Here is a 70,991-nt window from a genome sequence, read left to right as displayed (position 1 = left end):
ACTTGCTGACCGTGGCTCGATCCCTGGCACTGTGTATGGCCAGAATGATCCACGAGCACAGAATCAGGAGTAAACTCTGAGCACTGCTGGGTGTGGCCCAAAGTTGAACATGGGCACTGGAGAGACAGCACAAAGGGGCCCAGTGCATGATTTTCATGAGAGACCCCCAACATCTCACACCCCCCAGGGCACTGTTGGAGCAGAGAGCTAGGAATAACCCTTGAGCACAGCCAGTGCGACCCCCACAAACCCACTAACCAACAAAAGTTGAACACAGTGGCCAGGGATGTTGCTCACATGCCCTGCAAATGCGGGTCCGGGACTCGATTCATAGCAACACAGGCCCCTCCTCCACACACATGCACCACGACACACCAGAAAGATTTAAAAATAAAAATGAGGTCAGTTGCCATCATGTAAATGGGCCAGTTTCACAGCTGCACAAACTAAGCTCAGAAGGGGCGTCAGGCCAAGCCGGTGAAACTCACGGGTACACTGCTCTCTGGGCTGAAAACTGGGGTGCCCATGGGCGGGGGCCGGGCCAGGTCCTGGCAGCTGCACCCACACCCACACCCACCGCCATACAAATGGCCCCACTTCACTGCCTCACGACCAGTCCTGGAAGACGCCAAGCCAATGAAACTCCCAGATATGCCTGTCTGGGGGATGAGAAGTCTGGGGTCTTCTTGGAGTGGAGGTGGGAAGCCACCCCACACCCCACCCTCCCCGACCCATACTGCCTGAAGTCTCAGCAGGCACATAATAAACACAGAAGTTTCCACTGGCAACTAACATCTCGTAAATCCTTAAACAGGGGCTTTAATAACCCCCAGTGAGATGCAACAAGTTTCATAAACTTTCTTTCATGGAATTGTCTTTTGATAATTCCACTTACCATTTTCCTGTAACAAGCAAAATAAATTATTGTGTGTCTGCCAAGGGGGCAGTTTTGGGACATCGACTGCCTGAAACAAGTATATAAAGAACAACTTTGGGGGCTGGAGCAATAGCACAGCGGGTAGGGCGCTTGCCTTGCACGCGGCCAACCCAGGCTGACCCAGGTTCGAATCCCAGCATCCCATATGGTCCCCTGAGCACCGCCAGGGGTAATTCCTGAGTGTAGAACCAGGAGTAACCCCTGTGCATTGCTGGGTGTGACCCAAAAAGCAAAAAAAAAAAAAAAAAAAAAGAACAACTTTGTAAACCAGGGTGTTTAAGGAAGCTTTATTTTTTTTTAAAGTCAGGAACTGGAGCAATAGTACGGTGAGTAGGGCACTTGCCTTACATGCAGCTGGCCTGAGTTCACTCCCCGTATAATTCAAATACTCCACTCCTCAGATTGGTCCAAGGAACATGAAAACAAAGACTTATATGTGAATGTTCATAGCAGCTTTATTTGTAATATCCCTAAGCTGGAAACAACCCAAGTGGCTATCAAGAACTGAATGACCAAGGGGCTGGAGCGATAGCACAGCGGGTAGGGCGTTTGCCTTGCACGCGGCCGACCCGGGTTCAATTCCCAGCATCCCATGTGGTCCCCTGAGCACCGCCAGGGGTAATTCCTGGGTGCAGAGCCAGGAGTAACCCCTGTGCATCGCCGGGTGTGACCCAAAAAGCAAAAAAAAAAAAAGAAAGAAAAGAAAAAGAAAAATAACTGAATGACCAAGTGAATTATGATATGGACACAGGGTTGGGCCAACAAGGCTGTGGAGACAGCTCCTGTGGTAGAGCCCTTGCCTGGCAGGGAACCACATGAGGCTGGGATGGAACCGGGCCCTCCTGCATGCAGAGCCTGTGCCAGCCCATTGAGCCATCTTTCTGGCCCCCTCACTGGTCCTTGGAAACTACAGAGGGTATTTGATGAAGCTGGCACAGAGAGGCAGGTACCACAGGGTGCAATGTTGGTGGAGAAAGCAAGGAAGGGGAGCTGTGGCGATCAACTAGCTGAGCCAAGTGACTGATGTGGAAGAGACACTAACCCAAAAATTGCCTCAAAAGAATCAGCACTTGGGGCTGGAGAGATACTACTGCAGGTGGGGCACTTACCTTGCATGTGGCCGACCCGAGTTAGATCCCTGGTAATCTATATGGTCCCCTGAGCTTTCCAGGAGTGATCCCTGAGCACAGAGCCAGGAGTAACCCCTGAGCACTGCTGGGTGTGGTCCATACACAACAAATACATACATTTGAGAAGAATTAGACAACCTGTGTGTGTGTGTGTGCACGCGCACGCAAGTCTGTATGTTTGGATCACACACAGCGGTGCGAAGGGGTTACTCCTGGCTCTGTGCTCAGGGATCAGTCCTGACATACACACATAAGGGAAGAGAATTAGACAATTTGTTGTTTTAAAATCACAATGCAAAGGATCAAACCCAAGGCCTCAGACCTGGAGACATGTGCCAGGTGACTACATTTTTCCTGCTGTTTGGGGGCTAAACCCAACGGTGCTCAGGGCTTACTCCTGGCTGTGCTCAGGGAGCACTCCTCGAAGAGCTCAGGTGACCTCTGGGGTTTTGGGAATGGGATCCTGTGAGACAAGTGCCGGATGTGTATACTGTAATGTGGGCCCAGGTCCCTACATTTATTTATTTATTTTTTTCTTTTTGGGTCACACCCGGCAATGCACAGGGGTTATTCCTGGCTCATGCACTCAGGAATTACTCCTGGCGGTGCTCAGGGGATCATATGGGATGCTGGGAATCGAACCTGGGTCGTGCAAAGCAAACGCCCTACCCGCTGTGCTATTGCTCCAGCCCCAGGTCCCTACATTTTAAAGATAAACATACATTTCACATTTTGGATCTATTAACTCTACATGACTAAGAGATTCACTTTATCAAAGCAGTAAATTATATGACTAAGGGTTATGGTCGGCCTATAAAAATACCCACAAATACACTGGTGATGATGTGGAGTCAGAACCATGTGCACGAGACACCGTTATTAATAGTATTGTAAACCACTAGATCTCAATCAATAAAAAAAATTTTTTTTTTGCCACAACTGGCAATGCTCAGGGGTTACCCCTGGCTCTGAACTCAGGAATTACTCCTGGTGGTGCTTGGGGACCTTAAGGGTCGCCTTCATTCAAGGCAAGTGCCCTACTCGCTGTACTATCTCTCCAGCCCAATCAATAATCTTGTTTGTTTGTTTTTGGGTCAGACCCGGCGATGCTCAGGGGTTACTCCTGGCTCTGCTCTCAGGAATTGCTCCTGGCCATGCACGGGGAACCATATGGGATGCCAGGGATCGTACCTGGCTCGGTGGCAAGGCAAATGCCATACCTCTGTATTATCACTCCAGCCCTAATCAATAAAAACTTTTTTACAATAAAAATTGAAATACCCACCAATGTTTCTTGCTACTTAATAGATAACATTTTGCCAACTAATCATTTCCAAAAGACAGAATCTCTGGAGCGATAGTACAGCGGGTAAGGCATTTGCCTTGCACGCGGCCGACCCGGGTTCGATTCCCAGTATCCCATATGGTCCCCCAAGCACTGCAAGGAGTAATTCCTGAGTGCAGAGCCAGGAGTGACCCCTGAGCATTGCCAGATGTGACCCAAAAAGAAAAAAAAAAGGACAGAATTCAATGAAACGTAATGTTTTATATCTAAACCTAATTGTTATTTATTTTTATTATCTTCTGGTTATCAATCTATGCTCATAAACTGATCTCTAAGATTTTTCTCAGTGTTTTGAAAAACATAAAACCCAGCCAAGAAATATAAAGGAGCCTTCAAAACAGCTCACTGTGGGGTGGGGTGGGGAGGGCAGAGAGAAAATACAGTGGTTTGCACGTTTACTTACCCTGTGCATGACTCATGCAGACTCAGTCCCTAGAGCCCCCTAGGCATCATTTGGGGGGAGGGAGATGTGGTCCCCTGAGCACAGAGCCAGGAGTAAGTCCTGAGCACTGTGGGGTGTGGCTAACTGCCCCCATATTTAATACAGAAATAAATCTAGACTTGGTCAGAGTCCAGCATGCAACTGTAGGCTCGGGAGAAAGCACAAAAGTAGACAGCCTCCTTGCATGCGGTTGACTTGGGTTTGGTTCCTGGTATACTATGCACCAGGGTAATGTTCCCTGGGTACCACCATGAGTGATCCCTGAGGGCAGAAGCTAGAAATCCCTAGGCACAGTCTGGTGTGGCCCAACTTTCCCCCACCAAAAAAAATTAATAATAATAATAATGATAATAATAATAATCTTCAAAGGTTAGCTCATTTACGAAATTTTTCCCTTTATGATTTCTAAATAACTTTTGTTGTTGTTGTTGTTGTTGTTGTTGTTTTGTGTGTAGGGGGTGGTAACATACCCAGTGATGCTCAGGGGTTACTCTTAGCTCTGAACTCAGGGATCACTCCTTGCAGTGCTGTGAGCATCATCTGGGAATACGGAGTGCCGGGGACAGAACAGGGGTTGGCCTCGTGCCAGGCAAACACCTTACCCACCGTACTATAGCTCCAGCTCCAGGCTTCTAAGTAGCTTTGATCAGTCGTTAACATTCACCTAACTGTTATTTCACACTTGACATATTATATAGATTATGATATATATGATATATATGTCACATATTTCATATATTCACACAGCTATAGAAAGTTGTATAAAGAAAGGGGTAAAGAGGGAGCAAGTGGGGGGCAGAAAGAATTCAATAGCCATGAGCACATGCTTTGCATGCAGGAAGCCCAGACCCAGTCCCACAGCCCCGCCTAGCTAGACTGCACAGAGTGACCCCCCCAGCCACCAAAAAAGGTTTAAGGAAAGAAGCTCTTTTGGGCCAGAGAGAAAGTAAAGGGGCCGTGGTACTTGCCTTGCATATGGTCGACTCCAGTTTGACCCCTGGCAGCCACACGGTCCCGAGCACTGCTGGATGTGCACCCCCACCCCACAAGGCAGTAAACATCAAAGAAAAGTCATCTGACTAAAATGTCTACAAATCATGTCATTCTTGCACCAATTTAGTTAATTTATTTATTTAGGTTTGGGAGTCACTCTGACAGTGCTCAGGGCTTACTCATGGCTCAGTGCTCAGGGAATCACTCCTGGCAGGATCCAGGGGACCATATGGGGTGCTGAGGATTAAACCGGGCACCCCATTAAACATGTGCAAGGCAAGCACTGACCGACCCACAGGCCTACTGCTCCAGCCCCTCTTGCTCCTATTTTAGCCGGATGAAATTTTCCGGAATCATTTCTTCTTAGAGTGACTTAACCAATCCTCAGGAATGATACCTTAGTCTACAAATTTGCTAATTTGATTTATTTTTTTGCTGTAGTTGTAGTTTAGGGTCCCTACCTGGAGGTGCTCAGGGCTTACTCCTGACTCTGTGCTTAGGGATCACTCCTGGCAGGCTCAGTGGGGACCATGTGGGGTGCCGGGGATTGAACCTGGGTCAGCTGTGTGCAAGGCAAGCACCCTACTTGTTATACTATCACTCCAGCCCATACATGTACATTTTTTGCACTATAAAGAAATGAACAATGTATAAACAAAGCTGTCACACAAATTTTGAAGATACTTGAGCAGAAAAAAAATCCTCTGTACATCTCTGGATCGATAGCACAGCAGGGCATTTGCCTTGCATGCGGCCAACCAGGTTTCATTCCTCTGTCCCTCTTAGAGAGCCCGGCAAGCAACCGAGAGTATACCGCTTGCATGGCAGAGCCTGGCAAGCTCCCTGTGGCGTATTCTATATGCCAAAAACAATAACAAGTCTCACAATGGAGACATTACTGGTGACACTCTCGAGCAAATCAATGAACAATGGTGCTACAGTGCTACATCTCTGTTTGTACGCATGAACACACATGCACATATTTATATTCATGTAATACATACGTGTTTAAATGAGTGTGTAAGCATGGTGTGAGGCCATGAAGGGTTGTTGGTGTTCACACGATCGAGGAGCTAGACAAGAAGCGTTTTAGAGACTGTATCATTTCCACTCTGAGATCTAGTGAATCCCAGATCCAAAGCCTTACGCCCAAATATTTTTCCATAAAAGATGATAAATTACCATAAAATGTTGGTTATCAGCTTCCTTGGAGGCTCTCTGTAGATTGCAGAATCCCCGTGGCTTTTATCTGCTTTTGGTCATAATCACTGAGATACTTTAATAACGGACTCACATTTACGAGGCTGTGAAGGGTCGCTCTGGAGCCAGTCTGCATTTTGAAGGTATTTGTGGATTCAGGTACAATTTATCACCAGGCACTATTACAGCCTCAAATAATCTTGCCAGCTAAGTTCGAGTCTGTTCCCAGCCACCACTACCCTCAACCTTTTTCAGTCACGGTCACCTCGAAGATTTTCACCCTTAACATAAACAGCAGTAAATTCTCTGCGTGCAAACATACCATTCTCGACTTTACGGGGTATGTGGGCATGTGCGGGTAAAGAACAGTCTCTCTGGGGCTGGAGCGACAGCACAGCGGGGAGGGCATTTGCCTTGCACGCGGCTGACCCGGGTTCGATTCCCAGCATCCCATAAGGTCCCCCGAGCACCTCCAGGAGCAATTCCTGAGTGCATGAGCCAGGAGTAACCCCTGTGCAATGCAGGCTGTGACCCCTCCCCAAGAAAAGAACAGTCAGGCATTCAGAACCTCTAAATATTGCTGAGGCTCATGATCCATCTCATCTTTTCCTATTATATATATACGTGTTTGTGATATATACATAACATGACAAAACTCATGGGATTTATGATATGTCAAACAGAAGAAAAATCACATATATGTGACATATCAAATGTGAGAAATGATATGTCACATATATGATAAATGATATACCACATAGATGATAAAACTCATCTGTGATACATATCATACCATATTATGATAAAAATATCTTTGGAATTAGTCATCTGGACTGCTCAGATGATTTTCTTGCAGTACCCCGGCATCCTGGTGAGGGTCCCAGCAGGACACACACTTCTTTGCACCTGTCAGGCATGTGGCTGCGGGCACGAAGGGTTACAGGGCTTCTGCTCACCTGGGCACAGCTGGTCCTGATGCCCACCCACCACAAACACTCGTATGTTCTCCCTTATCTTCTTCACAGCCGGTGGCCTTGTGACCAAGCTTGTGGGAGGGGCAAATGGAGATCCCTGGCCCGGCACATCAAATATCTATGTAGAGAGAGCTCAGGGGCTGGCATACATGCTCTGCATGCCTCCTCCTGCCCCCCCCCCCCGTCTGACTCCCCAGCGCTGCCCGGAGTGGCCTTGGAGCCCCTGAACACTGCCGGAACTGGCACTGAGCATGTCAGGGAAAGTCTTCCCACCCCTCACTTTTTAAAACAGAGGAAGCCCACAGATCAGCTATGATTGGTTGGGATCTGAACTCACCTGATGTCTAGCTCTGTCCTCGGGCCTGGGCACTTGCTAAGGCAGAGAGGAGGAAGCGAGGGTGAGCTTTGTGCCGGTGACTGACAAGGGGAGCCTGACTCCACGAGAGAGCGCGGAGGAATTCGGAAGGCACTGAGGGGCCTGGCATTTGGGTGGTGGCCACCAACTCTCGGCTTTATTTTGGCGGGGGCCACCTGACAGTGCTCATTGGGGCTTACTCCTGCCTCTGTGCTCAGGGATCACTCCTGGCTGTGCTCCCCATGGAATGTTGGAGATTGGATCCAGGTCAGCAGCGTGCAAGGCAAACGCCTTACCCACTGTACTCTAGTCCCTCTATTATTTCCAATGTGACCTATAAAATTAAAAATTATGCTCTTTTTTTTTTTTGCTTTTTGGGTCACACCCAGCGATGCTCAGGGGTTACTCCTGGCTTTGCACTCAGGAATTACTCCTGGCAGTGCTTGGGGGACCATATAGGATGCCGGGGATCGAAACCGGGTCGGCAACGTGCAAGGCAAACGCCCTACCCGCTGTGCTATCACTCCGGCCCCCCATCTTAGCTTTTTCTGTTTGTTTTGGGATCATCCCCCAGAGGTGCTCAGGCTTGACTCCTGCTCTGTATTGGGGGACCAGTCCTGGTAAGGCTCGAGGACCATCGGGAATGCTGGGAATCGAACCCGGGTCGGCTGCGAGCAAGGCAAACGCCCGACTTGCTGTGCTGTCGCTCCAGTCCCATATCTTCACTATGAAGCACACAGTTTGGTTTGTTGTGGGACAGTTTCCACAACACTTTCCTTCTGCAAAGGAGACTGCTGAGGGAGTAATTCCCTTTCCCCCTTCCTCTGCACCCTGGGGTCCACCCTCCTCGATCCCTCAGAACTTAACAGCGTTAGAAAACTCATCTGAGGGCAATGACGACTCACCAACCTTAGCACGATGACCCCAGGTCCAGTTCGGCCGGCGCAGGCCGGGCTGATTTTATTATTCCACTGACAGTCCGCACGTTGGCATCGCATTGTGCTTGCCCGTCCATTCATTCGCCATCTGAGTTGCTCCCCCTTCTTGGCTATTGTGCGCGATGCTGCTATAAATATGGGTGTACCCGTCTCTGTAGAGAGCTCCAATTCTTTCGGCTATATATTTGCTCACGAGTAGATTTGATGGACAGACCGTCACTCTAATTCTTACTTTCTTGAGGCTTCTTACTGTTTTCCAGTGACTGTACCATTGTGAAATCCTGCCAGCGTCGTAGATTTCTTCTTTCTCCACATCTGCACCAACACTATTTTCTTTGTGTCCCTACAGTTAGTCCAAATGAAGGGATCTATGCTAGTCTAGAAATTAACCTTTGGACTAAGGTGGATAAAAGGGAAAGTGCAGGTAAGACCTACTAAGTACCATATTTGGGGCTTTTGCTATTGGGCTATTAAGCCTAATAAAATCAACAAATGTAATGGCAAAGCATTTGCCTGAAAGAGATGGTATGAGTAAGGCTGGAGCACTGTCATCCCGTTGTTCATCGATTTGCTTGAGGCGGGCACCAGTAACACCTCCATTGTAAGACTTGTTACTGTTTTTGGCATATCGAATATGCCACGGGGAGCTTGCCAGGCTCTGCCGTGCGGGCGGGATACTCTCGGTAGCTTGACGGGCTCTCTGAGAGGGATGGAGGAATTGAACCCGGGTCGGCCGCGTGCAAGGCAGACGCCCTACCCGCTGTGCTATCGCTCCAGCCCACGAGTAAGGCCTCATTATGAAATACAAATGATTTCCATTCTGCTTTAAGAATCTTTGGCAATACACGACTGGCACCCTTTGAAAGCAATCAAAGAATTTGGATACGGCTTTTAATCCTGTGCTTTGTGAAAGAAAGGCAAACCAAAATTTAAATACCTGTTTATTGTGCACTCAATTATGAGCCAGCACGACTGTCTCCTGTTCTCCGGGGGTAGGTCTAGTCTTCGTGAGTCAACTGTCTTATTCTCGCCGGAACAATCGAGAAAAGTTCCTTCGAACACAGATCAGCATCCCTCCCGGAGACTTTAGTTTTCGGATAAATAACCTACTTCTAAAATCTCCCATGTCACTTTTTGTGGCTGCTTCCAAGTTATGTGACACTTAGGTGCCACTAGTCCAGGAACCCAATCTGCTGTCATGAAAGTCCCCTTTCTAAAAATAACCCTTGCTAAAGTCCTGGGACCGGGGCCAGAGCGACAGCACAGCGGGTAGGGCGTTTGCCTTGCACGAGGCCGACCTGGGTTCGATCCCCGGCATCCCATATGGTCCCCCAAGCACTGCCAGGAGTAATTCCTGAGTGCAAAGCCAGGAGTAACCCCTGAGCACCGCTGGGTGTGACCCAAAAAGCAAAAAAAAAAAATAAAATAAAGTCCTGGGACCACACTCCAGCACCACACATTTTTATTTTATTTTTGGCTTTTTTTTAAAAAATTTTTTAAAAATTGAATCACTGTGAGATACACAGTGACAAAATCATTCATGACTGGGTTTCAGTCATACAGTGTTCCAAGCCTTGTTCCTTCCCCAGTGTACATTTCCCACCACTAATGTGCGCCACCCCCCCACCCCCACCCCGCCCACTTTCTCTATTTTTCTTGTAGGCGCTATGGTTTGCAATCCTGTTGCTAGAAGGGTATCATGCAGATGGCTTTTTGTTTCCTGGGGAAACATACCCAGCTACACTCAGGGCTTACTCAGGCTCTGGCTCAGGGGATTGAGGGTGGGGGGGGGCAGGGGGGGCAATGCCAGGGATCCAACCCAGATCAGGCACATGCCAGGCAAGCGCCTTCCTTGCCATACTCTCTCTCCAGCCCGGCTCAGGGCACCTATGCAGCGCCAGGGTGGAGCGGAGGCTGGCCACATCCAGGGCAAGCACCATCTCCCCCCAACATCCCAGTGGTCAGCCCCAAGGGGGCACCTGGGTACACATTCCCAGACCAAGTTCTGACCACCTGAGAAGGGAGAGTACTTGAAACTAGTACATGGAACTATATAAAACTTGTTTTTCCTGGAAAATGTATAACCATGGTCAGTGGAGTCTCCCCTCCCCAGCTAAGCTAGTCGGGGGGAAAAGGAATTCAAGTCAATTAATTTTACTACATAAGAGCTTCGACCGCAGGATCTGCATTTCAGTCCAGCTTCCCTCGAAGTAGGGTTCTGGTTTGAAGACACGATTCAAGGTAGTGGCCCCCAAGCCCACCGAGGACTCGGGCTTCCCTCCACTTCCTCAAAGGCAGTCAGCCACTCCACAAGTATTGAGTACCTACTATGTGCTGGTAGCTGGGACTGGAGAGATAGCACAGCGGGTAGGGCGCTATCTCGGGTTCGATTCCTCTGTCCCTCTCAGAGAGCCTGGCAAGTTAAAAATTAAAAATTAAAAAAAAAGAAGAGAACCCGGCAAGCTACCGAGAGTATCCCGCCTGCATGGCAGAGCCTGGCAAGCTCCCCGTGGCGAATTCGATATGCCAAAAACAGTAACAACATGTCTCACAATGGAGACGTTACTGGTGCCCACTCAAGCAAATCGATGAACAACGGGACAACAGTGACAGTGACAGTGACCATGTGCTGAGACAGATCTGTAATCCTAGGGCTTGTAGAATTACTCAAAGTTTTTGCAGCTGGCACCCTTTTTTTTATTATTTTGCTCTTTGGGTCACACCCGGCGATGCTCAGGAGTTACTCCTGGCTCTGCACTCAGGAATTATTCCTGGCGATGCTCGGGGGACCATATGGGATGCTGGGAATCGAACCTGGGTCAGTCGTGTGCAAGGCAAACGCCCTCCCCGCTGTGCTATTGCTCCAGCCCCGCAGCTTACACTCTAAACAAGATGCCAGATTCAAAGATCCAAAAACAGCAAAGCAACAACCGAGGAATGAGGTCACCCCATGTTGGTTTGTTATTTATTGGCGGCATCAAGGATTGTACCCAGGGCTTCTGACTCGCAAGGCCTGTCGTGCTGACCTCCCTCCCTTGCAGTTAATCCCATCTTTCACAAATAAGATTCCAGGGACAGGATCAGTCGGAAAGTAGGGATGGCATCTGTGGCTGACCTGGATTTGATCCCCAGCACCCCCATGGTCCCATGAGCCCACGAGGAGTGATCCCTGAGCACAGGACCACGAGCAAGCCCTGAGGTGTGGCTCCAAAACAAAACAACAAAAAATATTTCTGGTTTTAATAAACTAAATGTAGATTTGAAGGATATTCTAAACCCATCATTTTACTGAAAGTGCTTGATAACAATATTTTAAAGCTCTTTTTTTATTTTCTTTTTGGTTTTGGGCCAATACCTCAGGGCTTCTTCCCAGCTCTGAACTCACGGATCACTCCTGGCGAGGCTCAGAGATGCTGGGGACCCAACAGGGGTTGGCTGCACGCAAGGCAAGTGCTTACTCTCAGTACTCTCTCTCTCCAGCCCCACCTTTTAAATCATCTGAGCAACATTTTGATCAAGATGCATAAGTATAATTTTTTTTTGGGGGGGTCACACCGGGCAATGCACAGGGGTTATTCCTGGCTCTGCACTCAGGAATTACCCCTGGCGGTGCTCAGGGGACCCTATGGGATGCTGGGAATCAAACCTGGATCGGCTGTGTGCAAGGCCCTACCCACTGTGCTATCGTTCCAGCCCCGCATAGCTATAATTCTACGTACCTTAACGAAATGATCAGAGCTGGTAAATAAAAAAGATGGGGCCGGAGAGGGCGCTCAAGGGGGCTGAGGCACAAGCTTTGTCAGCTGGAGGTCCAGGCTTGACCCCTGGCATCCCAGAACCCCTGCCAAGCAGGGCTGGGTGCGCCCTTGGAGCCCAGAGCTTGAACAGCCCCTAAGCACCGTCGGGAGTGGCCCCCAAACCAAAGCCAAAATTTATACTGTTATTTTCCATCAGCTGCTCTCTCCAAGGATTCTTGCTAAAACGTGCAATCTCCAATTCCTAACTTCCCACGTCAGGAGCATCCAGCCCAGGCCTCGGAGTCCCGGCCCCAGTTCTGTTCCCGTTACCCCACTCACGCACCCTTCCCAGGCCACGCCCTCTTTAAACAACCAAGCGAGTTGGGCCATAGGCTCAAAAGTAAACTGACCCAGGGAACTTGGTCTAAAACGGTTTTGCCAAAGGGCTGGAGATAGGACAGGGGTTAAGGCATGGACTCTGCATGCTGCCAGCTCCTGCTGCATGACTGACACATGACCTCCTCATGCACTGCTGTGAACCACCCCCGAGCACAGAGCCAGGAGTAGCTCCCTCCCGCTTCCTGCCCCAGCCCCACACCCAACAAACGGTTTCCCCAAGTTCTGTCCCCAAGTTCTGAAGAAAGAATAAATTGATTAAATGGGCAGGTTCAATTTAGTTTATCTAAATCAAAGTCATCGCACAAACCACATAAGGAACCATTTAACTTAGAACTCTTTTTTTTTTCATGTAACACCTGGCAGTGCTCAGGGGCTATTTCTGGCTCTGTGCTCAGGGGATCATATTGGGTGCCAGGGAATGAACCCAGATTGGCTGTGTACAAGACAAATGCCCTACCCTACCCTCTATACTATTTCTCCAGTCCCGTCAAATTTTATTTATTTATTTATTTATTTAACTGAATCACCATGAGAACAGTTACAAAGCTTTCAGGTTTAAGTCTCAGTCATACAATGTCCAAACACCCATCCCTTCACCAGTGCACGTGTTCCACCACCAAGAACCCCAGTGTACCCCCCTCCCATCCTCACCCTGCCCGTGTGGCAGATTATTTTCACCTTATTCTCTCTTTACTTTGATTACATTCAATTTTCGACAATAAACCCACTATTATTATTTGGAATTTCCCCCCAACAATCAGACCTGCTGAAAAGGTGTCATTAATTTGTTTTCTACTGCTGATAATGAAGAGCGTATGATGTTGCAGGGCTGTGACAGTGGCCGTGCAGTTTTGGAATTCTGATATTTTAGTAATTAAGTCCAGAGATATTTTGCCAGCAGCCGCTGTGTTCCGAGATTGGTTCGTGTGCCTCTGGGATCATGGCTGTTCAGGAGCAGGAGGAGCCATTCGTGGGCGGCCGCTCGAGTCTCGTCTGGGCGGGGAGCAGGGCCGGTTCCACCCCACTCCCCATTGTGAGATTTCCTGCATGCCCCATCACTGCAAGCTCCTACCTCTGTCCAATTGGCTCTGAAAGATGGCAGTCGCCATGCTGCCACAAAGGGGAAAAGGCCGAGGGACAAAAACCCTTCCCCTCTGGGGTAGCATGGGGCCATAGCTTAGTTCACAGTCCAGGAGCATTTCTGCCAGCAGCCGCTGCGTTCCGAGATTGGTTTGTGTGCCTCTGAGATCATGGCTGTTTGGGGGCGGAGGAGCCGTTCCTGAGCGTTTTTTTGTGTATCAGGAAAGGTTTGGAGAAATAGTCCTGGTCCCCATATACCCGAGCCATGTTTGTAGAAACTCATGGTCGCTGGAATTCCATCTGGAGAAGGCGGAGAGACTGCACCTGCTCCATCTGGGGCACCCCGGTGTTATTGGCTCGGTCTGGGGTCTGGAGCATTCTCCGGCGTTGTGGAACCCGCTGGCCAGGATTCTTCACTGCTGAGTGCGGCAAGATCCAGTAAAAGGAAGTCTGAAACTCTGATATTTAGTATCAATACAATATTTGGTATCTGATACAATACTGTTATCAGTTCTCAACAAATGCACAAGGGCACATTTGCATTTTTATACCTAGATGGTTCTGGTTTTCCCATAACTAATAATCTCGGATATTAGTATGCTAATATCCAAGGAAAAATGATGTAAGAACAGAAAACAAAATTTCAGCCGGGCAAATTATGTTATCTACTGTTTGTATATCCAGGCAATTCTAGTAAAGACACCATTCATTCCACAGTACCATCCACCCAGTTCACAAGAACTAAGCAGGATTAAAATGGGCGGGCAGGTAGAGCAAGCCCCAAGGTGGTCCAAGTGACAGGTCCTCAGGCGCTCTGCACAGGAGCTCCTGGGTGACTCCCGGCATCACAGTCATCACAGTCTTTGAGCGGCAACAATGAATTGTTGCCTAAGCAGGAATTTGACACAAAAACGTCAACCAGAAGTTACTTTTCCACATGCAAGTGCCCCTGTAATTCCTCGGAATAGCACCCAACAACTCTTCGGTTTGATTCACGTTAAGCAGATTTTCCAGGCTGGCAAAGGTGAGATATTAGGTATGGGTCACTTTCCCAAAGGGACATCTCAAGAGAAACAATGGGTTAGAATTTTAAGGCATTTTCTAGGCCTTCTGTCATTTTCACCTTCCATCAAGTGTTCCAAATCTTCTTCAGAAGCTCAAAGGGAGGGACCATGTTTTGAATGTGGGAGCCCAGAGTTGGGCCCTGCCCGCCTGTCATCCTGGAAATTATATATATATATCTAAAATTTATATCTCCCTTATCTATTTCCCATGTGTAAAAAAATTGAATTTTCACTGTTAGGCAGCCATTCTGGGGCCTAAAAGGAAAAAATCTATACCAGTACCTTGTGAGTTACAGTACTTGGTCTAGCTTGAACTACTTTTCAAAATAGACCGAGTTTAAGATGGCCAAGGAACTGACCCAGAGGACTGGAGCAGGTCCTTTGCCCGAAGGCACCCTCAGTTTGATCCCTCACCGCCCCGTACCCGAAGTACTGCACAGGAGCAATGCTAGGCGTGCCCTCCCCGAAAAAAACCCAGTTAGGTAAATGGGAAACCAGGTATTAATCTGGCACTTAAATATCAAGCCAGTTAGGACACTATTAGTACACATAGAACTCTACTTAATAAAACCCATTCATGTAGATCACTTAAAGATTCTTTTAAAAACTAGGTCTAGAGGCTGGAGCGATAGCACAGCAGGGAGGGCATTTGCCTTGCACGAGCCCAACCTGGGTTCGACTCCCAGCATCCCAAATGGTTCCCTGAGCACCGCCAGGAGTAACCCCTGTGCATCGCCGGGTGTGACCCAAAAAAAAGCAAATAAAAAACCAAACTAGGCCTAAATCATTTTTTGGATCTTTTCAATACATACTATAAATGCAAACTCAATATACATAAAATATTAATTGGAAGTTCAGAAGCTGCTTTAATAGGTGAGGTTTAATTTGGACACCTGCTAGAAAAGCATCTACTTTATTTTTAACATTTTGTTTTGGGGCCACTCCTCGGTCTGCACTGAGGAATCACCTCTGGCAGCTCTTGGAGGACCACCTGCCAGGGTTGAATTTGGTTCCCAGCGCCCAGCAAGTGTACCTGCCAACTACCTCTCCAGCCCCTCTTAGAAACTTTAACTTTTTTCCTCTTTTATTTGTTCAGCAGTTTACACAGATAGTAAAGATCAACCACAATATGGGAGATAATGGTCTGGTTTTTCTACCCGGGGACTCCAATGAACGATTCTTATAATATTCCACAGAGCAGGTATTTTAGGATACAAATTTTTGATTCCGTATTCAGAAAATTAAATTTTAATCCAGCAAGTTCTGGGTAGTATGTAGTCCACATACCTTACTAATAAAAGAAAACCATATTGTGTATCTCATGATCACCAGGAAGGAATAATGATGTAATAAACGACAATAAGAAAAAGCCACTTACATAGTCTAGTCTTTATTGAAAGACTTACTTCCACTGTGGTTTACAGCTTTGGCTTAAGTTGGCCAGTTATTTTAGCCTCTCACTGCCGGCAAACATAAAAATCAAGTGGGAATGGCAAGGTGGGAAATACTAGTAGAGAGATCATTAGAGCAAGGAAAACGGCAGTCAGAAATACATCACCAAAATAAATCTCAGTATTATGAAATAAAAAACATTTTTTTGCATGCCAAAGAATCTCTACTGCTGCTTTTAATGAACATGGGAAAGGCAACGATTCTTAGGCTTAAATTGGATCAAGATAGCACTGACTTCACTTCGTGTTATAAAATAGTCTTACGTCTGTGTTAGCTTGACAGTTGTACTTAAATATGGTGCACTTCATTTGGATAAGTAGCTTTGTATTTTAAAAATCTTTTCATATGAAATAACTTCCATAACTGAACCTATTATGAAATCTTGCTCTCTTTCCGATTGAGACGAAGGACACTTCAGTCACGTTTATTATGGCAATATAACTAGTTTAGATAATTTTATTAAATCAACAGAATATACAACTAAGAAACACTGTGGCTATATTTGTTATCTCAATAAGCTACTTGATTTACTGGTAGATCCAAAAAAGGCAAATGGAGAATTTAATAGACTTTTATCAATATATATATTTAAAAAAAAGTCTTTAATTGTTCAAGTTTCACATGTATTCAAGATATTTTTAACCAGGAGGCATAATTGATAGTGTTCTCCTTACAAAATATAAAGTTAACTCTTCCATAACACCCCCGCAAAGACATTAGCCACGGAGCAACGGAATAAGGGTAGGTTTTATAATGGGACAATGGGATCGAGGATGAGCGTGGTGGAAACTGAAATGCATAAAAACACTGGCTCCAAGATGAAGGACTCTAGAACCTGGGGGTTTTCATGGTGATGAATACATTTGGCTCTGCTTCTAAACAGGGAAAGGAACATAATAATAAAATAAGTGCTGTCACCAATTTATAAAACCATCATTTTTAAAGCTAATTAAAGAGTTCAAAAGTTTAAAAAATAGTCATCTGTGGGTGCCAGCGGCATCTTACTATGTAATAGTAAAGTAGTATTTTTGCATTTTTGGTGCCCAGTCTCCACCATTTCAAATGCACCGTTGAAACACTTGCACCCTCCCCCCTCGTCAGAACTCAAACACAGGATATCACCTATTTTACATTCTTGTTTTGATAGAAATTTTGAGGCAGATTTTATCCAGATAGCCTGAAAAATAGCCCAGAAACAAATCTTGAGCTTATCTCGTCCAGTCCAACTGCACGCGTGCTAAAGGCTGCTCATTCACGCACACGACACACGCATGAGGGGAAGGAATGGAAACTGCAACTCTGTGTATTATTGTAAGCTGAATATTCAATTAATATGCTGATACACTAAACTAAGATGTCTTAGTGTTTTTATTTAATAAAAAATTACTGGGCAAAATAGATCTGATTAAAAAAAAAAACACAAGAATTTTTAAAAAAACATTTGTACTATACAACTGATTGAAACCTATTGAAACCCCGAAATAGGTTTACAAGGTTTTCATAAAGGTATTTACATACCAAGTGATATAAACCAAAAAAAAAAAGGTAAAAGAAATCTAATTTCCAACCGTTTAAGATGCATCAAAGATTGGTATGAAATTAAAATTAAGGCTTTCTGTATAGTAATTTGTATAATTTTAATTTTACATAGTAGCCAACCTTGGAGATGTCAGTTTTAAACATTTTTATCAATCCACTGCATTTAATGCAGTGGAGTGAGCTCTTAAGTGTTACTTCAGATAATTATATTGCTGCTACTTCTATGTTGAAGCATGCTTTTTAAACACTGTAGTTATTATTCAGTATTTACAATGTATATCATTTAAACTTCATGTAAAAGTAGGACTGTCTGATTTTTATACAAACACCATACTTGGAATCTCCCCCCCAAAATGAAATATAATTTACTATAGTTTTAATAACCCACATTTTTTTTTAATTTAAAAAATATGTCTGCTGTGGACCACCGACATTCATTCAAGGAACTCAGCGCTGCTCCTTATTCAGGCGGCAACATTTCTTTATCGTCTGGCTTCAGTTTCTTTAGGCACCGAAAAAATTTTCCTCCAAAGCGACTCCAAAATCCTGCATTTCTTCTGAATATCTCACTTTTCCTGCTGACTTCGAATGTGGTCCACCTTGGCTGGGGTAAGGGTGGGGAGTATCAAGGCTCAGGATGAACTTATATATGATTCCCAGATTGCCACGATCCTCCCGTTTTTGCTCTTTGAAAAACACAGTGAATTAAAATACTGAACAGCAAGATAAAAATGGAATAGTATCTAAGAATCAAAATGTATTACCCATTTCTTATATCAAAATTTTTAGTCAGAATTGTCTTTATTGACTTTATTTTTAGTTTTTGTACACAAAGAAAAATCATGTTCATATCCATCATGAACAAAAACTTAAAAAGGCAGAACTAGAAGACATGTGTCCTTCACCCAAGCAAAGCTGTGCTAAAGGTTCCAAACATTTCCATTTTTTAAAATAAATATTTCCATTTTCCGCTGTCTCCGTTCGTGTCTTCAGGGTGTCACAGGAAACTGAAGCTCTCGTGAACTGTGATTCTGCTCAGAGTCCCAGCTAGTCACTGTGTCTGGTAACTCGCCATGCCATACCCAGCTTGGTTGGGGGGAGGTATCACGGGGGGAGGGGCTTGTCCTTGGGGGGGCTGAGCACCGAATCCACCCATCCAAGCAGCAGAAGGTGATTGACTTGGAAGGGAAGAAAGGGAAACAGGCGCTTATTAGAAATCTCTAAGAATCAAAACACCTACAAAAAGAATCAAAGGATTGCTGCATGTGGGGCCAGAGAGTGAGCTCAGTGGGTAGGGCACTTGCCTTGCACGCAGCTGGCCCCAGTTCAAGCCCCAGGACCCCTCTAGTATGGTCCCCCCAGCCCAGCAAGAGTCATCCCTGAGCACAGCTGTAAGCCCTGAGGCACTGCCAGGTGTGGCCCGTAAACAAAACAACAACAAAAAAACTGCGATATATCCACACTCTGTAGAAAGCATATTCTAATATCAGCCTTCAGGTTTTGAGGGCCCCTCGCGGTGCTCAGGGGACCATGTATGGTGTTGGGAACTAAATTCCCAGTCTTGAAATTTTTAGATAATCACAATGTAACACAATGACGACTCTGGAGTATTTTAAAAGTGACTTTTTAAAAAAGAGAACAAATGATTCAATGCACTGTCCTTTCATCATACACCGATTGTACACCTGACATTTAGGTTGTTTTGTTTGTTTGTTTGTGGGCCATGCCTGGTGATGCTCAGGGCTTACTCCTGGCTCTGCACTCAGGAATTTCTCCTGGTGGTGTTCAGGGGACCACAAAGGGTGCCAGGGATCAAATCTAGGCCATCTGCATCCATGACAAGCACCCTAACCACTGTACTACTGCTCCGGCCCACCATTTCAACTTGTAAGAAATTTTTAAATGACGGGTGGGAATCAATGAAGATCGAAGTCTGGCCTAACCTAGGGAGAAAAATGGACTAAAACACCCTACCAATACAATAAAACAGTTCAAGCGTCAAAGAGACAGCTCAAACGGACTGCAGCGTGTGCTTTGCACGCAAGCAGCACCGCACGGTCTCTTGAGTGCTACCAGGAGTGACCACTCCCCACCTCCAGCGAAGAATGAACCACCCCTACGCACTGCCTGGTGTCGGGCCCCAACAGTAATCCCAGTACAGTTTAAAAAGAGCTAACTACTTTGTGTCAGATAAATTTTCACACGAGCCGAAAGGTATACATTTTATTAAATTCCTGAATCGGTCTTAGCAAAGATACTTTCCATAAAAATTCCCTTTATAACTAGGTTTAAAAAAAAAACAACAAATTTTTGTTTTCAATCACAAATCACTTCTCTGAAGATTGGTCTACAGTGCCTATAATGTCAAGTGGTTCAAAATACAAAGTATAGGAACAGATACGATTCTGATAAAATACAATTTTTCTTAGGGCTGAACCTGGTTCCGGGGCCGAGAGAGACAGGACAGCAGGCAGGGTGTCTCCCTTACGTGCAGCTGAGCCAGGTTCCACCCCCAGCACCACATATGGTCTCCCAAACCCCACCAAGACTGACCCCTGAGCACTGAGCGCAGAGAGAAAGAGAGAGAGAGAGAGAGAGAGAGAGAGAGAGAGAGAGAGAGAGAGAGAGAGAGAGAAAAGAAGGGGAAAATCCCACACAACTTACTCTACTCCAAATCCTTGCTGGTTCCACGGCTGGCCGTAGACCCCGTAAGGCGGTACCTGCCACCCATTTGCCATATACTGTCCATACTGTTGCGGGTTCCCATAAACTTGGCTCCACTGGCCCCACTGACTATAGTCGACCTAAAAAAAAAAGCAAATGGCACTTTTAGGGGACAAATAGGAAACACAGCATTTGAAGAAAGTGGGAGACAAGGAAGAGAAAAACTAAGTAAGCACCCTTATGTGAATAGGACTCTGTTATTTATCATTGTCTAAGTTTATTGGGGTGGTGACACCTGTGAAAAGAAAGTATTAAGATTCAGTTAATACCGCAAAATCACTTTGGAAACAGCATTAACAAAATCAACCGAAAGCAGCAATATGCTCTAAACTCTTGTTATTTATAGAAGTTTCTAAAGCTTTTAGTAGACATGCAAGGAAACCTTAAAAGGTACTACGGAAAATGGAATTACCTGTTGGAAGTTTTTAGTCATATCAGGAGATTCTTTACCCCAATAGCATTTAACAACATGTCCTTCAATCGTGGTACCATTCACCGACACAATGGCATGGGCGGCGCTTTCGTGGGTGGAAAATCTAAGAAAGGAAGATGATGAGGGTTCGTCTTCCCTGCCCTCGGCTACGCGAGGTGTGTGCGCCACCACGGCCACAGCTCGGGGCGTTGCTTCTCCAAAGAACCACGTACGAGGACGGGGAGCCGACACAGGTAGGTTCTTAGGTGCCGAGTCAGAATCCAAGCCCCTGTCTGGCACCCCAACCACGCCCGCTGGGGCCAGCGGCCCCCCAGTAGCGCAGGGCCCAAGCAACACCAGATTCCCTGGCCCTGGGCCCGCAGGTGGCTGACCCGGGCTCAATCCTAGGGGTGCCCCCACATGGTCCCCCAAGTACCGCCAGGAGTTGAGCCCCGAGCACCACTATGTGTGGTCCCCCCAAAACAAACAGAAAATCACCAGGTATAGCCAGAAGTGACCCCTGAACACTGCTTACAAGCCCTCACCCAGCACCCCGGAAGAGCGAGTGTGACGCAGAAAGCCGTCTGTTTTAACGTCTACCAGGCGCATTCCCGGAGTATAGACTGTGAGGGACTGAAAGCTCGACACGCCCCCGCCCCCCCGGGCTGGGGAGACAGTCAGCGCCCGGGTCTGGTCTGACCCCACCCCCTCCCCGGCATGGAGACCATCAGGGGTGCTGCCGGTACCCGACAGCCAGCGTGTGACGGGCAGCTGAAGGAGCTGAGCAAGGCTTTTTAGTTTGGTTGGGTTTTGGGTCACACTGGCTGTGCTCAGGGGTTACCCCTGGCTCTGCACTCAGGGATCACTCCTGGCAGTGCTCGGGGGACTATACGGGATGCCGGGGATTGAATCTGGGCCAGCCAGGTGCAAGGCACACACCCTACCCACTGTACTACTGCCACCGCCTCAAAGAAGCTGAACAATGTAACGAAAACGATGGATCAAATCTGATTATAACAAACAGATTTGATCATAATGTAACAATAATAAAATAATACACGTCTAATTGTACCTGACAAATGAATAGCCCTTTTCTGGAAAAACTCGGATTTCCATAATCTGCCCAAACGGTGAGAACGTCTGTCTCATAAGCTGATCTGAAAAACAAAACCACCAAAAAAATAGTAAGGCATGTCAGGTGTATTACGAAACTGACACCAGCGGTGACGAGGCTCCCAGAGAAGGGGACCAAAACCCCAAACACTGTACCTGTTAACCCGGAAGCAATTCCTCCACAGTACACTGTGCAATTTTTAGGACTTGACTGGTTTACTACATCTTCAAATCTCAACTGCTTAGTGTTATCTACATGTAGAAAGAAGAGAAAATGCTGGTGGTCGCTGGGGATTATAAAATTGATCACGCCATACTATAAGATACGCCTCAATAGGAGAAAGCACTGCATTTTTCCTTGAGGTGGGCTGTATATATATATATATATATATATATATATATATATACATAATAAGCAGGCTCAGAGCTCAGGACAGAGAGATAAAATCAATCTTACAAGGCAACTAAGATTTGAATTCTGAGGAATCGGGTCTATACTAACGCCGTGTGTGGGGAACCGGGGCTTTCTCACACTCAGCACACCTTCCTTACTTTCTTGTGTGCTTTTAGGCGCAGGCGGTTTGCGTGTGGCCCAGTTGGTTCTGATCTGCCGGCCGCCCAGCCACTGGCCTCCCATATGCACAATGGCATTTTCTGCATCCTGGGAAGGGAAAGGAGAGCGGATCACAAACGCAGGAAATGCACTTCGAGTATGGCAGACCCAGGCAGGTAAGAGGAAACGCTGACACCTCGGGGCTCAAGACATCGGATTGGTGAACGCAGCACAAAGCTTTCTAAACATGGCAACTGGGGCTGGAGTGATAGCACAGCGGGTAGGGCGCTTGTCTTACACGTGGCTAAGCCGGGTTCGATTCTGAGCATCCCATATGGTCCCCCGAGTACTGCCAGGGATAATTCCCGAGCGCACGCGCCAGGAGTAACCCTTGTGCATTGCTGGATGTGACAAAAACAAAAACACGGCAACCAACGCAGTACCACAGGAAAATGACCTGAACCTGCGTGATTCAGAAAACATACCCAGATTTATGATTTCAGATTACCCAGATTTATCCAAATCTGCTTGAGGTTGAAAAAAAGCGTCACCACTCCACAGCCGGGTACGTGGCTCTGTGGCAGAGTACTGGCCTTGCATGTGGGAGGTCCTGGGCTTCGTCCCAGCTCTGTGGGGGCTGACTTAGAGTTCCAAGTTGGGAATAGCCATGTGACCCCCGACCAAAAATCCACTGATTAAAAAAATGGGTATGGGGGTACAATACCCACCAGTGGTTTTTAAACATTCTATTTATTTTTAAAATTGCGGGTCATACCCTGGGCCGGAGTGATAGCACAGCGGGTAGGGCGTTTGCCTTGCCTGCGGCTGACCCGGGTTCGATCCCCGGCATCCCATATGGTCCTCAAAGCACCAACAGGGGTAATTCCTGAGTGCAGAGCTAGGAGTAACCCCTGAGCATCGCTGGGTGTGACCCAAATAGCAAAAAAAAATAAAAAATAAAAAATAAAATAAAATGGTGGGTCATACCCAACCAGTAATCCAGGGGTTACTCCTGGCAGTGCTCAGGGGACCACACGCTAGAGATCAAACCAAGACAGCCACACGCAAGGCAAGTTCTGGAACTTACACTAGCATCTCTCTCTCTGGCCCTTAAAACTCATTTGAAAAAAGCAGCCTTCAGAATTATGAATCAGAACACTGTAAAAATGCTTGTCTAGGGGCTGGAGTAATAGCACATCGGGTAGGGTGTTTGCCTTGCACGCGGCCGACCCGGGTTCGAGTCCCAGCATCCCATATGGTCCCCTGAGCCCCGCCAGGGGTAATTCCTGAGTGCAGAGCCAGGAGTAACCCCTGTGCATCGCCGGGTGTGACCCAAAATGCCAATCATCATTATCATCATCATCATCATCATCTTGTCTACCTATAGGGCTGGAAAGGTAGTCCAGAGGGCGCCTGTCTTGCTTGTGGCCAATCCAGGTTCAATACCAGACACCCCCATATGGTCCCCCAGCACCCCCAGGGCTGACCGCTGAGCACAGAGCCAGGAGTAAGCCCTGAGCACCGCTGTGTGTGGCTCAGCACCCTCCACCTCGACCACCACCAAAAAAACCACAAAATCCTCCTTATTAAAAGCTAGATTAAAATGTTTACATAAACGTCTACTTTATGACTTTATGATTTGATGTTACAGAGTTCATACGAAACGCTTATCAGTTTGGTAGCTCCTTTCTTAAAGAAGACACACAAAAATTAAGGTGAGTTATTTAAACTTCCATAATTTGCTAGTCATGAATATCCCAGCTACAGAAGTTCTGTAAGAAGTTAAAACCACGATTTCCAGTTACGCAGAACAGAACTTCACTTCCCTCCGGGCTCCTGAGACTGTTTCGGATGCCACTTGAGCTTTATTCCTAAAACATGCCTTCCCCCCCTCACGTGAAAACGCAACCTGAATATTCTTCCTTGCCATCAGCCCACCCTCTCGGAGCTCATTACTTTCAAGCTTATGAAAAAATAAAACGCCCAACCTGGATAAGAGCTGTTCACAGTTAACATCAAAGAATATTTCCGTTTCAAGACTAATGACGATTATTTGGCATTATATTTAAATTAGAGTCAAGAGCACGTACCAGTTTGTTATAGAAAGACACGAAACCATAGCCTTTGGACTTTCCGGTCGCCATGTCTTTAACTACACGAGCGTCCCTGTGAAAAGAAGCACAGCTCAATGAGGGGGGGAAGCGTCATCCTCAAAAATAAAAACTAAAAGGAACCACACACACTGTATTGTGAGCATTTTTTAAAATAAAATTCCAGTTAGCCCTAATTAACTACAGCCATTCCTGAACTCTCCCTAACGCTTCTTTACCTGTTAGAAAAAAGCAGTAGGACAAAAACATGTAATAAACATGCAACCTAATCACATAGCCTGTGCTGTCTAAACTAAATGCTCAAATTTGAAGATTAATAGAAACAATAGTTTCCTTTTCTAAATTTCTACTGGCTAGTGTCTGCTAAGGTTTACTGGTTCTATAAATTACTGTAACAATGCTAACTAGTTTACCATGCAATCTCTAAATAGTTAAATGTCTTCTGCCTAGTGATACAAAATATATGAAATATTAAAAAATTGAAAAAGAGGAAAAAATAGGAATTAAAAAGGCATACATGGCCTGTTAACAGATTTCTTTATTTTTCTTGGTCAATTCTCTACCATCATTTTGGAGTTTGGGCAGCTGTAAATTTTGAAAAATTGACATTTTCAGAAATTTAAGAAAGGAGAATAAAAAACTAACAACAATGCTAAGCACACCAGTACGAAAACAACAAATTTACACAGAAATTTTAGTGAGTAAGTTAAAATGATTGGAAATATAGAACTCCACTGAATATAGAATGTTAAAATGTAAATACTAAAATATGTATATATAAATAATGTATAATAAGAATAAATAGAAATGAGAAAAAAAATCTACAACTGAGTTCCAGTGTGCACAGTTCCTTGCAGTTAGCCTTCAAGATCCTGTCCATTCTTATGAGCAATTCTGCAAAATAACCAGAATGCTATTACTTTTAATTGTGACTTGGACTTTAGAAAAACTGCAGGTCTCAGGTATAAATAAAGATCGAAAAACAGCAACCTGTATTATTTTTAACACTGATTTTTAAAACGATATTACTTACCACATTTAGAGATTAAAAAGCAAAGCAAATACCAAAATAGAACATTAAGAATTAAATCTTTCTTTCAAATAGATTTGCAGAACAACAAATTGTATAGATAAAAGAATTGTTGTTCTTAGCCAAAACTTATTTCGGTAAAGTACTTTAAAGGTACAGAAAATAAACACATAAACTGATTTTAATCAGAAAGATAAACTGTGATACACATTTTAGAGAACTTATAACCACTTTATATTTTCCAGTATACTTCATTAAGTAAAAGGCAACGAAATTTGAGCATAAACTTTCTTAAAAATTAAAGCACATTTAGGCCCTAACTAGCAGAATCAAATATTACTAACAATTAGAAGAAAAAAAGAATCTACCAATTAATCCAAGGCTTATGGTTTAGACAGTGAAACATTTTAATACATAATACCATTTTCAACTAAAATGTTAAAACACATTTATCATTATAATTAAACATGTACATTTTCAATTTAACGACAAGAGATACAATATATACCTATTTTCCCCATTTACAAACTCCTATAAATATGTAATACATAGCATACATAACATTGATCATTAACTCTTTATCTTTAACCACTGAATCTTTGAAACATTTGACAAAAGTTGAGCTTTGTAAGTTTCACCACCCAAACATCTGCTTCAGAGATAACAAACAAAATCACTTAAAACTTCTTAACATATTATACACAGGATTAGATGAAAACAAGACCCCAAAACATTAAAATGACATTAACACTTTCAACAACATCTATTAATCAAAATAACAAAACAAACAAACAAACAAATTAAAAAATCACACTAGGGAAAGAAAACCTTAATTCTGATCCAAGTTAATGATACACAGTTCAGCCTATCACTACCGAGTAGAGTATTGATCATGATACTTACGATATTTTACCAAAAGGGGCAAATGCTGATTTGATATCTTCTGTTGTAATTTCTGGACTCAAATCCCCAACAAACACATGGAAGTGATCTGAAATCAAAGCATTTGGTAATCAAATACTCAAGAAATTCACCCACTCAACTTTTCGAGGCAACACGAAGGGAAGAAAAAAAAAACCCTGAATAAGCAGGAATGCCGCCAGGACCGTTTCCGACCACTGCCACACGAAACGCAGCGTGAGTACTTACTGGAAGTATCTTTTTTCTGGCTACTTGGTGTTGTTGCCCAGTTTACTTTGACCTCCTAAAAATAAAGATTATATTTAATACAATTATTAGGCATGCCAGCGGAAGTCGCAACACCACGTATTAAATAATGATCAAGCAGGACTCTGTAAAGGCACCCGACTGAACAGAGCAACCGTCACGTGGAAGAGCTGAGTGTCTAAACCCTGACACGAAGGGACACACGCCACTTGGACATGCACATCAGACACGGTATCATCATTCTATCGTCTTACCTTTCCCAAAATTTTTCTCCCATTCATAGCAGCTAATGCAGCAGCTGCATCTCTGTGTTCATAAAATTCCACAAAGCAATATGGGTCATTGCTTGTATGCTGCAAAACAGAAAATCCAACAGAAGAGTTGACCCTTCTGCTATCGGGTTGCTGAGAAGAAAATCCAGGAGAAAACATTACTGACAGCTAGGAATGTACACGGTGAGACTGCATAAGCTTATGAAAGCCTAACACTTTAAAGGTGAGATTTACAGCCGTGACTGACTTGCACCTGAGAACATTCCCGTACTCAAACAGAACTATAAAAGGCAACTTAGAAGCGTGATGCATTAAATTTTTTAAATTCTAGGGAAATATGTAAAACACAAAATAGAAGTTCGTTAGACCAAACACAATGCCAAGTTCACATCTGAGAACAAAGGACCACCCACTTCTTACCACTCCTCTTCTTTCCCAACATTTTCAAAAGGATGAATTCTATTTATGTTCATAAACCATATCCCATGACTATAAAAAATACAGAAATGAATCCACTTCACAAACCTCCTACCTGATCAACATTAGGAATAGTGCTATGTATGTGATGGTATTATGTCCAAGACAAGATTCTGTATTTCAGATAAGGAAGGAATGAGAATAAAAACACACAGCTCTGGAATTTAGAATCAGTTGTTAATATGACTGCCCAAAAATATCCTAATGTACAGCAATTCTACATAGTTTAAATTTAAATTTGGTCTTCCAACAATAACAACAAAAAATTGGTAATCAAGTATTTCTAAAATATATGCACAAAATATTCCAGGATAAAACTATGACTTTCTATCACAAAACCAACAGAAGAAATATTAGATATATCATAAAACACTACATCTGACAGCTGCTGGCAAACAGGTACTTGAAAAGGTAAGAAAGTAATTAATACTAAACAACCTCATTACCTTCCAAAGTGGAAACAAATTTTATGAAACTACAATCCATACCAACAGTAGAAATGGTTTTTTAACATAAGACAAAGTATTCATCATGGATTCATCTAAAAGGTCCTAAAAAATACTTAAAATATGGAATTCTAATTGCACTTACAAAGGGGATAAAAATACCGATAAAATAAAGATCTTTCAACCACCACGGTTTTTCATTCCAGGAAAGTTTTAGAAGAAAAATCCAAAACAAGACGTCTAAAACAGTATTGGCGAAGTAACCAGAGGCATTTCCTTGAGGGAAAGAAAGCGTGATCATTAATGCTGACGAGGAAAACTATGGGCTCGCACACAAAATCCGACTGTCACAGTCACTCGAACGCCGCTCTGCCAAGGTAGAGAAAGCACGCATGGGAAACGACTTCAGATAAAAACACGCACTCAGATTCCTCTCGAAAAGAGTTAACATTTACCAGGAACATTCACTGAAGAAGTTATTTCCAGGCAAGTAAAAAGTGAACACTACTAGCTGATGCTCCCCTTAGTCCCTGCTCGTAAGACTGCCCTGGTGGTCTCTCAGGAAAACACTCATTAACCGCCCGGGGGTGAGGGACGGGAGGGGGAGGGTGTCCCGGAGCCCAGGGCTGGCTAGTCTACTCATGCGTACTGACTGCAAGCCACCAGGCCAGCGCCCGTTCACGGCACCGAACCCACAGACGCACACCCACAGCGCAGTGCTGCTCCTTTAAGGCACCACGAGACGGTTCCCATTCCAACTGTTACGGATGATAAAACGTCTTTACCTTAGAACTGATAATATACGGAATATTAATGCATTTGTCATAGCACATAGGGAGAAGACAGAATCTGAGAAAAATAATAAAATTAAGGAATTTTTCACATACTAACATGAAACGCATGGCAGGAGAAGCAGCTCATGTGTGCGGGGCTCGCGCCCTCGGGGGCTTCTCGTACCCCACACCACCGCCACCACCAAGCCGCACTCTGACAACCAGCTGGGTCCTTACCTTCATTGTTGCCACCGATTTTTGTTGGATGACATCAATACCAAGACAGAAATATCAGATTTTACAACTACTTACGAGTTCAAAGTACAAGTCGTTGAATAGAAATGACAAAGATTTACTTCAAATCCTTTAGTCCGCAAATGGCTATATAATACGCACACAGGTTTGAAAAAAAAGTCAAAATAAATGCTCAGATTTCTCCAACATTCTCTCATGGATCTTTCCGTTCTCTCCCGCTCCCCGAGACCCATTCCGGTCCGTTTCCAGCCAAGCTCACCACTGAAACTTCTGGCTGACTTCGGACACTTCTCTGCCACCTGTGACCCCGTTCCCGCGCCTGACTTTCAGAGGGGTCTCAAGCATCTTCATGTACCGCTTTCTCAAATCTAACAGCGCCGAGACAGAACTCCCGAGTCTCACCACTGCCCCACACGGCCCTGTCCATCTCGGCCGTCTCCTTAGCAACAGCATCTGCTCGGAGGAGAACCCTAGGGCCTTCCTGCTCTCCTTCCTGCCAGATCCACCGCCACTCCAGACCCATCGATTCTGCCTCACCACGGATCCGGATGAGGATCTCTCTCCTCTATTTCAAAGGCCACCACTCCAAAGAACAGGTCCCCGGCATCCCTCACCTGAAGTCAACCTGTGGGTGCTTCTCCTTCCACTCTGCCACCTACAGTTCTTTTTTTTTTTTTTTGCTTTTTGGGTCACACCCAGCAATGCACAGGGGTCACTCCTGGCTCATGCACTCAGGAATCACCCCTGGCGGTGCTCAGGGGACCATATGGGATGCTGGGATTTGAACCCAGGTCAGCCTCGTGCAAGGCAAACGCCCTACCCACTGTGCTATCACTCCAGCCCTGCCACTTACAGTTCTTTTATACACAACAATCATTCTCCAATCACTGCCTTAAAAGGGGAAACCAGAACACCTCGTTACCTTGCTTAAAATGCCATTGCAACCACAGAATATGATTCAAATTCTCTCTCACTTTATGTGAACCCTCCCTCAAATTCCTACATCTCCTTGTATTCATTACCCTCCACTCCCTAAGACCCAGCCCTCTGGGTCTAAGTCCGAAACACATCAAGCAAGGCCTTTGGGGCTGTCATTTCTTCTTTGACATCTGACTTTAAGAAACGGTACCTTGGGGTCAGAGAGACAGTACAGTGGGTGGGGCGCTTGCCTTGCAAACATGTGCCTTGCATGTGTCTAGGTTCAATCCCGGGCACCCCAGATGGGCCGCAGAGCACTGCCCCATGCGGCCTGTCTGTCCCGCAGCCATCTCCTTAGCAACAGCATCTGCATGGAGGAGAACCCTAGGAATCCCATCACTCAGGCGTGACACCTGTGTGCAGTCGCGCAGAACTCCTGAGCATTGCCGGGTGTGGCCCCAAACAAACAGAAGCATCCTCTTGTCACTCTAGGCGACCTCCCTTACCACCTAGCCCAGACAGCACCAACTCTCCAACTTCCCGGAACGCTCACCTCCTCGTGACTTACTCCTAACGGAAGGATCTCGCCATTCCATTGCTAGCGCTCTGACAAGTGCCTAGCACAGAGCCACTTTATTAATCAAAGAATGAATGAAAAAGTAATCGAAGGCAGAAGGGAAGAAGAGTGACAGTTATCAGTGAAGAGGTCCGGAGGCCAATTCACCGTAGAGATTTATAACAGTTCTCTGGCTCAAGATCTAACATGAACTCCTCCCGTGCTAAGAGGCGTATCTTCACCAACGCGTGCGACTAGGCCAGCCCAGCACGCTCCAGCCTGCCCACCTCCCAGGCCGGAGTCAACGTCCTCCCTGCCGGACAGCCCTTCTTCCCTACACTCCGTTCTAGCCAGAGTTGCTACTACGAGCTTTCTGGGCCTCAGGCCCACTCCAGTGAAGGTGGCTGGAGGGCCCAAGGACCTGCCTGCCCCGCCCTTCCCGCAGCACTTGACGCTGTCTGCTCCGAGGCACCACCCAGACCGTCTCTGTCACCCTGTGAAACCCTCCGGGCCCTGGCTGCCTCGTCCCCCACTGCAGCCCTGGCACTTACCGCAGTGCCCCGCGCACAACAAAAGGTCCGAGAGAATGTGGATGAACGGAAAGGAAGACTTGGAGAACACACTGAAATGGAAGTCACTGGGCACTGCCACAGTCTTAAGCAGAAAAAGTGAAACAGATTACCCTGACAATTGAAATGCCCACCTACGAGAGCAGACGTCAGCATTTATTAAAAATAAAAAAGCACGTGATGTTGCATGGTGGACCATAACCTAACCTAATCTTTCACAGGTGCCAATTCTCCCATTGCACACGCACACTATTTGACTAGTTAACGACTCTTAAGGGACTCCTTATAAGAAGTCCGATCTCATTTTTTAACACCAAGATAGGCGCTAATGAAACTTTTTAGATGAAGAGAAGTACATCGTTTAAAGAAGGGTCTTCGAGCGGAACAGCACAGAACCTTTGGCCTCTCAAATAAAAACGTTTGAAACCTAGTCCAGCCAACTCAAAGAAGTCAACACACAAAAAGGGAATCTATCAAAATAACCGGGGGCTCAAAATGATCTAAAAAGAATGTGGTAATGTTCAACCTCACCCAGGCGTCGCACGTGCAAGGCCCCTGAGCCGTGAAGAACATTTGAAAGCCAGTATCAATCAAGTGGTGTTTTCCAACATGTCAATACCCAGCACATGGGCGCGGGGAGCGCTTACCTCTGTTATCATTTTACAGCTTTTACAGGGCCCGATCTGACTGAATAACTGAAGGATGAGGACTTCGGTCACATCTCTCGAGAGGTTACCTACGTATCTGCGTGAGGGGGAGGAAAAGACACGGTCAGCAACTTCCCTTCAGCCCCGGCATCAGCATTTACCTCAGCGCCTGCTACTTCACTTGCGTGTCCTCTATCGTCAGTAACATCCTTCTAACTGAAGGGGCTGGGGCCGTAGTGCAGAGGGTAGGGCGCTCGTCTTGCACGCAGCCCACCAGGTTCAATCCCCGGCGTTGCAGATGGTTCCCAGGGCACCGCCGGGGGCAATTACTGAGCACAGAGCCAGGAGTACGCCCTGAGTGTGGCTGGGTGTGACCCAAAACACAAACAAAAATCCCCCAAATTTCCTAATTAAGACCAATCTTCTGACGGTAAGACTAACACTCGAGAAAAAAACACTTATTCTTAAGCTACTACAGTAGCACTTCAAAAGACAAACCAAGAAGGGATGGGTATTCGAGCATTGTATAACTGAGATTTAAACCTGAAAACTTTGTAACTTTGTAACTTTCCACAATAAAAAATTAAAAAATAAATAAATAAATAAATAAATAAATAAATTACTGGCCTAAAAAAAAACAAAAAAAACAAAAGACAAACCAATATGGCCGGGCATACACCATATAAAGCGGTCATAAGGTAACTGTAATGTATAGATTTAAATCACGGTATCACTGTCATCCCGTTGCTCATCGATTTGCTCGAGCGGGCACCAGTAATGTCTCCATTGTGAGACTTGTTGTTACTGTTTTTGGCATATCGAATATGTCACGGGGAGCTTGCCGGGCTCTCCGAGAGGGGTGGAGGAATCGAACCTGGGTCGGCCCCAGGCAAGGCAAACACCCTACCCACTGTGCTACAATTTAAAATAATGCATAACATACATACACAAATAATACACAAATACTTATTAAGACATCTGACCATAAATAAACGAATATTATTAGGTATAAAGTGAGTTTGTCTTTGAGCCCAACCAAAGCAATTATATATATATATATATATATATGGAAAAAAAAAAGAATAAAAAACACAGAAAAGCAAGTTTTGTGTAGCTAATGACACTGCTCTGGATGAAGTGCCCGGGTGGCTCAGGAGAGCAGCGTGCAGCAACAGTTTCTGAACCCAAATGCCCAAGGGGCTGGGCGCACGCCTGGCCTGTGAGAGGCCCAGGGCAGCTCCTGGGCACCCTCCCCAAACCGGCATCAGAAACAATAAAACACATTTCTCTGTAGGTAACAAAGGCTAAAGACTTCTTTGTATTTTCTTTATATTAAATATATATCAAATCATGAAAGTGTGTAAGTCTGTAATTGTATCTCATGATGTTTCATTAAAAAATTTAAAAATAATAACAAAATATATCAAATATATTTATTTTATAATAGCACAGCGGGTAGGGCGTTTGCCTTGCACGCGGCTGACCCGTGTTCGATTCCTCCATCCCTCTCAGAGAGCCCGGCAAGCTACCGAGAGTATCCCACCTGCACGGCAGAGCCTGGCAAGCTACCCGTGGCATATTCAATATGCCAAAAACAGTCACAACAAGTCTTACAAGGGAGACGTTACTGGTGCCCGCTCAAGCACATCTGTGAGCAACAGGATGACAGTGATACATTGAAGAAATGTAAAATGCAGCTAAGTTTAAAAACTAGAAAAGCACCCCCCTTTACATACACTCTTCCAAAATCATTTCGGTTTTAGCTTGTATCATGGACTTCTCTGAATTGAGCTTAGTCAACTGCCAAAGTCCAGAAAGTATTGTTATTATCATCAGTATTATTATTTTGGTTTAGGAGCTATAACCGGCTGTGCTCAGGGTAACTCCCGGCTCTGCGCTCAGGGACCAATCCCTCCTGGTGGCGCTGGGGGCCACATGGGATGCCGGGGACTGACCCAGGTCAGCTGCCGGCAAGGCGAGCGCCTCCCCACTGCACAAGGCTCCGGGCCCCTGAGAAGTCTGTGTAGTTTCTCGGTGTTCAATTCCTAAACCTTGCATCTGCTGGCAGCAACCTCATAATCCACATAATATTTGTTAATATTTAACAGTTTCTATAAGGAAAAAGCATTTTATTTTCCGAACTAGAAATGCGACATCTGGAAACTTAGCTCTAAAACAAAACAACAAATCCAAGTCTTACATCTGTGATTACCATTGAAACATACAACTGTTTTATAACACAATAACAGGGGAAAATATACTGAGAAAAGCAAGGTTAAGCGAAACATTAAAAAAAAAGGGGGGGGAGGTGGTCATCCTGGCCGTCTGCTGTCTTTGCCTTCTAACTGTCAGCACAGCGCGCCCACCAGCAGGCCCGCCCGTGGCAGACTCCTTCCAATAGTAGGGGAATTTCTAAGATTATTGCCTATTCCTCTTTAACGCATAAGGTTTGGGATTGGTGAGCCTACAGTCATAAATCCTGGGGGGGGGGGGAGTTGACACAGACCAAACTATAAAGAAAACGAACAAGTGACCTTCGTCCTCCAAACAGCATCATCTAACCTGCAGTGCTAGTGAGTTCGTTTCTACTGAGAGCGGATAAACAGATTTTCACATATTAAAGCTAAACTGTAACCTTTAGAATATTTTACTGTAACACAATTTCAATAATTTAAGCAGTTCTACATTTGCATTACTGTTTAAATATGGGCATATTCTCCCTTAGCTAACAGCCACCAAAAAAGCTATCATTTAATACAACTTTTTTTTTTATTGTGTTTATTTCTAACGGGGCAGAAAGGATTTCTAGAGATACCGTTTATATATATTGTTTCATGCACTGATGCCAAATTAAAAAAAAATAGTCTAAGTTTTGATAGTTGTGAAATAATTAAAGAGAAGTATATTTTAAGGTTTCTTATTTTTCAAATAGCACTAAAAATCCACTAGTGAAGCAGCAATTTCAAAAGTTACTACAGGGGCTAGAGCAATAATACAGCAGGTTGGACATTTGCCTTGCATGTGGCTGACTCAGGTTCAATCCCTGGCATCCCATATGGTCCCCGGAGCAGCACCAGGAGTAATTACTAAATACCAGGAGTAACCCCTGAATATCACTGGGTGTGACCCCCCAAAAAATGCTAAATAAAGCTCATTAAACCATATTCTTAAAAACAAAAGTTCTTATAGAAAGGAATGCCATCATAGGTGGAACATCTTAATTTAGCAGAATTGAAAGAATATAATTTACTCTATACTTAAACTTGACCCAAATTGCCTTTCCGTCAGAGCTTTGTATTTCATTCATTTGCATATGCCTTCAATACACGTAATAACTTTTTATCTATCATTTTATTGGGGTGCTCAGGGCTTACCCCTGGCTCTGTGCTTGGGGAGTATGTGATTCCAGAGATCAAGCGGTGGCGGACCACATGCAAGGCATGTGCCTTAAGCCTGTGCTAGAGGGCAGGGCATTCGCCTTGCATTCGGCCACCCAGATTCCATCCCTGTCATCGCATGTGGGTCCCCCGAGCCCAGGCAGGATTAACTCCTGAGCACAGAGCCAAGAGTAACCCCCGACCATCACCAGTTGTGACCCAAAATCCAAAACCAAAACAAATCAAAACACACCAAAAACCTGTACTATCCCTCTGGCTTCCCATCGTTGATACTTAAATCAGAAACAGAGTATAGTTTTAAAAATACTGCTCAAAATAACTCTTTTACATTATCGTAAAACTATCCCAAAATAAATAGTAATAAAAATATTTGGGGCAAATGCTCAACATTTTCCTGCTAATATAGTCGCCCGGTAATATAAGCTCTCTTTCTTTCTAAATTATGATTTCCAGGCTTCACTTTCTGCTCTGATTAGGCAGCACTCAACACATTCTAAGGTTCCAAGGGTAAGGCGGCAGCTGCCACGCAAGTGGCAGACCCAAGTTTGTTTCCTGGCATCCCATATGGCCCCCTGAGCACTGTCAGGAGTGATCCCTGAGAGCAGAACTAGGAGTAACGCCTGAGCATCAGCAGGTGTGGTCCAAAACCCAAAAACAAGTAAAATTTACACTTGAAGACCACAAACTCCTGGATTGAGAGGCCTTGGATTCAAGAGCAAAGAATTAGAAGTTCTAAACGCGACTTCAACTCAAGGGGGGGAAACAGAGAAAAAGGCACTCTTCAGGCCTGCTCTGCCTTCTAAGGACGGGGCGACGGGAGAACCATTCAAAACGGAAAATGAGCCTTTATCCCTCGGCGAGGTGGCAATCAATACGGTGTGGGACTTGATTCTTGGCAGTTCCGCAATAGGCAAAAGTTCATGTTGCTAAACTACTTCCTATGTCCAACCGGGCGGAATTCTAAGTTACGAGCATCAGGCCTCTCAGGAGACGAATGCCACTCGGACACCCAGAGTGCCCAGAAGTTCCCAGGACCTGAACCCAGCTTCAGTGGCCTAATGTCCACGGAAGGAACATTTCTGCTTCTGCTCTCAGCACGTTTCTGTGTGAGAGAGTTTGCACCAATATCCTCCGGTGGGCCTCCGACCAACTCATCAATAAGTCGATATTCTGTTTGAAGAAGGAGAGCAGAGGGAAGGTCCCAGAAGAACAGCTTATCGACCAGTTCAGTGAAGAATACCGACTTACACAGACATGCATGTTTTCAAGAAAGCAGCGTAAGTCAGTAAGGGCCTCAATTACCGCCCGAGTATAGCCAGATGCACGGTGTGCGCCGGTCAAGCAGGCAGTGGGGTATAACGGCACCGTCCTCCCCTGCTCCCGCCCTGAGCTGTTCAGGCTACACTCTCGTCACTGGTGCATTTCCTCATCCTAACCACGTCTCTTTCAGGAAGGCAGACCAACTTCACAGCAGGACCATCGCATCATGTCATACGGTTTAGTCCGAGAGCCACAGTTCCCACCCGCTTGGTGCCTTTGGCAGGACACATGGCAGAGCATGAGGATCTTGTCACCCTGAAGTCGGGACATGATGGAGGAAATCACCGCACCCCAAGCCACCAGGAAAGCAAGTCGGAACTGTGGGTCCTACAATGGCACCGCAATGCCAGACACTGCGGGGCGGCTCACACACCACCTCATTCTGTGTCTCGAGGCCACAGTATGGACCACCCCCAGAGAAGGGTCAAGTGACAGTGAAGAACATCAGAAAAAAAAAAGACCCTTAAAGCAACGATATGACAAACTTTAGGCTCAACATCAAAGCAATTCTTTACCACTTTAAATACCATCAAATAAATTAGTAATCATGTAGGTAATGAATATTTAAAGACCTACCTAGGCTATAAACACCATATTGCTTTCTGATGATAGAACCATATGTCTTAGCTTGTGTGTGTCTGCAGGGAAAAAAACCTCACTAGTAACACACAGGCATTTTAAGGAAACAGTTTTAACATCAATTTTATGAAGAGTACATTCTTCAGAAACATACTCGCCACGTGAGAACCAATCCTACAGATCCCGGAGCAAAAGGCAAGTCGCGCTTCCCGTGGGGAGCCAGGGAAGGCCCTGCTGGGGGCCAAGTTCTCGCCAGGTTATTGTCCTAACCAGGTTGCTTGATCTTTAAGGAGAAATATATAAGATGACCCACGAAAGACTGCACGATTTTCCATTAAAATAGACAAAAGTCTCCATTGCGTGGCATTTCTTTTACCTAAAATGTTTACATTGGAATTTTCCCCCAAGACACAAAAATCAGACCAAATCACACTGACGGTTACGTCTAACGTTTAAAATCATTCCGGACCATAAAATAAAGGACCGAATGTCAATAAAAGCAGCCTGAGCACTGTCAAATATCGCAGCAGCTCCTGAGGCTCAGGAGGATGGGGAGTCCTTCCCGCCCAGATGGGCGCAGGGGCAAGGCAGAGGGCGAAGGCACAGGGACACCCTGTGTCACGAAGGTACCACTAATCGGCTGCTTTCTGGCTCACAACAACAGAATGTCACAGTTCCCACAGCTGCACACAGATGACTCACGTGTGTTTCAAAGAGAGAACAGGAGGGAAGAGGAGATGGGCTAACTTTTTCCAAAAGTGGGCCAATTGGTCTACCGGGAAAGGTTACACGGGAAGAAAGACCCGTGCAAAGACAGTTACAGGAATCAAGGGCACTGAACCTGCATGTTTAGTTTGTCTGCTTGTTGCTGCACCCACCTAGCTCTGCTGAGGGACTGCCGCCGCCAGCTGTGCCCGGGATCCGGCGAGAGTGGCCAGGTGGCTGGCCAGCGCGCGACCCGCTGTAGGACAGCCCCGACACAGCGGGTTCTTTAGCAAGACCTGAATCCCTCTCCTTGGGGGGGGGGGGGAAAGGTGGGGGCTGGGAGGGCTATACCCGGGAACGCTCAGGGCTTACTCCTGGCGGTACTCAGGGGACCATACTGGGATGCTGAGGACTAAACCCTGGCCGGCGGCGTGCAAGGCAAGCGCCCTACCCACTGTATCCCCACTCCAGCCCCCGTGCAGGAGCGATGCGTCAGGACACTACCCAGGAGCTGTCCCAAAGCCATCATCACGCACGCATGACATTTCGGATGTTTTGGACACAAAGTAACTTCTCTCTCGGCGGAGTCCGCGCCAGCTAGGTGGCTTTCCCAGATGCTTCCAAGTACCCGCCCCTAACCAAACACCCAGCCCGGGCTCCCAGACACTAAAGGGCAAACTGCAAGAGCGACCCTGCGCGGCTTTTCTCTGTCTGGGACGAGGGAGCAGAAAGCACCGGGGCAGGCCCAGCGGTCAGTCGGTCGGTCCGAGGGGGCAGATGCCCGCGGACCCCGAGGCGCTGGGAGCGGCGGGAATAGAAAAGGGCACCAGCGCCACCGAGCCCGCCCGCCCGCCACGAGCCGGTGGCAATCGCGCGGACGCAGGCGTCCATCTGGCGGCCAGCGGGGACGCCAGGGGAACTTCACCCACCCGGCCAGCCGGCCCGACCCCCGGGGCCCCGACTCCCCCGCCTGACAGCCGCGCCCGCAGCGCGCCCAGCTCCCCGGGAGCACCGGGCGGGGGGCACGGGGACAACAAAGCGCGGCCGGCCCCGCCGTGCCCCCCGTGCCCCCGCGCCGTGTGCGCGCCGCCCGGCCCGGGCCCCCTCGGCGGGTGCGGGGGACGGGTGCGGGGAGCGCCCGTGCTGAGTCATCACTCTTCGCTCGGGGCCCGGAGCAGCCCGGGCCGGCCGCGGTTCATTCATTGGGGCGGGCGGGCGAGCGCGGCGGCGGGCGCTCCCCGGGGGCCGGCGCGGGGCGCGGGGGGCGCGGGGGGCGCGGCGCCCGCAACTCTGCGCCCCGCCGGGGCCCGGGCGGCGGGAGCGGCGGCCCCGGGCGCCGGCCGGGCAGCGGGCGCCCCGCGGGCGTCGCTGACAGCCGGGGCACGTGGGGCCCCGCGAGCCGGGCGCCGGGGCGGCCCCGGGCCCCGCCGCCGCCCGGCCGCCCCGCCCGGCCCGCGAGCCGTCCGGGGGGCGCCGGGCAGGGCGGGCGGGCGCGCCGGGGCCCAGCCGCGGGCCCCCCTCCCGCCGCCCGGCCCTGACAGCCGCCGCCGTGCGCACGCCCGCGCCCCCCGGGGAGGGGCCCGGCCGGAGCGCGGCGGCCGGGCCGGGGGGCCCGCGGGGGGCGGGGATGCACGGGGCGCCCGCGCCCGGCCCGGGTACTCACAGGGTCCGGGGCTGCCCGTCGTCTTCCATCATGGTGGGTGCGACGGAGCGATCCCGGGAGCGGGGGGAGGGCAGGGCCGGGGAGGGGAGGGGGCGGGGAGGAAGGGGAGGGGGGCTCCGGGCCACGGCCGGGCACCGGGGCAGAGGCACCGAACCCTGCGCTAGGTCTCTCTCCCCCCAGCCCGCTCCGGACACTGCGCTCCAACCAGGAGGAGCAGGAGGAGGAGGAGGATGGACAAAATGGCCGCCGCCACCAGCCAGGCAGGAAACGGGGCAGGGCGCAGGCGCGGCCCGCCAGGTCACCGCTCGGGCCGGCCGCGGCGGCCTGCACGGGGGGCCGCGGGCCGGGGGGCCGCACGGGGCGGCCGAGGCGACGCCGGCGCCGGGCGGCGACGCTCACGTCGGCGCCGGGGGGCCCGCCGGGCGGCCGGAGTCCAGCCAGGCCCCGAGGAGGCCGAGGGAGGGCGCGGGGCGCGGGGCAGCCGGAGCGTCTCTGGGAATTGTGGTCCCGGAGCGGCGAGAGGGACGCGCGTCTCCGCGGGGCTTCTGGGAACTGTAGTCCCGGGGGGCAGCTCGCCCCGCGCCCGCCGCGGAGAAGAGACTTCTGGGAAGTGTAGGCGGGCGCGCCGACGGCGCCGCCACCAGGAAGTCGGCGAGTGGGAAGGGGCGGGGCCAAGTCCTGGCGCCGGTGCAAGGCGGGGAAACGCGGTGGGGGGGCGGGGGAGAGGCGCGCCGTCCCGGAAGCGGACTACAAATCCCGGCGTGCCTCGCGGCGGGGCGGCCCCGGGCGGCTCGGGGCTGGGGCCGGGGCCGGCTCCTGAGTGGCTCGGCCGGCCCGGCGGCTCCGCCCGCGGCCCGGCCCGGCGCGGCTTTTTCAACTGCGCCGGCCGCGGGGCTCCGGGTCCGCGTGGTGCCCGAGCCCGCCGGCCCGCCCGGCTCTCCCCGGCCAGTCCAGGGGCCCGGCCTGCTGGCGCGACGGCGCGGAGGGCCCCGGGCGCGGCTCCCCGCGCGTAAGTTGCTCCCGGCCGAGGGAGGCGGCTTGGGGGGCGGCTCGTCACGGCCCCGTCGGAGAAGGGTCCGTGGAACGCGGCGCGATCGCGGCCCTGCTCCGAGGCAGCCACGCGCGCGAGCTGCCCGGGCGCCCCCCGCGCCCCCCGCATCATGCTGCGGGGGCGTCGCGGGCGTCGTGCTGCTCCCGGGGCTCGGCGGGACGGCCCTGGGCATCGGCCCGGACGGCTTTGCCGGTTTCTTTTTTTTTTTGCTTTTTTTTTGGGTCACACCTGGCGATGCATAGGGGTTACTCCTGGCTCTGCACTCAGGAATCAGCCCTGGCGGTGCTCAGGGGACCATATGGGATGGCGTGCAAGGCAAACGCCCTCCCCGCTGTGCTATTGCTCCAGCCCCCGTGGCTTTGCCGGTGTCTTCTAGGCTTTGGAAGGGGGCGCGGGCAGACTGGCAGAGGGACCTCGGGGGCCAGGGGGCGCCTTGGGAGCGGGCGGTGTTTGCAAAGGTTTCCCCCACTCGGGGCTGCAGTAGAGGCTCCCCGCCCCCCCTCCCCCCCATCCCTCTCTCCCTTATTGGTTTGTTTGGGTGCCCGCATCCCTGGCGGTGCTCTGGTGACTCTATGGGATGCTGAGGATCGAACCCCGGTCAGCCGCGTGCAAGGCCAGGGCCACTGTGCTGTCGCTCCGGCCCCCTTTCTTGTTTTGTTTGCGTTTTGCGTTGGATCTGGGTGCATCCCTGGGTTGACCATACCCCGTGGCATCGGCGATCCATGCCTGGCCCACCACATCAGCCTCCTTCTGCCCAGATAACACTTCGTGGCTTCAAACCAGGAGCGTTGGTCTTTCTGCCGCTTTGTGGATGGGACATCGGGCTGGAGTACCGTAGGCTGTGTGCCTTGCACGGGCCAACCCGGGTTCAATCCCCTGCATCTCAGTGTAAGCTGCCCTTGTCCGGATTCAGGCGAGGCTGGCGGCTTCGCAGGACTGGAGGGGAGGGGACCAGGGCAACGGTGGCTGGTAAGGCACTGGCCTTGCACACGGCCTTCCCTGGTCGGTTCCTGCCAGGGGTAACAGGCGCCGCCACTGCCCTCCCGAATAAGACCAGAGGAAGACCGAGTTCCTTTCTCTTTCCCCGCCTTGCATGTCTTTGTGATGAATCTTCCCGCGAGGACCCCCATGATCACAGAGGCCCCGTCCTGATGTGATTTCATTACATCACATCTGCACCTTTGTCTCCCCAGCACCGGGAATGAACCCTGACCTCACACGTGTCAGGCATGTGCTCTGCCCTGCCTCGGAGGGGGATGGGGTACCCCCAGCCCCACACAGTCCCTTCAGTACTGGGACAGTCCGTTGGTTCTGGGGGTTGGGACAGGACATTGATTGTGAACCGTTAACCAGCCCATGTTTAGTTCCTGTTAAGAGTAGTAGCTGGGCTGGGGCGCTGAGGCAGTGGGTAGGGCACTGGGTTTGCGTGCGGCCAAGTCCGAGATCCCCAGTACCCCGAGAGCCCTGAGCACCGCCCAGTGTGGCCTGAAATGCAAAATGATGAAAGAAAAATAAATAGCTGCAAAGCATCCACCACCAGTCCCCAATGCTATAAGAACGTTTTACAGCTAATTGTGTGGTTCATCTCCTGTATGCATTTGCTCTTCCCCCGCCTGGGGTAGTCACCACCCAGAATCCTGCCTTTACCATTTGTTTGCCCTTTTGTGTATGTCCATATATGCTACCTAGAGTTGTGTTTCTACCTGAGATTGCATATACACAAGTTTTTTTTAATTAAAAAAATTTTATTAGGAAATCATCGTGGGGGTACCATTATAGACTTCCATGCTTGCATTTCAGTCATACAGTGATTGAGTACCCATCCCTCCACCAGTGCCCATTTTCCACCACCAATGGTACCTGCATCCCTCCCACCACCCCCTTACATGTGTGTTTTTAAAGTGTTTTTAATGTAATTAAAGAATAACAAACAGACATGAGGGTGCCGGACTGTTATTACAGCGGGTCAGTTCTTGCCTTGCATGCTGCCGACTCAAGTTCAACCCTGAACTTGAGTTCAATCAGGAGTTCAATCATCTCACGATCCTGAGCCCCAGGAGAGCAGCTTGAGTGCAGAGCCAGGAGTAAATCCTCAGGACAGCCGGTGTGGCCCAAGAACCAGAAGAGACAAAACAAAACATAAACAATGGAGCCTCTCTTGGGGAAGGCTCTATTAGTACCTTCTGCAGAAGTTTTCTGTAAACCTAGAACTATTCTTTAAAAACAGAAGTCCCTTACAAAGGAAAAATTAGCCTTTGGAGAGCTTTTTTTTTTTTTTTTGCCTCAAGTAGCATGGTTAGCATTCAGCGTATTTCATGTACTTGACTCCTTCGTGCTCACCAATACGTGGTGCTCGAGTGGGTGACTAGACCACAGTTTGATTTCTCATGGGTGATCTTTGGTGGGTTTGCGCCTATGAGAGATGCTGTGTATGTTTCCCTCCATTTCTCTTTACAGAGAAGGGCAGATTGTTAACTCAGTGTAGTAGTTTTTTGTCCTTTTTTCCTTTTTTTGGCCAAACCCAGTGATGCTCAGGGTTTACTCCTGGCTCTGCACTGAGGAATCACTCCTGGTGGGGCTTGGGGGACCCTATGGGGTTGCCAGGGATCGAACCCCACTCGGCCAGCCACGTGCAAGGCCAGTGTCCTGCCCACTGAACGGTGGCGCCCGCCCTTTTCCCCTCCCTATTTGTATTGTGGTGATCTGGGTCACACATGTGATCGAGGTGCTCACGTGAGTTTGATTGCCCTGCCTGACACCGCACTCCGCTGCGGCTCCCAGCCGCACATTGAGAGGCACCAAACTCCAGCTCACAGCCTCACACCTGCTCCGTGGCGCTCTTCCCACTGGGAGGCGCTCTCGCCCTATGCAACCCTCTCCCACTGGGAGGCGCTCTCGCCCTATGCAACCCTCTCCCACTGGGAGGCGCTCTCGCCCTATGCAACCCTCTCCCACTGGGAGGCGCTCTCGCCCTATGCAACCCTCTCCCACTGGGAGGCGCTCTCACCCTATGCATCCCTTTTCCCACTGGGAGGTGGTCTCCCCACTAGGTGGCGCTCTCTAGGCTGCCCTCTCCCGCTAGGCCGCGCTCTCCCGCTAGGCCGCCCTCTCCCTCTAGGTGGCGCTCTCCCACTAGGCCGCCCTCTCCCGCTAGGTGGCGCTCTCCCACAAAACCACGTCTCTGGGCTTGTTTTTTCCACCGTCTCCAAAGAACTCCCATTATTTTGGGGTGTGGGTTTTTAGCAGTTTTTTTTTTTTTGCAGGGGAGGGGATGTTGGGAGCACCCCAGAGGTGCTCTGGGCTTACTGCTCGCTCTATTCCACATCACCCCTAGTGGTGCTTGAGGACCACACGCGGTGCCAGGGGCTGAACCCGGACCTGCCTCGTGCAGGGCAAGGCCTTGCCCGCCCCCACCAGCCCCCACCCCGCCGGTGCAGCCCTGTCACCGCTGCTGAAAGTCAGACACCGCAGTCCTCGTTCCTGCATCTGCTCAAATGCTCTTCCTTGTCTCTGCCTCTGCCCACCAGGGGCGATGTGGCTGCGTTCACGGACCCTCGCTGGCGCCCGCGGGCGGCGCTGCCGCTCACCTGACCCCCAGTGGACACGACAGACGTCCTCCTGCCAGCCCGGGGACTCTGCCAGTTGGCTGACCTTTGCGGAGCCTCGCACAGCCTGAACCTCGCCGGCCTCCCAGAGGGCAGGGCCGGGAGCCGCGCTGTCACTTCCCGCGGCCGCAGGGGCGCTCTCTGGCTGCTACTGCAGAAGCCGGCGGGATCCGGCTTCGTTCAGGAGATGTGTTACTTGTGTTTGGGGTTGGTTTGGGCCATACCCTGCCCTGCGGTGCAGTACTCAGGCCTTCTCTTTCCCGGCGGGCTCATGGGACTGTGGCGGGTATCCGAGATTGCACCTGGGCCAGCCACATGCCAGGCAAGCACCCTCCCCACTGGACTCTCCAGCCAGGTCCTCCTCTGTGTTAAAGGGGCCGGGTCTGTTTAACGCCTGCCGGTGTGTCTGTGTTATTTAAGATCCTTCCCCACGGCCCATCTGATAGGCCCTGCAAGGTAAACACACTGTACTAAGAGCTTTAAAGTCTTGTCACATGGCCTTGGGTTACAAAACCCTTAGATTACCAAGCCCTCAGGTGGCGTGTGGGGAGGGGAGGGCAGGATGAAGACCGGCCTGGAGGTACAGGAGCGGCCGTGGGAGGTCTGGGGTACCCTGACATGTGGGGTGGGGGAGGGAAGGGGCGCAGCAACCACTGACACTGTGACCTAAACCAGAATAAGAATAAATGGAAGATGGTGCAAACACAGAACCTGGCCCTGGGCATTCCTGGGTTTCGTATTCTGGTAGAGGCGGGGGGCAGTTTGGCGTCTGTTCCTTCATCGGTGTGGGCCATGGGCTGGTGGGGGCGGGGCGGGTGCCCGTGCAGTGCCAGGGTCAGGCAGGGTTGGCTGCACGCGCAAGCGCCTTAACCCCGTCCTCCCAGCCCTGATAGCCGTTTCCCACCTCAGGTACTGAAAGTTTCCCCAGTTGGTCTTCGTTGCTCCTTCTGGGGTCCCCCTGGCCGTCTGGAGAAGCAGATGGGAGTAGGTGTGGGAGAGGGGCGGTGGGGGGGGAGGAAACGGAGGTGAAGGAGCTGGCCCGGGGTGGGGGCCTGGGGGAGAGGCGGCTGGGACGGCCTCACTTGCTGTGACTCTGGGTGGGGGGATCTTGGGGGGCCCAGGAGCCCCGGCATCCCCGCTGTACTGGACAGACTGTCAGCACTGGTGGAACCGAGTTACAGCTGTTGGGCAGGACCGGAACCCAGCCCACGCGCTCGAGTCGCTGTGTTGGGGCAGCCCCTGGGGAGAGCGTGGCCCCGAAGACACGAGAGGGGCCTACGAGCACCGAGAAGGTCCAGAGGGTCTCAGGGGGGGCCTAGCGGGACGCCTTCACTGCCTGGGTCCCAGGCGGAGCCCTGCGTGCCAGTGTAGACAGCCCCAGATGGGAGCTCCACGTGCCAGTGTAGACACTCAGACGGGAGCCCCGCATGTCAGTGTAGACAGCCCCAGACAGGAGCCCCACGTGCCAGTGTAGACGCTCACAGACGGGAGCCCCACATGTCAGTGTAGACACTCAGATGGGAGCGCCACGTGCCAGTGTAGACAGCCCCAGACAGTAGCCCCGTGTGCCAGTGTAGACAGCCCCAGAGGGGAGCCCCACGTGCCAGTGTAGACGGCCCCCACCGGGAGCTGTGTGTCCGGGAGCCTACTCTGCGCACTAGCCTTCCTGCTCCGGACAAGTCACCTGTTACTTTTTTGTTTTTGTTTGGGGGCCACGCCTGGCAGTGCTCGGGACGACTCCTGGCCCTGTGCTCAGGGTCCACACCTAGCGGGCTCAGGGAACCACCTGGGGCACCGGAGATGAGCCTGGGGACAGCGGTGTGCAAAGCAAACGCCGTCCCCGCTGCACTGTCGCCCCTCGACTGGCTGTTCCTGGTCCTTGACTCGCTCGTGTGTCCTCAGAGAGCTTCAGCGGGGGCGGAGTAGCCGGTCCGCCCTGCAGCTGAAAGACTCCCACGGTGCTGTGGGCTGGGTGGGGTGAGCTCAGACTCCACAGTGCTCTGGGCTTGGGTGGGGTGAGCTTAGACTCCACAGTGCTCTGGGCTTGGGTGGGTGAGAGCTCAGACTCCACAGTGCTCTGGGCTTGGGTGGGTGAGAGCTCAGACTCCACAGTGCTCTGGGCTGGGTGGGGTGAGCTTAGACTCCACAGTGCTCTGGGCTGGGTGGGATGAGCTTAGACTCCACAGTGCTCTGGGCTTGGGTGGGGTGAGAGCTTAGACTCCACAGTGCTCTGGGCTTGGGTGGGGTGAGCTTAGACTCCACAGTGCTCTGGGCTTGGGTGGGGTGAGCTTAGACTCCCACAGTGCTCTGGGCTGGGTGGGGTGAGCTTAGACTCCACAGTGCTCTGGGCTGGGTGGGGTGAGAGCTTAGACTCCCACAGTGCTCTGGGCTTGGGTGGGGTGAGATTAGACTCCCACAGTGCTCTGGGCTGGGTGGGGTGAGAGCTTAGACTCCACAGTGCTCTGGGCTTGGGTGGGTGAGAGCTTAGACTCCCACAGTGCTCTGGGCTGGGTGGGGTGAGAGCTTAGACTCCACAGTGCTCTGGGCTTGGGTGGGGTGAGCTTAGACTCCCACAGTGCTCTGGGCTTGGGTGGGTGAGAGCTTAGACTCCCACAGTGCTCTGGGCTGGGTGGGTGAGAGCTTAGACTCCACAGTGCTCTGGGCTTGGGTGGGTGAGAGCTTAGACTCCCACAGTGCTCTGGGCTTGGGTGGGTGAGAGCTTAGACTCCCACAGTGCTCTGGGCTTGGGTGGGTGAGAGCTTAGACTCCACAGTGCTCTGGGCTGGGTGGGTGAGCTTAGACTCCCACAGTGCTCTGGGCTGGGTGGGTGAGAGCTTAGACTCCACAGTGCTCTGGGCTTGGGTGGGGTGAGCTTAGACTCCCACAGTGCTCTGGGCTGGGTGGGGTGAGCTTAGACTCCCACAGTGCTCTGGGCTGGGTGGGGTGAGCTTAGACTCCACAGTGCTCTGGGCTTGGGTGGGTGAGAGCTTAGACTCCACAGTGCTCTGGGCTGGGTGGGGTGAGCTTAGACTCCCACAGTGCTCTGGGCTTGGGTGGGTGAGAGCTCAGACTCCCACAGTGCTCTGGGCTGGGTGGGGTGAGCTTAGACTCCACAGTGCTCTGGGCTGGGTGGGGTGAGCTTAGACTCCACAGTGCTCTGGGCTTGGGTGGGGTGAGCTTAGACTCCACAGTGCTCTGGGCTTGGGTGGGGTGAGCTTAGACTCCACAGTGCTCTGGGCTTGGGTGGGGTGAGATTAGACTCCCACAGTGCTCTGGGCTGGGTGGGGTGAGCTTAGACTCCCACAGTGCTCTGGGCTTGGGTGGGTGAGAGCTTAGACTCCACAGTGCTCTGGGCTTGGGTGGGTGAGCTTAGACTCCCACAGTGCTCTGGGCTGGGTGGGTGAGAGCTTAGACTCCCACAGTGCTCTGGGCTGGGTGGGTGAGAGCTTAGACTCACACAGTGCTCTGGGCTTGGGTGGGTGAGCTTAGACTCCCACAGTGCTGTGGGCTTGGGTGGGGTGAGAGCTCAGACTCCCACAGTGCTGTGGGCTTGGGTGGGGTGAGAGCTCAGACTCCCACAGTGCTCTGGGCTTGGGTGGGTGAGAGCTTAGACTCCCACAGTGCTGTGGGCTGGGTGGGGTGAGAGCTCAGACTCCCACAGTGCTGTGGGCTTGGGTGGGTGAGAGCTCAGACTCCCACAGTGCTCTGGGCTGGGTGGGTGAGAGCTCAGACTCCCACAGTGCTCTGGGCTTGGGTGGGTGAGAGCTTAGACTCCACAGTGCTCTGGGCTTGGGTGGGGTGAGCTTAGACTCCCACAGTGCTCTGGGCTGGGTGGGTGAGAGCTTAGACTCCACAGTGCTCTGGGCTTGGGTGGGTGAGAGCTTAGACTCCACAGTGCTCTGGGCTTGGGTGGGGTGAGCTTAGACTCCCACAGTGCTCTGGGCTGGGTGGGTGAGAGCTTAGACTCCACAGTGCTCTGGGCTGGGTGGGTGAGAGCTTAGGCTGAGGGCGCCTCTGAGACAGGATCTGAACAACCCGTGCTGGAGATTTGAACCCTGTACATTGAGGGGGGGAGGTTTCGGGACCGAGAAAGAAAACGACTCTTGCGAGGGTCGGGGAGAGAGCTGGAACAGCTCCTTTTATTTGTTTTCCTTGCTTTACTTTCCAGGTTGTCGTGGGGTCTTCCTGGGTCGGGAAATGTAGGCAGGGCTTCGGGGAAGGGGGTTTGCTTTGTATCTGCTGATGGGACCAAACTGTCACTGTCACTGTCATCCCGTTGCTCATCGATTTGTTCGAGCGGGCACCAGTGACGTCTCTCATTGAGAGACTTATTGTTACTGTTTTTGGCATATCCAATATGCATGGATGAATTTTTTTTTTTTGTGCAGGGAGGTGGGGGAGTTGAGCCCCACCTTGCAGTGTTCAGGGGCTATTCCTGGCTGTGCCCGGGAGTGACCCCCTGGCAGTGCTCAGGGCACCCTGTGTGGGGCTAGGATTGACCCAGGGTCGGGTGATGAGTTAGCTGCATGCAGAGCAAAGCTTTCCCACGGAGAGTGGACGTGAAAGTCTGTGCAGAGACCTGGGCTGACTTTCGGAGCCACAGAGCACGTGGGTATGATGGGATTACACTAATATTAGTGCCATGGAGAATGGTCATCTGATGAAGGGCGTGGTGACCGCCATGTTATGACGACCACAGATGGGGTTTACAAGCTTGCAATGATCCAATATCTGGAAGAAATCTCCCTGGACTTAGTTGCTAAAGTACAGAAATCCAAAACCTCATATCTCTTCACAGCAGGTCTGACTCTAGTGGGGTGCTCCTAACAATAATAGTGAGGTTTGTGTTGAAATATTGAATGTAACCAAAGTAAATAAAAAGTAAAGTGAAATTTATCAGTTACAAGGCGGGGGGGGGGGGTGCGGGGGTGGGCGGGATGAGAGGTGTACTGTGTTTGGTTTTTTTTTGTGGTGGGATATGGGCACTGGTGAAGGGATGGTTGTTTCAGCATTGTATAACTGAGACTTAAGCCTGAAAGCATTGTAATTTTCCACATGGTGATTCAATAAAATAAAATTCTTTAAAAAAATCGTTGAGGGGCTGGAGCGATAGCATAGCGGGTAGGACGTTTGCCTTGCATGCGGCTGACCCGGGTTCGAATCCCAGCATCCCATATGGTCCCCTGAGCACCGCCAGGAGTAATTCCTGAGTGCAGAGCCAGGAGTAACCTCTGTGCATTGCCGGGTGTGACCCAAAAAGCAAAAAAATAAAAAATAAATCGTTGGGAGCAAACCCACAAAAACATGGGATCGCTCATGGCCCAGAAACTCTTGACTGATCCGGTGGTTTGGGACCACACCCGGCAGTGCGCAGGGCCACTGCCCAGGGTACTTAGGGGACCACCCAGTGCTGGGGGTTGAACCTGGGCCCCTTGGGAACTCTCACCCCCAGCCCACAATCCCATGTTACTGTGCACCCGGAAACGATTGAAGCTATGGTCTCCAAAGATGCGTGTTCAATCACATTTTAAAATGCACTATTTACGATCATCAAAGGCAGACGCTGTCCTGAGTGATCACGAGTCATCACATCATCATCATCATCATCATCATCATCATCATCATCATCACTGTCATCCCGTTGCTCATCAATTTGCTTGAGCGGGCACCAGTAACGTCTCCATTGTGAGACTTGTTATTACTGTTTTTGGCATATCAAATACACCACGGGGAGCTTGCCAGGCTCTGCCATGCGGGCGAGATACTCGGTAGCTTGCCGGGCTCTCCGAGAGAGGCAGAATAATCAAACCCAGGTCGGCTGCGTGCAAGGCAAACACCCTACCACTGTGCTATCACTCCAGCCCAAGTGATCACGAGTGGATGACAAAATGTAGTGATTTGTGGAATTCTGTTCACCAATGATGTGAGCAGCCAAATACAGGCGGAGCAGGAACACACGCAGAATGACAGAACAGACCCTGCTGTGTCCCCACTCCCAGCTCCCCTGGTGGTACCCGCTCTTCTGGTGCCAGATGCCCGGCTAAGACCCCGCTCCACGCTCCTGGCGGGGGAGGCTGCACTCAGAAATGGGGTGCTCCCTCCCCGAGAGCTCTAGGTTTCTGGGGTACATCATGGCCCCAAGAATCCTGGGCGGGTCAGAGCCCTGGGACGGTGGGGCGGGCACTTGCTTCCCATGCTGCTGACCCAGCTTGGATCCCGGCACTAGGTACGGTCCCTGAGCCTGCCCAGAGTGAGCCCAGAGTGAGCCCTGAGCACTGCTGGGTGTGGCCAAAAAAAAAGAGCAGGGGGTCCTGGGTGGATCTAGCCAGCAGGTCATGTTCTCCCGTCGCCCTCCCACCAGCCTGGGCCACGTGACATGTGTGGCCTGTGGGACCAGAGAGGGGACACAGAGGCTAGAGTGACCCTCGGGGATCCGCAGCCACCCCAAGCTGGAGAGAGAGACAGAGACAGAGGGAGAGGTGGTGGGGGAGAGAGCGCACCTGGCAGATGCCGTGTCACCCTTCCCTCTGGACTCTGGCACGAGAGACCCAGAGCAGAGACCCCTGCTCACCGCACTCGAGACATCAGCAGCTGACGTGACACTGACCACCCGGGCCTGCTTCCTGGGGTCTGTCTACCCGCTAACTCACAGCGCACGTTTCCTCCCATCATTGGCTTTGGTTTGGGGTCTGGGGGCCACAGCCGTCTGCACTCGGGCTCCTGATGGTCTCGGGAACCGTGTGGGGTGTCGGGGATCGAGCCTGGGTCGGCCACATGCGAGGAGAGTGCCTTCCCCGCTGTGCCCCACCCCCCAACACCTTGATTTAGAGTCGGTGGGTCCCCAAGGTGGGTGGGGGCAGAGGCCGGGGGCAGCTGGAGGGATTCTGTCTGCCGCTGTGAGGACTCATTCCTGTGCCGCGGACTAATTGTCGGGTCCAAAAAGGGCTCGGTGGGCCAAGCAAGTTAGGGACCTGCTTTGAGTGACTCCCGGGCTCCTGCTGACACCATCGTTCCACCCATCTCAGGTGAGACTGCGGCTCAGAGAGACCAAGAAGGAAGCCGCAGGCGGGGCCGAGCCAGCCCTGCGCGTCGCTGCAGATGACGGTGGCGGCCAGCAGAGGGCGCTGTGTCCTGCGGGAGGGACAGCGGGGGCAGCGCCTTCCTCCCAGGGGACAGGAGGCGGCATGATCAAATGAATCAAATAACCCGCCCGGCTACTTCCACATGACGGTATTGAACCCGGGGTGTCCGTGATAGGAGTGGGTCGTGGGCCAGGGGATAACAGCGGGGAGGGAGCTTACCTGCACGCGGCCACGGGCGCAATTCCCAGCACCCCAACCCCCACTGGGAGGGGTCCCTGAGCACTGCCCGGGGCGGCCCCCAAAGGGAAGAAGCAGCAGGAGGAAGAAGAGGAGGAGGCAGAAGAACAGAAGGAAGAGGAAAAGGAGGAGAAGGTAGAGGAGGAGGAGGAGGAAGAACAGAAGGAAGAGAAGGAGGAGGAGGAGAAGAGGAAGAGAAGGAAGAGGAAGAGGAGTAGGAAGAGAAGAAAAGGAGGAGGAGAAGAAAAAAGAGAAAAGAAAAAATAAGAAATAATAATAATAATCTGCATGATTCCACCAATAACAAGGAGCGTCCACACTCCTCGCGACACGTTGGCACTGCTGGGCACAGAAGCCACCAGTCAGGGGCCCCGGGGCTGGCTCAGTGACTCATCCCGCAAGCCCGCCTTGCCTTGCCAGCGTCAGGTCGTGAGTCTTATCCCTGGAGCCACCACGTGCGTGAAGCGCAGCCCGGCAGCCCCGCTGACTGGAACCCGGGCGCCACAGAGTCTGGTCACCAAGCCAGAGGCCGCCTCTGAGCACGTGCCGACGCCCCCCACGGGCCTAGAGGAGCCTCGGAGGGACTAAACCCAGCTGTACCGGGCGCGGCGACAGCAGCAGCCAAGGCAAGGAGGAAAGAGCAGCCAGCCCGGAGAGCACAGACCCGCACGGCGGCCGGCACCAGGGGGCCGCAGTCTGTCTCCCAGGGGCCACGTCGGCCCCACTGCTGCCAGGGGCTGGCAGAGGTCTGCAGCCCGAGCCTGACCTTGGATCTCTCTCTCTCTCTCTCTCCTCTCTCTCTCTTTCTCTCTCTCTCTCCCCTCTCTCTCCTCTCTCCTTCTCTCCTCTTTCTTCTCTCTCCTCCTCTCTCTTCTCTTCTCCCTCTCTTTCCTCTCTCCCTCTCACTCTCCTCCTTCTCTCTTCTCTCCTTCTCTCTCCTCCTCTCTCTTCTCTTCTCCCTCTCCTTCCTCTCTCCTCCCTCTTACTCTCCTCTCTCTCTTCTCTCTCTCTTCTCTCTCTCCTCTCTCCTTCTCTCTTCCCTCTTACTCTCCTCTCTCTCCTCTCTCCTTCTCTCCTTTCTTCTCTCTCCTCCTCTCTCTTTTCTTCTCCCTCTTTTTCCTCTCCTCCCTCTCACTCTCCTCCCTCTCTCTCCTCTCTCTCTCCTCTCTCCTCTCCTCTTTCTTCTCTCTCCTCCTCTCTTCTCTTCTCCCTCTCTTTCCTCTCTCCTCCCTCTTACTCTCCTCTCTCTCTCCTCTCTCTCTCCTCTCTCCTTCTCTCCTCTTTCTTCTCTCTCCTCCTCTCTCTTCTCTTCTCCCTCTTTCCTCTCCTCCCTCTCACTCTCCTCCCTCACTCTCCTCCCTCTCACTCTCCTCCCTCTCTCTCTCCTCTCTCCTCTCCTCTTTCTTCTCTCTCCTCCTCTCTCTTCTCTTCTCCCTCTCTTTCCTCTCTCCTCCCTCTCACTCTCCTCCTCCCTCTCTCTCTCCTCTCTCTCTCCTCTCTCTCCCTCTCAGACCAACAGCTAGAGCGCTTGGGGTGCAGCCCCCCCCCCCGAAAGGCTGCTGCTGGGCTTGGGAGACCCCGTCAGCCCCGCTGGCAGCACGAGGCTCTCAGCTGGGCACCAGCCCGGGCAAAGGGCCTCGTCCTCCACGCCGCGGGCCACGCCCTGGAACCTAGCCGGCTGTGTGTGGGTGCCGTCTCTCACAACGTGCCCCGGAACCGTCCTCACGGGCAGGCGGGGGTGTGCGGTGGGCAGTGGCGGGGACCCAGGACAGAGCGGGGACTGTCCGGGAACGGCTGGGCAGGACAGGGGGACTGAGCTCGACCTCCCTCCGTCCTCGCGGGCCTGAAGCGGCCGCCGGGTCCGCCCTGTCCCGGCTGCCCACGCACCAGCCAGGGACCATTGGAAAACGGCAGACGTGACCACTCCACCAGCCAAAATCTTTTTTTTCTTTTTGGCGATGCTCAGGGGTTCCTCCTGGCCCTGCACTCAGGAATCACTCCTGGCGGTGCTCAGGGGACCCCATGGGATGCTGGGAATCGAACCCGGATCGGCCGCGTGCAAGACAAGCACCCGAACCTGCTGTGCTATTGCTCCAGCCCCTCAACGGCCAAAATCTTGTCTGGGGCCCCGGGTGTGACTCAGACCCCGCAAGCCTGAGACCCGGGGTCAACCCCTAGTAATCCCACCATGGAGGAAAAAAATAAATAAAGGCAGGTAATTGTCGAGCCATAACCTGATACGCCTCTGGGCCGGCTCGGCGGTGGAGCTGAGTGTGTGAGAGGCCCTGGGTTCGATCCCCGACACGGCAATAAATAATCAAGCAAAATCAAATCTGTGGCTCGAAGGGCTGGGCCCCTGCTTCGCACGCGGGGCCCCTAGGTTCGAACCCGGGTTCTGTGCTGGCCTTAGCATTGCTGGAAGCGACCCGGGGCTGAGCCAGGAGGACAAGTACCCCGGCTGTGGCCAGAATCCCAGAGAAGCACAGTCCAGCCTTCCCCGTCGCCCCACAGTGGGCAACACAGCCCAGGTCCTGCTGGGGGCCACACGCCCCGCGTCACGGGATCGTGATCCACCACGTGATCCACCACGGCCACATTCTCACGGGTCACCCCCCACGCCCCACTCTTGCCCGCCCCGCGCCCGGGCCCTCCTCTTGCCCGCGGTGGCCCTTCTGCGCCTCCTGGCTCCCTCTCGACACCCGCCCTGGGCGCTTCCTGCCCAGACCCGGCTCTGCTCCTTCGCCGAATCAGCCTCACACCTGCCTCCCAGCACTGTCCCAGGCCCCAGGACCTTTGGTAGAGGATGCCAGGGGCTGCCCGCTGACCCCTAGAATCTAACGGGCATCAGGATTTCTGCCTGCCTTTGGGGGAGGATGGGCGGGGTGGAGCCTCAGCCAACAGTGCTCAGGAACTATCCCTGGCTGCGCTCAGGGGCCACCGGCGGGCCAGGGGGTTCGAGCCAGGGTCAGTGGGGGAAAGGCCAGCGCCTGACCCCCACGCTAACTCTGCCTGCGCTCCCCTTCCACCCTTTTCTCTGGTTGAGAACAGTGCTGGGGGCCTGACTGCTCTGGGGTCGGTGCTGCGAGCGGGGGAGGGGAGTTCCTGCTGCTCCCCCCACTTCCGGCTGTGCAAAAGGCCACTGGTCGGGGCGCCCATTCTTCCTGGTCCCCTGAGCCGAGGACGGCGGCTTCTTTTTTTTCTTTTTTTTTTTTAATTTAAATTTTATTGAATCACCATGTGGAGGGTTACAAAGTTCTCATGATTATGTCAGTTATACTGTACTCAAACACCCTTCCCTTCACCCGTGCCCATATTCCATCACCAACCACCCCATTATACCTCCCGCCCCCTCCCACCCCCCCAGTCCCCGCCCTTGTAAGTGATAAGTTTCACTTCGTTTACGCTTTATCTTGGTTACAGTCCATGTTTCAACACATAATTCACTATTGTTGCTAGGGTTTCCCCCCAAAAAAGAGAAGACAGTCCCACTGTCAAGGAAGCATTTGATGGTTCTCCATTGCTGAGAATGTAGAGATATTAAGTCCCGCTGTTTGTTACATAACTTTTCTATTTTTTCCCCCCCTCGTCCCGCGCCACCGAGATCACGCCTGTTTAGTAATCACCACGCTGCCTGACAAAGGGAAACAAACCAAAAGAGATGGTTATTTCTCGTCATCAGCCGGCGTGGGGCTCTAGCTTAGTTGATAGTCTGGTATAATGTCTGCAAACAGTTTCTGGAACCAAAAGTAATACGCTGGTATCGGCCCCGGCTCAAGGTTCCACCAGCGTCCCGCTGTTCCAAGTACATAATAATTTATTCCCTTGCATCCGATTCCCACGCCACCAGGTCCGTGTCAGCTTAATGGACATCATACTATGGTTAACGCCACGCCGCGTTTTTTCCCGAGAAAGAAGGATATTTCTTCTCAGCCGGCGTGGGGATATGGCTTAGTTCAGTCTATAGAGATGGCTACCACTTTGGTGGCCTTCAATATTTCAGCAAAAGACTTACTATTCTTGTTAGGATTTCCCACCAAAGTCCGACCCGTTAAAGTCCAGGGAAAATTCTGCCTAAAATTCTATCGCTACAATCTTTTACCCTTTAACAAAAAACTTAGTACTATTGTTTGGAGTTTCCCCCCACATTAAGCCCTGCCAAAAAGGAACATTTACACGTTGCTGACAATCAAACAATCAAAAGATATTAGGTCTTCCTAATATCTTTTGGAAGATATTTAAGCAGAGAGCGTCCCCACGTGGCTCTCTGCTTAAATGTCGGCCGGCACAGGGCGGATCCGGGAGTCCCGCCCATCGGCTATCCCGGGCTTCCGGTAGAGTCTAAAAACCGGCTATACAATCATGCCGGCAGCGCCTGGGCCAGAAGCTCCCAGCACACAGTTTGGAGGCATTTTGGGGGCGCCGCTCGTGTCCAAAGTGGTTCAGTTGCCTCCGGGGTTGATCTCATGCGGCGACGGCGGCTTCTTGCTGGTGGTGCCTGGACGGCCCTGTCACCCGCATGGCCTCTGCCACAGCCCCCATGTCGCAGTGAAGTCACCCGATTTATTGATGGTAAGTTCAATTCTTTTTATTCCTCCGCCTATCTTTCCCCACGGGCACAGTGGGTAGGGCGTTTGCCTTGCACACAACCGACCCGGGTTCGATTCCTCCGTCCCTCTTGGAGAACCTGGCAAGCTACTGAGAGTATCCCGCCCGCACGCAGAGCCTGGCAAGCTCCCCGTGGCGTATTCGATATGCCAAAAACAGTCACAACAAGTCCCACAATGGAGACGTTACTGGTGCCCACTCCAGCAAATCGATGAACAACAAGACAGCAGTGCTACAGTGCTATCTTGCCCCATTGTTGTTGCCGGTGGCTGTTGTGACCATCAGGGTCAGGGGCCAGGGGCCGCACCACTTGGCCTGGCTGTGGTACCAGCTGGGGGTCCCCCTGGAGTAGCGGGGCTGGCACTCGTGCTCCCCGGGGTGCTGGGGGCCACACACACTCACAGACGTCACTCTTCCTGGCCACGGCGCCCAGCGTCTCGTTCCGTTTCATTGCTCCCCTGCGTTGTCAGCGTTTTGTGGTGCTTACTTATGCCTGGCTGTGGTGCAGCTGGGAACGGCCTGTTTCCCTGGGGGGTCACAGAGCAGAGGTGCCAGGATCATCCTCGGTGCATGTGGGCCCCTGGGGAGTTGAACTCGTGACCAGATGCTGTGCTATTCCTCCATGCAGTTTCCTCCACCAGATGCGGGGACACGGCTGCGCCCGTCTCCCTGAGGTGCAGAGAGACACGACCCCCCACCCCAAGATGTATTTTCGTACATTCCAGGGGACACGGAAGTGCAGCCAAACCAGGAGCCCTGTGCCTGACTCAGTTCCCAATCATCCAGCCAGTGTCAGACTCGAAACTCACCCCAGGGGCCGAAAGGGGTTGAAATGCAGAGACGGTGAGATGGGGCGGGTTCCAGGCCCTGGTACGAGATGCGGTTCCAGGCGCTTCCGTTTCAGTTCCGATCAGCTCCCTTCAGAATCCCTCGGAACAGCAGGACACTGAATTGGAGGCACCAGGAAGCCAAATGGAAAAATAATCATAACCCCCCACCCCCTGGCGCTTTTATTATTCCGCTGAGGGCTTATGCCCATGAAGAGTGTTTCTCTCACCTTCTTGTGGTTCCACATTAATCAGGAAATCCGTCCCGCGACACACACCCTTTTTCTTGTTGTTGTTTTGTTTTGTTTGGGGGCCAGACCTGGTGGTGCCCAGGGCTTACCCCTCGCTCTGTGCCTGAGGACCCCACTCCTGGAAGGGTTTGGGGGCCCGTATGCAGGCCCAGAGATCAGGCCCGGCTGGCCACGTGGAGAGCGAGCGCCCGCCCGCCGCACTGTGGCTCTGGCCGTGTGTAAAGGGGAGTCCAGACAGTGTCCAGCCTGGCCCACGGAGTTCACTGGAGATTCAGCTGGTGTCTCGACAGCGCTGTTGGCAGGGAATGTGGGTCAGGCGTATACGGCCTATGAGAGTTGAAAAGGCTGTTTGAATTATTCAGAGGGCTGTTGGCATACGTTAATAACAAGCACAAACCCTCTGAACAAATGCATAATTATATACCTCCAACACCTTCCCTTGGTAATGTAGAAATGCTAACCGTCTATTCAGTGAAACACCGCCCGGTGATCTTAAAAGAATTGGGAAAATCCACGGGCGTCGCTGTGGAACTGTGCCCAGGCTGAGTGCTGAGGACCTTAGCTGTGCAGCCTTGGGAGCCCCATCTCGCCGTGCCTGCGGGAAACTTGCTTTCTCATCAGCCCGGGACCCAGAGAACTAATAACAAAATAAATTCTTTTTTTTTTTTAAAAAAGGGGGCTGGAGCGATAGTACAGCAGGGAGGGCACTTGCCTTGCACGCAGCCGACTCGGGCTTGATCCCAGGATTCCATATGGGCCCCTGAGCACCACCAGGAGCAACCCCCGAGCATCGTTGGGTGTGTGTGACCCAAAAAGCAAAAGAAATAAAATAAGCCTGGGATGGGGGGCGCGGGGGGGTGGCGAAGGGAACGTGCATCCCATGTGCACGCAGAAGGACTCAGAGAAGCACCAATGCCCCCAGCCAGCTTGCTCCCTGCCGGGCAGGACTTTGCAGATTTTAGGTGAAACTCCGGCCACAGAGGCCCTAGGAGGAAGCGGTCACTGTCAACTGTCCTTTCCAGGTTGTAGGACGGAGACCGGGAGCAGTAACTGCCTTGGAGGAGTTGTGTTAGTTGAGGGGTTTTGTGTTGTTCAGGGGCCACATCCCGTGCTGCTCCCGGCGACTCCTGGCCTTTAGCTCGGGGGCTGCTCTGGACGCTGGGCACGGGGCCGGGGTGACCACAAGCCAGCGAGGTGCTTTGGCCACTGTGCATCTCTCTGGCCGTGAGGGGAGTTTTTCAAACCTTGGATCCGCGTCGCTCTGTCCTTACAATCCGGACCCTTTCCCTCTCGAAGTCTGAAGCCTCGGGGCCTCCGGAGCGGTGGAACAGTGGGGAAGTGCGTACCTAGCAGGAGGCAGACCTGGGTCCGAGCCAGGAGTGATTCCTGGGCACAAAGCCAGGAGTCAGCCCTGAACACGGCTGGGTGTTGCCAGAAAAAGAAAAAGAAAATTGAAGCCGAGAGGGACAGTGGAAACGTCTAATCCCGACAACTCTTACATGGATTCAGGGGACACTCCTTGCTGGGAGCACTTGGTCTGGAGCCTTGTATGAGGAACACGGCCAAAGCTTCTGGCATCCTAAACTCAACGGGAGCTGCGCAGAATCAGGGGGGCAGAGGGCGGGGCCAGGGAATCTGGGCACCGACTCTGGGTTTGAGGCGGGTGGACACCCGCACGCTGACCCCACCCGCCTCGGGCATGTTAGGGGTCCCCCTCACCCCCTAAACTGCTGGAATGACTTAAAAATCCGCTGCTAACCATGACCTTGACCAGGGCAGCCGGCCAGAACCCATCTCTCAACATCAGTGGGGGGCCAGGCCCCCCACCCCCACCCCACCGGACGCCCACCGTGACGCCCACAGGAGCGTGTGACCCCGTTTCACTCACAGAGCCTGGAATCCCGCAGAGCCCAGGCTTTGATCAAAAGACCCAGGGTCCAGGCCTGGCACCAGATGTCCCCCTGGCCACCCCCTGGAGTGACCTCAAACTCAGAGTTGGGCGTGGCCCTGGAGCAGCACGGGGCGTGACCCAACCGCCCCCCTCCAAGAGAGAAAGGCAAAGAACCTTTCAAAGAAGTAAATTCTACAGGGCCCAGAGAATTCCCAGGTTAGGAACTAGCAGGGGGGCGGGGTGAGGAGAGGCGGGAGGCACGCCCGCCGTCACTCCCGGCTCTGCACTCAGGTGCTCAGGGGACTTTCGGGGACACCGGGCATTGATCCCGGGTCGGCCGCGTGCAAGGCTCGTGCCCTCCCCGCTGTGCCATCGCTCCTGCTCCCTCGGTTAGCGTCTGATGCCCGTCACCCGCAGCACAGGGGTGCCCGTGGGGTGCTGGCAGGGACGAGGCCCACCCTGCCCTCTCGTGTTGGCCACCTGACGTCTCCCCCTCCCAGACCGTAGGACAGAAGACGGGGGCCGGGGGGAGCGTCCAAAACCCCATGTCTGGGCCAGCCAGACCCTCCCTTGAGGGCCTCCCGGCTGGGCCCCTGCTGTCCCCTGTCCTGCCCCCCCCCCCCCAGGGAGCCCTGGGCTGGCTCCCTGAACCGGCACGCTGCGGGAGTCACCCCTTGTCTCCTGCTGGCTCTGAGCCCTCCTCCCCCTCCTTCTCCTCCTGCTTTTCCTCCTCCTCCTCCTCCTTCTCCTCCTCCTCCTCCTCCTCCTCTTCCTCCCCACTCCTCCTCCTCCTCCCCCTCCTTCTCCTCCTCCCCCTCCTCCTCCTCCTCCTCCTCCTCCTCACTCCCCGGGCCCTCGAGAGGTCAGCTCGGAAACACAGCGGTCAGTCCCCCGGATCTCTGCCAGGCTGAGCTTTGCGTCTCACCCTCCACATCTGCTCTCACGGTCCTGCGCCCGCTCCAAAAGACTCCTTTGGAAGTAGGGGTCCCAGGGCCGGAGAGACGGCACAGCAGGTGGGGGCGCTGGTCTTACAGGCAGCCAACCTGAGTTCGATCTCAGAGCCCACCTGGCTGGTCCCCCAAGCCCACCAGGATGAAGCCCCGAGGACCACCTAGGATGGTCAAAAAAAAAAAACACCATAAATTATGGGCCACACCCAGTGGCCCTGGGACGCGTGGGGGGTGGTCTGTCCCTGCGTCCCGGGGGCCGGGACGCCCTGGCGGTGCCTTCAGTGCCTGGGTGTGGGGAGGCGACACTCACCCGGGTCTTCTGCAAGAATCTGTGGCCGAGACAGCGTCTAGGACGACAAACGGCGCTTCTCTAATCTCATTTCCGAGCCTGCAGCCTGGCTGGCTCCGGCCGGTGGCAGCCGGGGAACTGCACTGGACGCTCCTGCGCACGACGGCTATGCGGGGCGTGGACGGTCCGCCTGGAGCCTACGGTACCTACGGTACGCGCCGGGCTGAGGAGCGTGAAGCTGGTCTCTGGCCCACAGGCTTCCCGGCCTTCGTTTGGGAGGAGAATCGGAAGCTCCAGTGGCCGGGCCCACAAGGCGCAGTTACCGCACTCGCAGAGCCGCGGGGGAACCCGGGCCCCACACCAGGGGCCAGACCCAGGGTCTGTGCGCCAGTGTGCGCTCAGCCCTGCGAGCCGTCTCCCAGCCCCGCATGGCTCAGACTGGCCAGGGAGCGTTCATGGAGCCTTCGGTGCTCGGGGCTGTTCCTGGCTTTGGACTCAGGGGTGAGCCTTGGCAGTACTCGGGGAACCATGACAGTGCTGGGCATTGGACCAGGGGCAGCTGCACGCCAGGCCCTGCCCATTGCACTACCTCTCCGGCCCTTCTGCCACTGGGCCCAGCGGCTCTGCTCTGATCTTTGTTGGCTCTCAGGAAATCAACTGTCAAAGAAGCTGGCGGGGAGGGTTGTGGGGGTGGCTCAGTGTCACCCGGGGGCTGCCCACACTTGCCCACTGAGGGTCTGAGGCTTTCTGCGGGGGCCGGAAGCACACATGCTCTGTGGTGTCACCAGGAACACCGCGAGACCCAGGAGTTGCTAAAATCACACTGAGCTCAGGTGGGCGGCGGGCGAGGGGTCCCAGCAAGCAGGCGCCTTTCTGGATCTCCCACGGCCCCTTCCCACCATGCTAAGAGCCCAGTCACGAGCGAATTGTCCCCCGTGCTGGTCACGAGCGCCACCGCCCAGCCCGGGCCCCAGGGGACAGCGCCCAGCGGCCCCCTGGGCCCCGAGCAGCGGGTGACTCATCTGTGTCTGCCTGGCCGGGCTCTGTGGGCGCAGCGCTGTAATTAGGTAATGAACGATCTCGGGGCTATTTCTCGAGTCATTCAAGCAGTCCATCCTCGGCGGTAATTGTATTTGAGGTTATTTTAAAACATTGCATCCAAATAGACTTGACATCAGCAGCCCGGGCCCTTAGTGACCCCACGGTCCCAGGCGCGGGGACATGCTGCTATAAACTGCCCGGTGAGTCGTGCAGAAGCGGCTCCTCCATCCGCCGGGCCTTGCCCCGAGCCCAGCGGGGCTTCTCTGCCAGAAACCGGCCCTCCTCGGACGGGGGAACTGATACGAAACAGGGGGTGAATCGGGTTAGACAGAACAGAAGTGGTTCTCTGCTAATCTCCTTCTCTGTGTCGGTATGGACACACTCTTCCTGGTCTTTATCAGAAAATATTCTGACTGGCTGCCGGAGAGATAGGACAGCGGGGAGGGCATTGGTCTTGCAGGCGGCCAACCAGGGTTCGATCCCATACGGTTCCCCGAGCACCATCAGGATCGACTCCAGAGTGTAGAGCCAGGAGTAACCCCTGAGCATCACTGGGTGTGGCCCCTCAAGGACTAAGCTGAAAATAAGTAACAAAAGGAATTTTTAAAATACCCATGATGGGCTAGAGTGATAGCACAGCGGGTAGGGCATTTATCTTGCATGCGGCTGACCCAGGTTCGATTCCCAGCATCCCATATGGTCCCCTGAGCACTTCCGGGAGTAATTCCTGAGTGCATGAGCCAGGAGTAACCCCTGTGCATTGCCAGGTGTGACCCAAAAAGAAAAAAGAAATACCCGTGGTGGAGAAACAGGCTTAAACCAGGGTTAAGGTGTTGGCTTAGCATGAACCCGACCCCTGTTCAATTCCTGACACTATGTATGGTCCCCCGGGCCCCACTAGGAGTGATCCCTGAGCACAGTGTCAGGAATAAGCCCTGAGCACAGCTGGGTGTGGGTCCAAAACACACATACACACACACAAACACACACACACAAACACACACACACAAACACAAGGGGCCAGAGAGATAGCACAGTGGGTAGGGTACTTGCCTTGCAAAGCCAAATAAAATAAAACGCAGGAGAGAGCAATGGGGTTCGAGCACGGGTGTGGCCGCCCCCCTTTCTCAGTGAGGCAGGTGGGTGGGGTGCCGGGAGTGAGACCCGGTTTCTCAGCGCTTCTCGGCTGTCAGGTGCTGTCCCGAGACATCTCCGTGACTTGCCACCTTGGGGTGGCTGTGCCGTCGCCCAGCACCTGTCATTACCCTCAAGACACTGAGTCATGCCAGGGGCCGGGGACCTTCCCTGCAGATCCCAGGGGGGACGCTGGCGCCCGGCCGCTCTGGGGGTGAGACCCGGCAAGGCTCACCTGCTCCAGCTCTGCCGGATCCGGCCGCAGAGCTGTGCCACCCAGTAGGGAGGCCCGGCCCATGAGAAGCTTCGGGGGGCTGGAGCGATAGCACAGCGGGCAGAAAAGAAAAAGGCTTTGGGGGTGTCTCAGGACAAGGCTGGTTCTCTTTTTTTTTTTTGCTTTCTGGGTCACACCCGGTGATGCACAGGGGTTACTCCTGGCTCTGCACTCAGGAATTACTCCTGGCGGTGCTCAGGGGACCCTATGGGATGCTGGGAATCGAACCCAGGTCGGCTGCGTGCAAGGCAAATGCCCTCCCCGCTGTGCTATCACTCCCGCCCCAAGGCTGGTGCTCATCTGAGGGTGTTTAGAGGTTCCTGTACTGGGGCGTGGGGGCGCAGCTGCCTGTGCTCCCGGTTCACAGGGGTCACTCCTGGTGGTGCTCAGAGCACCATATGTGGCTGGAACCCAGAACCCAGGTCAGCCTTGTGCCAGGCAAGCGCCTTCTCCCTGGACATGCTCCAGCCTGGCACGTGTCTGACTCTAACTACGACCCTGGTAGTTTCTATCCTCCTGGTCTTTGTTGTTGTTGATGGGGAGGGGGGGCCTGCTGGGGGTCGCACACTTAACTCAGGTGCTTCCCCGAGATTTCTGCGCCTTAGGTTTCTGCGTACTTACCTGCTGGGGGTCCTACTCTCAAGGCACACAGGTTACGGTTGGGCTGATGGAGGGTCACCAGGGAGCACACACATGCTCGCCAGAGATGGCGCTACCCAGCCAGGGTGCTGCTGACACCGTCTTGAGCTTCTGGCTCCCAGAGCTCCAGACTCAAGCAGCGATGCTGCCAGGATCGCATGTGAGACACCAGGGGGTCGAACCCTTTACCACACGCTCCCAAGGCAGGCTTACCAGGCTATTCCCCCGGCTCCTCTGATCAGGTTGGGGTTTTTTTGCTGTTATTGTTGGGGTTTTTGTTTGTTTGTTTGTTTTACTTGTTTTCGCAGTGCTGAGGATCGAATTCAGAGCCTTGCTCTCGCAAGCCAAGTGCTCTCCTGCTCAGCAGAACGGAGCTTGAATGCGCCACTAGATTCTAGACTCCTGGAAAGCAAACTCAGCGTGCTCTTTCCTGGTCTCTCTGCTCTGGGTGGGCAGTCGGGAAGCACTGGGTGGGTAATTGATAGACGGATTCTCTACACGGGAAGGAGCCAGGCCAGCTCCTTCGTTCATTCATGAGTGGGAAAGTTCCCCACGTCGAGCTCAGGGCGAGGCTCCGGGGATCTGCGTGTAGGGTTCCATGCCCTTGTCCCCCGCTCCGGGGAACCAATGAGATATGCGTGGAAAGGACCTTGAGACCCGTGACACCCAGACTGGGCCGTGTGCAGGTCATATGTGACAGGGCGTGTGAAAGAGCCTCTGCTTCCTCCCGCTCCCAGGCACGTGCCTTCCCACGGGCACGCTGGGAGCCACCAACCACTCAAGGCCACCGCGAGTGAGGAGCTGACGCTTGACTGTCAAGAGCCAGAGAGCTGGCGGGGAGCAGAGAGACGGCCTAGCGGGCCAGAGACCGACCCCCGCATGCAGGGGGCCCGGGAACGAACCCCAGCACTGCTGGGAGGGAGCCCTGAGCACCAAGCCAGGAGGAGCTCCTGAGCACTTCTGGGAGCCAAAACACAAAACCAGACAAAGCCCAAGAGGAGGGCCTGGGGGCGTGACTGGTGGCAGAGAGCAGGCTGTGCCAGCTGCAGGCCCCCTCCCTGGCACCACGCGCCTGCCCCCTGCCAGCCAGGCTGTGCCCTGAGGGGCCCCGAGCCCCCCAGAGAACGCTCCTCCAGAATAAGGGGAAAGCAGCCTTCGGCGACTGAGCGTTGCTCCCTGGAGGAGGCGGAAAGCAGCAGCGGGCACTCAGCGTCTGCCGAGGGGCCTGAGGTGGGAGTTGGCAGGGGCTGGGTTGGCTCCGGCGCCCCCCGGGCCTGCAGTGCTCCGGAGGCTGACGGTGACCAGAGCGGCCACCTCTCAGAGGTCCCTCAGCCCTTCCTGACGGGCGTCCCGAGAGGCAGCTTGGGCGTCGGCGCCACCGGGGGGACGGGCTCCCGGCCTGCCGCGGGCACCACCTGGATGCCCTTGTTGCTCCTGGCGCGTGAGACACAGGGGGCCTCCGGTCCTGGGCCCGGAAGTCCAGGAGGCCACAGCCTGGCATGGAGTCGAGAGCTGCAGGGAGGGCCAGGGGCCGGGTGGGGCCTTTGCCTCGAACCCGGCGAACCTGGGTTCAATCCCCGGCACTCCGTAGGGTCCCCCCGCCCACCAGGAGGGATCCCTGAGCACTGCTGAGTGTGCCCCCCACCCCTAAAAAATAATGAACTCAGGGACGGAGCAGTAGTACAGCGGGGAGGGCATTTGTCTTGCACACGGTGGACCCGGGTTCAATCCCCGGCATCCCATAGGGTCCCCCAAGCACCGCCAGGCGTAATTCCTGAGTGCAGAGCCAGGAGTAACCCCTGAGCATCCCCATAAAAAGACAAGAGAGAGGGAGAGGGAGGGATAGGGAGAGAAAGAGAGAGGGAAGGAGAGACAGAGACAGAGACAGAGGCAGAGGCAGAGACAGACAGAGACAGAGACAGAGACAGACAGAGACAGAGAGAGCGGAGCTGGAGGGGGTCTCGGCATGAGCACTAGCCACACTGTCCCCTCTTTTCTTGGCCTTTCCCGCCCGTTCCTCCCACGGCTCCTGCCAGGGGCCTGTGGCCCAGACTCGAGGACACGTGGAGGAGGCGCAGGGCTGAGGTCAGGGCAGGCCCCTGGCGTCGGTGGGGGCGAGGGGCGGCCCCAGGGAAGAGAGTCCAGCCCCCCTCGGCCACCGGCTCTCAGGGAAATGCCGGCTGGGGACAGTCCCCTCGGCCCAGGGCTTTTTCCTCACAGAGAAGGGTTTCAGGTGGCGGAGTGGGACAGGCCGTCTTCAGAGAGGTGAGAGGAGAGGGAGCGGGACGGGCGTCTCCAGGGTGGGAAAAAGGCAGCAGAGAGGCAGAGACAAGCCCGAGCGCCGCGTGGCCAAGGGAGACCCGGTCTGAGGGGCCCCAGGGCCTCCCAGAGACCTTACCCAGTCCTGCCAAACGGCTTTACTCTGGGGTTGTGACACGTGAATGAGCCTGAGCCTGATGTCGTGGGCCCCGCGGGTGGCTCAGGTGAGTCGGGAGGAGAGAGACGGTCACTTTCTCCCGATCCGCCTCTGCCACCCGGGGCCCAGGGTCACTGGGTTCTTGTCTCGCTCGCAGAAAAGAATTTCAGGAGTAGACAAGCAGTGAGGTCAAACAGATTTTATTTGGAGGGTTTTTTTGGTTTTGTTTTTGTTTGTTTGTTTGCTTTTTGTGTCACTTGTACAGGGGTCACTCCTGGCTCTGCACTCAGGAATTACTCCTGGCGGTGCTCAGGGGACCATATGGGATGCTGGGAATCGAACCCGGGTCGGCTGTGTGCAAGGCAAAGGCCCTCCCCGCTGTGCTGTCGCTCCAGCCCTTGGAGGGTATTTTGAAAGTGTGGAGGGGAGAGAATGAAAGAGAGAGAGACAGAGACAGACAGAGAGACAGAGAGACAGAGAACGCACTCGAGAGAACGCGGGTTTCTCCAAGGGCGGGGAGAGCCCCTACACACACCCCAGCGCTGGGGAAAGTCCACATCTCAAGAGGGGAGATGCGGGCGACACATGTGCTCAGGCGCCACGTGTGTACACGCGTGTGCACACGGGCTCGGGCAGCATATGCGCCCCCCTCTGTTCAGGGTGTCGTTTGCAGGCTCTTCCCGGGTCCTGATCTGAAGCCCTGGAGTCCTCTCAGGGCGGAGTCACTGAAGTTACCGGGTTAGGGGAGAGGTCCGTGGGTTCGAGGAGAGGAACTTCCTGGGAAGGGGCCATCTCCTCAGGCTCTGCCATGGCCTTATCAGGTCTTCGGTTCATATCCACAAGGTGGTCAGTCTCAACATTCTCCTTCCCAGAAGTTTTGCTGACCTAAGTTTTACTGCCGAGGGCCTGGCCCTGCCAGCCTGCCAACCCCAGGCCTCTGCAGGAAGGCCTGGCACTGAGGTGGCCTCTGTCTCCTCGTGATCTCAGCATCTCGCAGTTTCTCTTTTCCTCAGGGCTCCCGTGGGTGGGGCCTTGGATCTCTGCATCTGGGTGGTGCCTCAGTTTCTCTTCTCCAGAGAAGAGAAATGGGTTTGTATTTCCAAGGAATGTGGCCTTCATGCCTTTAGACTCCTCAGGGCTGGGCCATCTCTGCTTAAATTTTATTATTTTCCAAAAGTATATTACCAGGCCCTCACCAGCTGTCTACCTGGCACGCTCTGAGCATGAGACTAAAGCTGGGACAGGACTCGGGAGCACTGTCTGCCCTAGGACTCAATGCTCACCGGGGAGGGGGTGCATGCATCTGTGTGTATGTATGTATGAGTATATGCATGTGTAAGTATGTGTGTCTGAATATGTATGTGTGTACGTGTGTACAATTGTGTATGTGTATATGTGTATTTTTATGTATGTGTGTACGTGTGTTATATGTGTATGTATGTGTGTGTTGTATATATGTGTGTATGTGTGCTATGTGTGCATATGTATGTGTGTTGTATGTGTATGTGTGTATATGTATGTGTGCTGTGTGTGCATATGTGTGTATGTGTGTATATGTCTGTGTGTATGTGTATATGTGTGTGCTGTATGTATGTGTGTGCATGTGTGTATGTGTGTACATGTATGTGTGTTGTATGTGTATGTGTGTATATATGTGTGTCTGTGTGTGTATGTGTGTGTGCAATGGGAGCAGGACAGGAAATGCTGCAAGGTCAGCTGAGTCCCAGCCTGCCTCTCAGACGGGCGGAAGAATCCAGAACCCAGTGGCTGTGATTCTGAGGCTGAGGCGTGAGCCAGGAGCAGCCCTGCAGGCGTCAGGGCTCAGGCTTTCTCTGGAGGCTCCTGACAGCACACAAGGCCGGAGAAAAGGCTCAGTGGGAGGGTGCTTGCCCTGCCCACGGCCAGCCTGGGTTCAAGCCCTGGCGCTGCTTACGCTCCCTGATTAGTTCATCTGGGCCTTGCGCGGGGGTTGGCCTCATCCCTGCACTGTGACTGTCTTCGCCATCTCAGCTTCTCCTGTAGCTTCTCCGGAGCCCGGCAAGAGCCATCCCTGAGCACAGAGCCCCGAGGGAGCACTGAGCACAGCTGGGTGCGGGAAAACCCAAAACTAAAATTTAAAAATACCCCAGTGCCCTGGGGCTGGAGAGATAGTAGGACAGGGCTAGGAGCAGCAGAACCGGGTCAGTTCCCCCCCCAACCCCTGCCCTGCTCAGGGTCCCCTGGGCACCACCAGGAGTGGAGGGCCCCTGCGCTCGGCCGGGTGTGGCCCCCAGACCGAAACAGCAACAAACCGCAAATGAGGGGGTCAGGCTGTCTGAAGAGGCCAGTGCGCCCAGCAGACCCACTTCCCACTGCAGAGATGGCCTGGCGAGGGTGGGCTCACCGGGGCTCAGCTCCCGGAGCCCTGCAGTGCCCTCCTGAGAACTGCTGGGCGGGCCCCCTAAGCAGAACACCCAGCTCGGGGGGGGGGGGGGCTTCCTTCAGCAGCGTTCCCTGCCAGCAAGACACTACCGGCATCCACACAAAGCCAAAAAACTCTCTGTTTGGTGCTCGGGAGCTCTCTCAGTGATGTCGATGGGCCCCACGGGTGACCTACGTGAAGCGGGGAGGAGAAAGACGGTCACTTTCTCCCCAACCGCCTCTGCCACCCGGGACCAGGGTTACTGGGTGCTTGTCTCGCTTACAGAAAAGAATTTCAGGAGTAGACAAGCAGTGAAGTAACAGATTTTATTTAGAGGTTCTGAGGGAAGGAGGAAGGATAAGTGGGAGAGAATAGCAAGAATAACATACATAAGAGAGAACGCGGGCGTCTCCAAGGGTGGAGAGAGCTCTACCCACATCCTAGCACTGGACACGAAAGCATGAAAGTCCACATCTCAAGGGGGGAGATGCAGGCGACACATGTGCTCGGGCACCGCATGTGCTTGGCCACGTGGACACAAGCAGCACATGGACTCAGGCAGCATATGCGTGCACTTCCTTTGTTCAAGGTGGCCTTTATAGGGTTTCTTCAACCTGCCCCCACGTGGGGATTCTTCCCAGGTAAAAGTCCGTTGCCAAGGAGGTTACCAGGGAGGTTGGGAGTGGGGATGGTCTTCTTTAGGCTGGATCACATTTTAATCAGATTAAGGGAGAGGCCTGAGAGTTTGAGGAGTTTCATGGGGAGGGGTCCAACCTCCTCAGGGTCTGCTGAGGGTCTTATCAGGTCTGTTTTCTGTATCCACAGGGTGGGTCAGTCTCAGGGTTCTCCTTCCGGAGACTTTGTTCATCTAAGTTTCATTGCCCAGGGCCTTTCCCTATCTACCTGCCTACATCTCTAGCTCTGTGCTGGGGGTCGTGCAGTTCTCAGCAGTGCTCAAGGGACCCTCGTTCCGGGGAATGAACCTCGTCACAGCCTGGGCAAAGCCTCCCCACTCCTCTCGCTGCAGGCGGAAGGACCCTGCGGGGCGCTGGGGCCCCTCAAGAAACCCGGACAGTCCCTGGGGACCGCTCCAGTCCAGCCCCGGGAAGGCCATCGGTGCTGGCTTTCCCGTTCAATGTCCGAGGGCCAGTTGTCCGCCTCCCAGACCGCACCTAAGGACTTGATGCTAACTCCGCGGTGATCTCGGAGGCAAAGGCAAACTCCAGGGCTTTTATTAAGAGACAAGGGATGCTTGGGGGAGAGAGGCAGCCTGTGGCAGCTGGGGACTGAAAATCGGGGGGCTCAGCAGCGCCCCCTCGTGGCAGCGCCCCCTTTTGCGAGTGCCCCCTCTCAGCAGCGTCCTCTTTGGATAGTGCTCTCTTGTGGCAGCGCCCCCTCGCCGCAGAGCCCCCTCTTGATAGCATCCCTCTCAGCAGCACCCCCTTTTGACAGCACCCTTCTCAGCAGCGCCCCCTCGTGGCAGCGCTCCCTCGTTGCAGCTCGCCCACCTGGTTTTTGGGACCCGTTCAGAGCACGTGGCCAAGTGCGCTGCTTGGACCTTCGGCCTGCAGGGTGTGAAACATGTTGTCTTGTGTCCTTCCAGCGCAGCGGAATAACAGCCACCACCAGGACCTGGTCACCCGTGGGGTTAGACTCCTGGCTCCCGCCAGGCTGCTGCCCTCTCCGGGGCTCCTCTCCCAGGACCCCAATCCCGCGCCACCCCGGCCCCTCTGCTCCACACTGATGCCTTCAGGGCCTTAAATCTACACACTGGGAGGACTGGACCTGGGCCTTTCACACGCATGTGTCTACAGCTCAGCGCGAGGCCCTGAGCCCAGGGGGCCCAGCTCCATCCCCTGTGCCAGGGCCTGCCCGCTGTTGGCATGGCCTGGGCGCGCCTCAAGCCAGACGCAGTGGGTCTGGGTGGGGGGACCCAGTGCTGGACCGAGTCCACACGTCACTCAGCGTCCTGCAGCCAATCAGCGGTACCGGGTGACGGCATGGGTATTTACTGGCTTTGAATGCGTTTGTGATTAATTAAAATATTTTATGATGGATTAAAAAACATTTTTATTGTTGTTGTTTGTGGGTCACATCCGGTGGTGCTCGAAATTATTCCTGCTTGTATTTGGGGGCCCATATGAGATGCTGGGGATTGAACCCGAGTCAGCCAGGTAAAAGGCAAATGCCCTATCCACTGTACTATTGCTCTGGCCCCTAAAAAAAAAAAACTTAAAAAAAAATTTGAGGGGGCTGGATTGATAGCACAGCGGGTAGGGCATTTGCCTTGCTCGCGGCCGACCCAGGTTGGAATCCCAGCATCCCATATGGTCCCCTGAGCACCGCCAGGGGTGATTCCTGAGTGCATGAGCCAGGAGTGACCCCTGTGCATCGCCGGGTGTGACCCAAAAAGCAAAAAAAAAAAAAAAGAAAAGAAATTTGAACCCAAGACCACATTCATGCAAAGCATGTATTCTACAACTGATTTACATGCTTAAATCAAGTTGATTTAGAAAACGAAGAAAGATTTGGAAATGCGCAAGTGGGTTTTTTCCCCCTGGGTTCAAATAGACTGAACCCAATCCCACGTCGTTTAAGAGACAATCCCAAAGAATGCCAAGAAAGGGCAGATTGAGCTTTGTTGAAGGGAGTGACTCATTTGCCTATGACTTCAAAATTTAACACACATTGCCAAACAAGAACATATTGCACATATTCTTTATGACTTCAAAATTATTAGGGCTTGGGGTCCAAGAGCTAGCACAGGCTGGGGGAGGCACTTGCTTTGCTCGTGACTATATCCCAGCAACCCTGATTCAGATTCTTGGCGCTACATGGGCCCCGCGGTTCATGTCTGAGTACAGAGCTAGGGATAGTCCCTGAGCACCAGTGTGTGGTCTCATCCCACGCCCCCTAATTAGCACTAAAATAGTTCCGCCTGAGTCAATCCCCAGCATCACATAGAGTCCCTGGTGTCCCGGCAGGAGATTCCTGAGCTCAGAGCCAGGAACGCGCCCCCCCCCCC

At 52.3% G+C, this 70,991-nt stretch overlaps 1 protein-coding gene across 9 annotated transcripts; it reads right to left on the bottom strand.

Moving 5' to 3' along the window:
- Positions 1 to 16,469: 16,469 nt before the first annotated feature.
- Positions 16,470 to 39,624, bottom strand: TIAL1 (TIA1 cytotoxic granule associated RNA binding protein like 1). 9 transcript variants are annotated; one of them, XM_055118796.1, is made up of 12 exons: positions 39,274 to 39,612; positions 31,609 to 31,705; positions 26,950 to 27,099; positions 26,678 to 26,732; positions 26,432 to 26,519; positions 24,478 to 24,553; positions 22,378 to 22,495; positions 21,991 to 22,086; positions 21,794 to 21,878; positions 20,722 to 20,845; positions 20,250 to 20,389; positions 16,470 to 18,763 (listed from the first exon to the last, which is right to left on the bottom strand). In XM_055118796.1, exons 1-12 carry the CDS (start codon positions 39,303 to 39,305, stop codon positions 18,637 to 18,639), a joined length of 1,188 nt encoding a protein of 395 aa, XP_054974771.1. In that variant the 5' UTR covers positions 39,306 to 39,612; the 3' UTR covers positions 16,470 to 18,636. The 9 variants fall into 9 exon arrangements, 8 of the variants coding, with proteins under 8 accessions (XP_054974771.1, XP_054974772.1, XP_054974773.1 ...); XM_055118797.1 differs by having other exon boundaries at positions 22,387 to 22,495; positions 39,274 to 39,609; XM_055118798.1 differs by having other exon boundaries at positions 26,950 to 27,048; positions 39,274 to 39,609.
- Positions 39,625 to 70,991: the final 31,367 nt, after the last annotated feature.

This window comes from Sorex araneus, chromosome 11, assembly GCF_027595985.1.
Source record: "Sorex araneus isolate mSorAra2 chromosome 11, mSorAra2.pri, whole genome shotgun sequence".
Classification (NCBI taxonomy): domain Eukaryota; kingdom Metazoa; phylum Chordata; class Mammalia; order Eulipotyphla; family Soricidae; genus Sorex; species Sorex araneus.
This window is presented reverse-complemented; position numbering and strand designations above follow the sequence as displayed.

Coding starts and splice junctions, on each gene's coding strand:
- TIAL1 (XM_055118796.1), bottom strand. CDS start 39,305: ATGATGGAAGACGACGGGCAGCCCCGGACCCT. Junction 27,100..31,608: donor GCTGTAAAATGATAACAGAG/GTAAGCGCTCCC, acceptor TTTTCTTCTCAG/CAACCCGATAGCAGAAGGGT. Junction 26,520..26,677: donor CCAGAAAAAAGATACTTCCA/GTAAGTACTCAC, acceptor CTTTGATTTCAG/ATCACTTCCATGTGTTTGTT.